This window comes from Cricetulus griseus, chromosome 6 (assembly GCF_003668045.3).
Source record: "Cricetulus griseus strain 17A/GY chromosome 6, alternate assembly CriGri-PICRH-1.0, whole genome shotgun sequence".
NCBI classification, from domain to species: Eukaryota; Metazoa; Chordata; class Mammalia; order Rodentia; family Cricetidae; genus Cricetulus; species Cricetulus griseus.
In genome coordinates, this window is record NC_048599.1 from 89,554,884 (window position 1) to 89,626,972 (window position 72,089).

The 72,089-nt window shown below is 35.4% G+C and overlaps 5 protein-coding genes across 5 annotated transcripts; 4 read left to right on the forward strand and 1 right to left on the reverse strand.

The window, feature by feature from the left end:
• Nucleotides 1-6,998: 6,998 nt before the first annotated feature.
• On the forward strand, nt 6,999-7,943 carry LOC100751946 (olfactory receptor 1044). Its single transcript, XM_027421203.1, has one exon. It carries the CDS (start codon nt 6,999-7,001, stop codon nt 7,941-7,943), a length of 945 nt encoding a protein of 314 aa, XP_027277004.1.
• Nucleotides 7,944-24,637: 16,694 nt separating this feature from the next.
• On the forward strand, nt 24,638-25,591 carry LOC100763411 (olfactory receptor 5AL1-like). The gene has a single exon (XM_027421204.1). It carries the CDS (start codon nt 24,647-24,649, stop codon nt 25,589-25,591), a length of 945 nt encoding a protein of 314 aa, XP_027277005.1. The 5' UTR covers nt 24,638-24,646.
• Nucleotides 25,592-33,399: 7,808 nt separating this feature from the next.
• LOC100763692 (olfactory receptor 5AL1) lies at nt 33,400-34,341 on the forward strand. The gene has a single exon (XM_027421205.2). It carries the CDS (start codon nt 33,400-33,402, stop codon nt 34,339-34,341), a length of 942 nt encoding a protein of 313 aa, XP_027277006.1.
• Nucleotides 34,342-46,347: 12,006 nt separating this feature from the next.
• On the forward strand, nt 46,348-47,289 carry LOC100763119 (olfactory receptor 5AL1). Its single transcript, XM_027421206.1, has one exon. The coding sequence runs from the start codon at nt 46,348-46,350 to the stop codon at nt 47,287-47,289; it is 942 nt and encodes a 313-aa protein (XP_027277007.1).
• Nucleotides 47,290-51,333: 4,044 nt separating this feature from the next.
• On the reverse strand, nt 51,334-52,293 carry LOC100762825 (olfactory receptor 1038). Its single transcript, XM_027421208.1, has one exon. The coding sequence runs from the start codon at nt 52,291-52,293 to the stop codon at nt 51,334-51,336; it is 960 nt and encodes a 319-aa protein (XP_027277009.1).
• Nucleotides 52,294-72,089: the final 19,796 nt, after the last annotated feature.

A 72,089-nucleotide genomic window follows, 5' to 3' on the forward strand; every position in this document is an offset into this window, starting at 1 on the left:
AGTAAGGAGAGAAAAGTAGAGAGACTGATTGAAAATACATGTTCTGGTCTGTCTTTTTTGAAGGACACTAATCTCATCACAAAGCCACCACCTCTATGATTTCTTCTAACTTGTAATTGTATACTATTTTATTAGGGGTGGAAGTTTCAACACCTGATCTTCTGGGGAAAAAATCAGTCTATTGGGGAACTATTGTCTCTAAAATATAAAAATAATGTTCTTTCCATGGTGTTTCCATGAGTTAGCCAATAAAACAATCTAAAAGATTATGCTTTAGATCACATAGTTAAGGAAACAAATCAATATCACAAACCAAGAGTCTAGAATAAGAAAAACATACTTATTGAGCATTTTAAAACAGCAAATAAACAGAGAGCATTATGTTTTATAATTCTCTGAAATAGATTCTTGGAACTTAGTTCTTCCAAATCATATACAAATGTTAAAATTATCACAAGATAATTTTTGCTCAACATAACTATATATTTTTTACTTTATTTATAATATTTTTCTTTTTTCTTTTTTACTTTTATTGAATCTTTGTGGATTTCACATAATGCATTCAAACTGACTTATCTGCCAATCTCCTTGCATCTGTCCTCTCCCCTTGCAACTTCACCCCAAATCTTAACCAATTTTTTTCTCAAGATTTTTTAATTAAATTAGAAAAAAATCTTATTTTACATATCAATCCCAGTTCCCTCTCCCTGCTATCTTCCCATGACTCCCACCAATCCCCCATCCCATTCTGCTTATGCTCCACAGGGATGGTAAGGCCTTGCATGGGGGATCATAAAAGTCTATCACATCATTTGGGGCAGGGCCTATGCCCTCCCCCATGTATCTAGACTGAGAGAGTATCCCTTTTGGGGGAATGGGTTTCCAAAGTCCATTCATACACTAAGGATAAATATTGTTCTACTACCAAAGGCCCCACAGACTGCCCAGGCCTCCTAACTGGCCCCCACGATAAGAGGGCCTGGTTCAGTCCTATGCTGGTTTCCCAGCTGATAGTATGGGGACCATGAACTCCCCCTTGCTCAGGTCAGCTATTTCTGTGCTTTTCTTCAGCCTGGTCTTGACCCTTTTGCTCATCGCTTGTCACTCTCTACACCTGGATTCTAGGAGTTTGGCTCAGTGCTTATATCTGGGTTTCTTCTTCCTCATTCATTAGCTACTGGATGAAGGCTCTTGGATGACATATAAGGTAGTCATTAATCTCAATGTAGGGGAAAGGAATTTGAGGTAGTCTCTCCACTATTGCTTAGATTCATAGTTGGGTTCATCCTTGTAGTTCTCTGGACCAGCAATGGAGGAGTGTTATCCTTTCTACACATCTTCTCCAGCATAGACTATCCTTGTTTTTGATTTTAGCCATTCTGACAGGTGTAAGATGGTATCTCAGAGTTGTTTTGATTTGCATTTCCCTAATGGCTAAGGATGTTGAGTACTTTCTTAAGTGTCTTTTAGCTATTTTAGATTCCTTTATTGAGAATTCTCTATTTAGTTCTGTACCCTACTTTTAAATTTTGTTATTTGGTGTTTTGGTGACTAGCTTCTTTATTTCTTTGTATATTTTGGAAATCAGCCCTAAAGATCTGATAAAAGAGTTTAAGATCTGTGGTTTCTACAAATGAAGAATAATATTAATTATTTCTCACCTTATTTGGTGTGTCTATGGGGAACAGACTATAATTTTTCTTTATAATCTTTCTTACCTCATTCTTCTAAGTAGATCCTTTGGGATAGTAACACTGATAAAAGCCCATAGTTTGTAGCTGCCCAAACATTACAAGCAGAAGACATAGAAACTTGTGCTTTTCAGGTAAGTTCAACATACAGGTTTTCACATTAGCAACAAAATAAATATTTTACAATCAAATACCATAATGGTATTTAGACAAATATTTTAGATGACATATTCTGAAATAAAGCTAAAATTTCTTATTGTTTAATTATATATATAATATATATAATATACATATATATATTTAATAGTACATAAAAATGTAAGATTAGATTGGACTGGGAAAAGATTGGAAAATTCTAAAATCTATTAAGTTATTTTGAGATGGTGAGACAGTCAAAGGAAAGATTATGATGTATGTCACAACCTCACTTCTTAAAATTCTGCCTTTCTGTAGTAAATTTTCATTAGAAAAGAAGTTGCAATTAGGGAACCACTATATATACCTAGACTTAATCTCCACTATTTTTTTCCTTTCTTTCTTTCTTTCTTTCTTTCTTTCTTTCTTTCTTTCTTTCTTTCTTTCTTTCTATTTTATCATGTATATTCAACCCAGGAGAAAATTCCACATCTATGCTTTAAGGAGTAGTTTATCTCTATTTTGTATTTCAGTACTTTAGCCAAGCAATTTGAAATAAGAGACAAAATCACCATTGCATGGCATTTCCCTAATTTAAACACTAGCTGCTTTAATGCTGTGTATCATTATGGTAAAAATACAGCAGACATGGCAATTCAGACAAAGGGAAGCCACCAACGCCTCAACTGTATAAAAAGAAATACAGCTACCTAAATAATGCTGAGAGTGGGAGACATAGTGCCCCCAGGAAACATTATACAATTTGGTTGTCTAATACCAAATGCTCAGTCATGAAAACATGCACAATTGTACAGATTTAAAAGGTTGTATTTGTGTATTTAGGAATATAAATGTATAATTATATGTGTATAACAAAAATCAATGCAAAGAGAAGCCATGAATTGAAAAAAAAACAAGGAAGTTTATATAGAACTAATTGGAAGGAGGAAAAAAAAGAAATGATATCATAATGTTATAATGCTTATATATATATATATATATATATATATATATATATATATATATTCAAAATAAATATATAACATTCAAAAATAAATGAACTTTCATGTAGCAGAATTAGAGTGTGAAGAAAGTTCACTAGTGTAGAAAGGATCAGTGATTTGTCAAACTTATGTGTGTTTTGTGAGGAACTATTGGGCCTCTGTGTTGTAGAAACACTAGGAAAAGACAGTACATTTGTAAGACTTTCTCTAAAGATGATAGAGTTTTTATGGATTTATTCAGTATTCAAAGATACATGATATTCATGCAAATACACGCACAATTATATAAATATATGCCCAAACACATCTCTTTTGCAAAGGAATATAAGTTCAAAGTATTTGATGGAATTTCTGGGTATCAGGAAATGTGATAAGGTATTTCAGAAAAGCAATAAAATAATTACCCCAAGAAAATAGAAAATGGTTAAAGGGAAGCCAAGTATGCTCATGTTCCTAGATTTGGTGGCAAGACTGACAGGCCTTGGGTGGAGAACAGAAAAGAGGTAAGCATACATACATAATGAAATCCTATGAGATGGTGAATATGCTGCACTCTTTTGGCAAAGAAAAAAGTGAGTTCATTAATTTTTTGATATTTGGACAGCCACATCTCTATATATGAGGTATAATTTTTGATATTTTTATTTGTTTTGTGGTAGTTTTTCCTCAGATTCTCAGTAGCCCTGTCTAACCTGGAACTCAGATTGTAGACCAGCTGGCCTCAGATTCACAGAGATCTGCCTACCCCTGTCTCCTGAGGGCTGGGATTAAAAGAGTGTGCCACTACTGCTCTGCCTGTGGCAGCTCTTAATACATTGGCAACACTTGATCATGGCTAAAAATATCCTCATGCTACCAACAGTAAGATTTATAAACTAAAGCATAATTTTCTTTTTCTTATTTGAAAATGTTTCCTTAAATTGAAGACTAATCATCATTTATTCATATCAAAGCAAAAACATATGAATCTAAAAATTTCCTTCCTTTGTATTTTCTCCATGTGTTTATTAAAAATTTATATGCCCATGCTTAAAGATTGTATAGAATGAAGTGTGTGTGTGTGTGTGTGTGTGTGTGTGTGTGTGTGTGTACGTGTGAGTGAGAGAGAGAGAGAGAGAGAGAGAGAGAGAGAGAGAGAGAGAGAGAGAGGTGTGTGTGTGTGTGTGTGTGTGTGTGTGTGTGTGTGTGTGTGTGTGTGTGTGCAAATGCTGGTGAGTACAAGTGAGCACAATTGTGAAGGTAAGAGATCACAACTTTAGCATCCTTTCACTTTGAGACAGATTTCTCAAAGGATATAGAGCTCTGTTTGAGCTACACTGACTGGCCAATTAGCATCCTTCTGTGTCTGTTCACCCAGTTCCTGGATTACAGATGAATGCTGTCATTGTTCCTGATTCTACTGTGGGTGTTTGAGATTTGAACTCAAGCCTGTCTACTTGCTTGGCTGGCAAGTACTTTAAGCATCAAGCCATCTCAAAAAACCCTATAATGTAATTCTTTTGTGTAAAATAAATTGAAATTGAATATAATTACCCAAAATGTAGTACTTGCCCTATAAACATCTCAAATTAAAACAAAAAAATGATTTCATCATCTGAGACACCTTAAATGTGTTACTTACAAGAAAATTGTTGCAGACTATTAGTTGAAGATGTACTATGTTTGTTTATGCTGTGGAAATTTTGTTTAATGATGAAAGATGTGTTCCATTCTTTAATGTTGCATTTTTTAAACTCTGTGACAATGTAATACTTTGCCTGTCTAAAATACCTGATTGGTCCAATGAGGAGCTGAATGGTCAATAGCAAGGCAGGAGAAAAGATAGGAAGTATTGGGAGGCAAAGAGAATACATAGGAGGAGAAGTTTGGGGAATGAGGGGAGAAATGAGAAGGAAAAAAAGGGGACTCTAGGGGCCAGCCACCCAGTTACATAGCAATCCACAGAGTAAGAAGTAAAGAAAGATATACAAAAATAGAGGAAGGTAAAAGCCAGAGGCAAAAGGTAGATGGGATATGTAAGTTATGAATAGTTGTCTAGAAACAAGAAAATCTACCATCACTCATTCATAAATAAAAATATGCCTCCATGTATTTATTTGGGAACTGGGTGGTAGGCCACCAAAGACCAAAGAGTAAAAGAGTATATATAAAAAAAAACCAACAACAGAAACCAGGAACTACAAGTAGTTTTTTATATGCTTTATGAAATACAATGTCTATAAAGTCATTAATGTTTTTCTGAAATTTGATTTAATTTTTCATAGGGGGAGAAATATATTAAACTATGAGATCTAGTAGCAAGAAAAATTCCATATATTACCTTGTACATAGGAAATAGTCTAAAAGGACAAGCAAATCTATGAAGATACTGTACTTAAAGTACAATACTGATGAAATAACATTGATATGGTTTGTGTGTGTGTGTGTGTGTGTGTGTGTGTGTGTGTGTGTGTGTGTGTGTGTGTGTATTTGTGTGTTTGTGTACAACAGTCACAAAGAAAGTGACGTGATCTAAGTAAATTGGGAAGCAATAGTCCTTTTTAATTAAACTTATTTTTAAATGTATAAATACAATGAGTGTGGGCATCTAATTTGTCTAACATATCAAGATACTGTATCTCACACAAAATTCAATAGAAACATCTTAGCCATACATTGGTAGGAGTTACTGGCACAGACACCCTAAACATATTTGGACCATTGCCTAAGTTCTTATCATATTTTCCCTCCCTTCTGGGTATCTTTCTTAATTGTCAATTGTTTTTTCCTTATGTTGCTTATTGTTTTGTTTTTTGAGACTAAGTGTAAGGTATCCCAGGTTGGCCTTTCTATATATAAACCAGGGTGACTTTCAATTCCTGATTCTAGCTGCCTTTACTTCTCAAATTCGGGGATTACAGGCATGCATCACCACTCTTGGATCCTTCCTTCTGACTATACTTATCTCCCATTTGTACATCATCTGTACTCTCCTTAGGATGTGCTGTGCTGAGTGGAGATAAACAGTCATAATGAGTATATATTCATGAGACGATCTTGACCTTGTTAGAAAGCCTGTTTTTAATTCCAGCTGTCTAATCTCACTTCAGATACTGAGCCTTTTCATGAATCTTCTCTTTCATTTGTAAAATGGATATTTCACAAGAGGTTAGGGCTTAAAAATAGACAGAAATAAATATGCTATAAAGCCCATTGTGGTGTCTGACATCATGCTATCCAGATGCATTTATAAGACTATTACAAATATTTGTAGGTGACTGGAACCTGTAGGATGAGGGTCCTAAACAGTGAGGTGTCAAGTGGGATTATGTAGGATTGAGCGATAAAGAAGACAAAACAGTAGCTGGGACCAGAGGCTCTTGCAAAACCTGACGACTTATTCCAAGTAAGTTTATTAGAACATACAGCATCCTGTGTACTATTTGTAGTAGAACGAATGAGCCAAGGTCACCAGAAAACTAAATTAGACAAGTTACCAAAGAAAACCCTGTATGCTTCAGACACAATCACCTTAGAACTGATAATAACAACCCCAGAGAAAGAGTCAGTTTCCAGAAAGTGCAGCATTTAGTCCTTCCAAGCAGTGATTTCTGGCCTATGCTGGGCTTGCTGAGTCTGCTTCTGGATAAGGACAAAGAATTAAAGTTCCCTTTGTCCTTTTATTAGGGCCTTTGACAAAGCATAGGATCCATCTGACTTCCAACATGTAATTAGCTGTCATAATTTCTTCAGGGTATATATAGTAGATATAGAAACGAAGAAGAGAATTCTGTATATTTTCTACAGAAACAAAATGTAGCTTATGTCATATAGGTATGGTAATGCAATTGGAATAGATTCATATTCAAATTTTCTGATGAATATCTGTTTTAAATATTCAAAAGATTAATGTTGAGTTTTAAATAATAAGTAGCAACTTCAGGGAAAGATTGAATCAGTGAAGTGGATCTTATCCTGCTATCAGTTTAGAGTGAGAGAAATGTCTTCAAGAAAATGCCTTCTCATGGTATCTCTTGCTCTTATTCCAAAATGGTTAATCAGTTTGCAATTCAATTATAATTTTATGTTAAAAATTCTATTGTGTTTCACTACATTAAGATAAAATATTCTTGTCAAATATTGGTTACATTCTTTTCTGTTGATTTGCACATAGATTTTGTGAAGATTCATGGCTCATATAAACTGCACCGAGGTGACAGAGTTCATTCTTGTGGGCCTCACAAACCGCCAGGAGTTGAAGATGCCCCTCTTTGTGGTATTTTTAGCTATCTATCTGTTCACAACAGTTGGCAACCTGGGTTTGATTCTGGTCATTAGAACAGATGCAAGACTCAACACACCCATGTACTTCTTCCTCAGCAACTTAGCTTTTGTTGATTTCTGCTACTCTTCTGTCATTACACCCAAAATGCTTGGGAATTTCTTATACCAAAAAAACGTGATATCCTTCAATTCATGTGCTGCTCAATTAGGATGTTTCCTAGCCTTCATGACAGCTGAGTGTTTGTTACTAGCTTCCATGGCCTATGATAGGTATGTGGCCATTTGTAACCCTCTACTCTATATGGTCCTAATGTCCCCAGGAATTTGCCTTCAGCTTGTAGCTGCCCCCTATTGCTACAGCTTCCTTGTAGCACTTTTTCATGCCATCCTCACCTTCCGCCTCTGCTATTGTCACTCTAATATCATCAATCACTACTATTGTGATGACATGCCCCTCCTCAGGCTAACTTGCTCAGACACTCACTCCAAACAGCTATGGATCTTTGTGTGTGCTGGGATCATGTTCATATCCTCTCTTCTCATTGTTTTTATTTCCTATACATTCATTATTTCTGCCATCCTGAGGATGCGCTCAGCTGAGGGAAGGCGCAAAGCTTTCTCTACATGTGGCTCACACATGCTGGCAGTGACCATTTTCTATGGAACCCTCATTTTTATGTACTTGCAACCTAGTTCTAATCACTCTCTAGACACAGACAAAATGGCTTCTGTCTTCTATACAGTGATCATCCCCATGTTGAACCCCTTGATCTACAGCCTAAGGAACAAGGAAGTGAAGGATGCTCTGAAGAAATTAATTATCAGCAGAAATCAAACATTTATTTCATGAAATTAAGAAAATGATTTGAATAAAAAATAATGGACTCTGTGTGTCTCATATTTTACTAATAAAATACTATTGACATGTCTATTTATTAACACATTATATGTGTAGAAAAATGTCTTTCCTATATAGAAGCATTTTAAATATAGAATGTAATTTCATATATAAAACCTGATCCAATAATTTGAAACCCATTCTTTCATTTCTGTAATGGTAAATATACAACTCTGAGGCGTCTGAGCAAATCAAAGAATTCATCATATAAGATAAAGATAGAGACCCACTGCATCCCTAGGACCAGGTGGCAGTAGCTGTTCTGCCAACCATCTGGGCACTAATTCACCCACCACTACACTTGCTCACCAGCAACCACCAGACCTTCACATGCACCCAAAGTGAAAGCAACCACCAGAGCTACAGGTCCAAACTGTACTGATTGGAGTAATAGATGGGTAGATGTCAGTTTAAGAATACATTCTACAACACAAAGAAGAATATGACACCACCAGGAACCAGTGGTCCTATATCAGCAAGACCTGAACAGCCCAACACAGATGAAGGAGAAGAAAAGTATCTTAAAAATAATTTTTGGAAGATAATAGAAGTCCTTAAAGAAAAAAATAAAAATTTTCTTAAAAAAAAGGAAGAAAAGACAAAATAAATTTGGAAGAAATCAATAAATCCCATAAAGAAAGCCAAGATAAAAGCAAACAAACAAATCCAAGACTTGAAAATTGAAATAGAGATAATGAAAAAAAGAAACCACAAACCAAGGGAATTCTGGAAATGGAAAATCTGGGTAAATAAGCAGTAACACAAGTAAGCATAAAAATGAGAATGCAAGAGATGGAAGAAAGAATCTCAGGCATTGAAGATACAATAGAGAAAATACTTTCATCAGTCAAATAAAACGTTAAATTTAACAAATTCTTAACATAAAATATCCAGGATATCTGGGAGACCATGAAAAGATCAAATGAGGAAGAAGTCCAACTCAAAGACACAGAAAATATATTCAACAAAATCATAAAAGAGAACTTTCTCAACCTAAAGAACAATATGCCTATGAATGTACAGGAAGCTTGCAGAACACCAAATAGACTGGACCAAAAAAATTTCCCCTCGCCACATAATAATCAAAACAGTAATCATACATAATAAAAAAATACTAATATCTGCAAAGGAAAAAGTCCAAGGAACATATAAAGGCAGACCTATCAGAATTATACCCAATTTCTCAATGGAAACAGTGAAAGCTAGAAGGTCCTGGACAGACAATATACAGACACTCTAAGACCATCATGGTTATTAGCCCAGGCTATTATACCCAGTGAAGCTTTCCCTCATAGAAGATGAAGAAAACAAGATATTCCCTGGCACAACCAGATTTAAACAATACCTCCACACAAATCCATCCCTACAGAAATCACTAGAAGGAAACCCCTAACCCAAGGATATTAGCTGCACCAACAAAGGCATAACAAACAGATAACCTTACACCAGTAAATTCAAAAGAAGGCAAACACAAACACTACCACCAAGAACGACAAACCCAAATATAACAGGAATTAATAATCACTGGTCATTAGTATTTCTTAATATCAACAGTCTCAATTTCCTGATAAAAAGACTCAGGCTAACAGAATGTATGAGAAAACAAGATCTATCCTTCTGCTGCATACAACAAACACACCGCAACCTCAAAGACAGATATTATGTCAGAGTAAAGTGTTGAGAAAAGATTTTCTAATTGAATGGGTCTAAGAAATAAGCAGGTATAGCTATCCTAATATCTAACAAAATAGACTTCAAACTGAAATTAATCAAAAGAGCTAGAGAAGGTCATTTCATATTTATCACAGGTAAAATCCATCAAGATGAAGTTTCAGTTCTAAACAACTATGCCTCAAATACAAGGGCATCCACATTTCTAAAAGAAACTTTACTAAAGCTTAAATCACACATCAAACCCCACACACCAATACGGGATACTTCAACACCTCACTCTCACCACTGAACAGGTCTTCCAGACAGAAACTTACCAGAGAAATAAAGGAACTGACAGACATTATGACTCAAATAGACTTAACAGACATCTATAGAACATTGCACCCAAACACAGAAGAATATTCCTTCTTTCAGCACCTCGTGGAACCATCTTTAAAACTGACTCAGTAACCAAGCAAACCTCAACAGATACAAAAAATTGGAATCACCCCTGTATCTTATCAGATCACCATAGTTAGAAGTCAACAACAACATTAATTGCAGAAAGCTCACAACTCATGGAAATTAAACAAAGCTCAACTGTATCACTCATGGGTCAAGAAAGAAATAAAAGACTTCCTAGAATTCAATGAAAATGAAAGCACAACATACCTAAACTTCTGGGACACTATGAAAGCAGTGCTAAGAGGAAAGTTCATAACACTACATACCTACATAAAGAACATGGAGAAATCTCACATTAGTGACTTAACAGCACTCTTGAGGGCTGAAATCAATAAAACAAAAACAAAGAGAACAATACAAACAATAAATTAAACAAAGATTTGTTTCTTTGAGAAATTCAACAAGATAGACAAACCCTTAGCCAAACTAACCAAAAGGCAGAGAGAGAATATCCAAATGAAAACAATCATAAATGGAAAGAGACATAACAACAGACATTGAGGAAATCCAGAGGATCATTAGGTCATATTTCTAAAACCTGTACTCCAAAAAAAGTGGAAAATTTGAAAGAAATGGACAATTTTCTGAATAGGTACCACATATAAAAATTAAATCAGAACCAGATAAACAATTTAAATAGACTTATAAACCCAAACCCGGAGGAAATAGAAGCAGTCTTCAAAAGTCTCCCACTCCTCCCCGCAAAAAGCCTAGGGCAGATGGTTTCACTATAAAATTATAAAAGGAGTTCTTCATTGCTCTAAATAGTAATAGAAATGCAGTGTCACATAGAGAGAAAATGCTGAGAATAGCCAATGATGTGGGATAAAACTCTTGAGCACTGTAAAGATTTGTCTCTCATATTGTTTAATTAAACACTGATTAGTCAGCAGCCAGGAGAGAAGTAAAGGTGAGGCTACAAGAATAAGGGAGTTCTGGGGAGAGGAATGCAAAGAGAGAGTCACTAGCCGGACACAAAGGAAGCAAGATGAGATTGCCATACTGAGAAAAGGTGTGAAGCCAAGTGGTTAACATAGATAAGAAATATAGGTTAATTTAAGTTGTAGGAGTTTGCTAGTAATAAACCTGAACAATAGGCCAAACAGTTTATAATTAAAAGAAAAAATAAGAATACAGATATGATAGGATGTTGAATCTACTCTTAAAAGAGAAAAGGCAGGATAAAGATATCATAAGATCTAAGCAATACTACTTTAAATTTAAAGGCTACTTTAAATGCCCTTCCCCTATAATGAGATTAATGACTACCTTAAATGCTATCCTAGAGCCTACATCCAGTATCTGATGGAAGCAGAATCAGAGCCCACAGCTAAGCACTGAGCAGAACTCCTGAAATCCAGTTGGAGAGGGGGAGGAGTGATGAGCAAAAGGATCAAGACCATGCTTGGGAAACCCACAGAAACAGCTGACCTGAGCAAGTGGGAGCTCATGGACCCCAGTCTGATAGATGGGGAACCAGCATAGGATTGAACTAGGCCCTTTGAACATGTGTGTTAGTTAGAAGGCCTGGACAGTTTATGGGGCCTCTGAAAATGGAACCAGTATTTATCCCTAGTGCACAAATGGACTTTGGTAGCCCATTCCCCATGGAGGGATACTCTCTCAGCCCAGATACATGGGGGAGGGCCTAGGCACTGCCCCATATGATGTGACAGACATTGATGATCCCCCATGGGAGGCCTCACACTCCCTGGTGAATGGATGGGTTTAGGATGGGTGTGGGGTTGGTGGGGAACATGGTAGGATGGGAGGGAAGGGGAACTGGGATTGGTATGTAGAATAAGATTGTTTCTAATTTAAATAAAAATTTATGTTGAAAAGATTAAAAGGTAGATTATTTAATACACTTTCAAAAGCAACTACTAAATTTAAATTTTTTTTAGTTCAAATTAGGGACAAGCTTGCTTCATGTGCCAATCCCTTCTACCTCTCCTTCTCCCTCTTCCTCTCCCTCCCTTTCTCCCACCCCCAACCAGTCTCCCACCCTATCCCCCCTATGCTCCCCAGGGTGTGTAGGGCCATTTATTGGGCTCCTCAAAGTCCATCACATCATCCTGGGCCGGTCCTAGGCCCTCCCTCATGTGTCCTGGCCAAGATAGAATCCCTTCACATGGGATGGGCTCTTAAAGTCCCTTATTATACAACAGCGACAAATACTGATCCACTACCAGGGACCTCATAGAGTGCCGAGGCCTCCTGATTGACATCCAAATTCAGGGGTCTGATTCAGTCCCATGCTGGCCTCCCAGACAGCAGGCTGGGGTCCATGTGATCCCCCTTGCTCAGGCCAGATGTTTCTGTGGGTTTCACCAGCCTGGACCCGACCCCTTAGATCTTCCTTCCTCCCTCTCTGCAACTGAATTCCAGAGTTCAGTTCAGTGTTTATCTGTGGGTGTCTGCCTCTGCTTCCATCAGCCACTGGATGAGGGCTCTAGGATGGAGTATAAAGTAGTCATAGTCATCAGTGTTATAATAGGGGAAGGGCATTTAGGGTAGCCTTTCCATCATTGCCTAGATTGTCAGTTGTTGTCATCCTTGTAGATCTCTGAAGATCTCCCTAGTGCTAGATCTCTCCTCTCCTCGGACCTATAATGGCTCCCTCTGTTATGGTATATCTCATCCTGCCCTCCTCTATTCTTTTCCCAACTCAACCATTCTGCTCTTTCATTTATTTCTCTCCCCTCCTCTTCTCATCCTATCATTCTGCCAGCTCCCTCTCCCCTACTATCATGGCCCCATGTAACTCAGGATATCCTGATTCTCCCGGGTCCATGCGTTTTTCTCTTAGAGTCCTTCTTATTTCCTAGTTCTGTTGGTGATGAGGATTGTAGGCTGGTAATCCTTTGCTCTACGTCTAAAATTCATATGTTAGTGTGTACATACCATGCTTGTCTTTTTGTGACTGGGTTACCTCACTCAGGATGGTTTCTTCTAGTTCCATCCATTTACCTGAGAATTTCAAGATTCCATTGCTTTTTTTCCACTGAATAGTACTCCATTGTGTAAATGTACCACATTTTCTCTATCCATTCTTCAGTTGAGGGGCATCTAGATTGCTTCTAGGTTCTGGCTATTACAAACAATAGTTGAACAGATGTTCTTGTTGTATGAATGTGCATTATTTTGGTATATGACCAAGAACTGAATTGCTGGATCTTGAGGTAGACTGATTCCCATTTTGCTGAGCAACCACCATACTGATTTCCAGAGTGGTCTTAGAATTTTACACTCCCACCAGCAATGGGGGAGTGTTCCTTTTTCTCCACATCCTCTTCAGCATATATTGTCATTGGTGTTTTTGTTTTGTTTTGTTTTTTTTTTCCTAAGATGGTATCTCAGAGTTGTTTTGAGTTTCGTTTATTTGATGGCTAAGGATTTTGGGCACTTTCTTTTTTTTCCAACTTTTTAAATTTGAATTAGAAACAGGATTGTTTTAATATGACGATCCAGTTCCCTTCTCCCACCCATCCTCCCCTACCCCCCACAACTAAAATCTTATCTGTCACATATCTTTTCTGCTCCCCCTTGATGCTGAGGTCATCCATAGGGTGTCATCAGAGTCTTTCGTATCCTTTGGGATAGGGCCTATGGCCACCCCCATGTCTCTTGGCTCAAGGAGTATTCCTCTATATGGAATGGGCTTTCAAAGTCCACACCTATGCTAGGGATAAATAATGGGCTTCTACAGGAAGTCCCATAGATTTCTGAGGTTTCCTCACAGAAACCCATGTTCCTGGGGTCTGGATGAGTCCCATGCTGGTATTCCACCTATCAGACTGGGGAGCAAGAGTTCCCCGATGTTCAGGTCAGCTGTTTCTGTGGGTTTCACCAGCCTGGTCTGGCCCCCTGTGCTCTTCACTGGTCTTCTCTGCATCTGGGTTCCAGTTCAGTTCTGTGATTAGTTATGGGTGTTTGCTTCTACTTCCATCAGCTGCTGGATAAAGGCTATAGGATGGTGTATAAGTCAGTCATCAATCTCATAATCAGGAGAGGGTATTTAAGGTAGCCTCTCCTCCGTTGCTGAGATAGCTGGTGTTATCTTTGTAGATCTCCAGACATTTCCCTAGTGCCTGATTTCTCTGTAAACCAAAAATGTCTCCCTCTAATATGATATCTCTATTCTTGTTATCATGTATTCTTCCCCTGACTCATACTTTCTGCTCCCTCATGTCCTCTGCATCCCTCTTCTTCTCCCCTTCTTATTCTACTAGCTCCCTCCCCTTTCTTCCCATGTTCCCAATTAGCTCAGCAGTTCTTGAACCTCTCCCCTTCTCCAGGAACCATGTATGTCTCTCTTAGGGACCTCCTTGTTTATTAGCTTCTTTGGCAGTGTGGATTGTAGGCTGGTAATCCTTTGCACTAAGTCTAAAATCCACATATGAGTGAGTACATACCATGTTTGTCTTTTTGCAATTGGGTTGCCTCACTCAGAATGGTTTCTTCTATATCCATCCATTTTCCTGCAAATTTCAAGATTCCATTGTTTTTCTCCTCTGAGTAGTACTCCATTGTGTAAATGCACGACATTTTCTCTATCCATTCTTCGGTTGAGGGGCATCTAGGCTGCTTCTAGTTTCTGGCTATTACAAATAGTGCTGTATGAACATCGTTGAAGATATGTCCTTGTATGAATGTGCTTCTTTTGGGTATATGCTTAAGAGTGGAATTGCTGGATCTTGTGGTAGACTGATTCCCATTTTTTTTGAGGAGTCTTTATACTGATTTCCAAATTGGCTGTACAAGTTGGCACTCCCACCAGCAGTGCAGAAGTGTTCCCCTTTCTCCACATCCTCTCCAACATGAACTGCCATTGGTGTTTTTGAATTTGCCCATTCTGACAGTAGTAAGAGGGTATCTCAGAGTTGTTTTGATTTGCATTTCCCTGATGGCTAAGGATGTTGAACACTTTCTTATGTGTCTTTTAGCCGTTTGAGATTCCTCTATTGAGAATTGTCTATTTAGTTCTATATGCCAATTTTAATTGGATTGTTTGGTGTTTTGGGGACTAGCTTCTCAAGTTCTTTGTATATTTTGGAGATCAGCCCTCTCCTCTCTGAGGGGAAAGATCCTCTCCTCTCAGATGTGGGGTTGGTGAATATCTTTTCCCAGTCTGTCGGCTGCCGTTTTGTCTTGCTGACTGCCTCCTTTGCCTTACAGAAGCTTCTCAGTTTCAGGAGGTCCCATTTATCAATTGTTGACTTCAGCATCTGTACTACTGGTGTAATGTTCATGAAGTGGTCTCCTGTACCAATTAATTCAAGGGTATTTCCCACTTTGTCCTCTAATAGTTTCAGTGTAGCTGGATTTAGAATAGCCACACCAGAGATTTGACATCACAACTAAAAGCTCTAGAAAAAATGAAAGCAAATTCACCACGGAGGAGCAGATGCCAGGAAATAATCAAACTGAATGCAGAAATCAATAAAGTCGAAACAAAGGAAATAATTCAAAGACTCAATATAACAAAGAGTTGGTTCCTTGAGAAAATCAACAAGATAGACAAACCTTTATCCAAACTAACTAAAAGGCAGAGAGAGATCATGCAAATTAACAAAATCAGAAATGAAAAGGGGGACATAACAACGGACATGGAGGACATGGAGGAAATCCAGAGAATCTTCAGGTCATACTTTGAAAACCTGTACTGTACAAAATTTGAAAATTTAAAGGAAATGGACAATTTTCTGGACAGTTATCACTTACCAACATTGAATCAAGAACAGATAAACAACTTAAACAGACCTAAAACCTCTAAGGAAATAGAAGCAGTCATCAAAATTTTCCCAACCAAAAAAAGCCCAGGGTCAGATGGATTCACTGCAGAATTCTACCAGAAATTCAAAGAAGTGCTAATACCAATACTCCTCAAATTGTTCCACAAAATAGAAGCAGAAGGGACATTGCCAAACTTGTTTAAGAGGCAGCAATAACCTTGATACCCAAGCCACACAAAGACACAACTAAGAAAGAGAACTACAGACCGATATCCCTTATGAACATTGATGGAAAAATTCTCAATAAAATCCTGGCAAATTGAATACAAGATCATATCAGAGAAATCATCCACCATGATCAAGTAGGCTTCATCCCAGGGATGGAAGAATGGTTCAACATACAAAAATCCATCAATGTAATCCACCATATAAACAGACTGAGGGAAAAAAAAAACATATGATCATCTCACTAGATGCCAAAAAAGCCTTTGACAAAATCCAAAACCGCTTCATGATAAGGTTCTTGGAGAAATCAGCGATAACAGGAACATACCTCAACATAATAAAAGCAATATACAGCAAGCCAACAGCCAATATCAAATTAAATGGAGAGAAACTCAATCTAATTCCTCTAAAATCGGGAACAAGACCCAGCTGTCTACTCTCTCCATAACTATTCAATATTGTCCTTGAAGTCCTAGCTAGAGCAATAATACAACAAAAGGAGATCAAGGGAATACAAATCTGAAAGGAAGAATTCAAATGCTCACTATTTGCAGCTGATATGATAGACTACATTAGTGACCTGAAAAACTCTACCTGGGAACTCATTCAGCTGATAAACACCTTCAGCAAAGTGGCAGGATACAAGATTAACTCAAAAAATCCATTGCTCTACTATATACAGATGACACTTTGGTGGAGAAAGAAATCAGAGAAACATCACCCTTTACAATTGCCACAAACAACATAAAATACCTTGGCATAACACTAACCAAAAATGTGAAAGACCTGTACCATAAGAATTTTGAGTCTCTAAAGAAAGAAATTAAAGAAGATACCAGAAAATGGAAAGATCTTCCATGCTCTTGGATAGGTAGGATCAACATAGTAAAAATGGCAATCTTGCCTAAAGCAATCTACAGATTCAATGCAATCCTCATCAAAATCCCAAAACAATTCTTCACAGAACTTGAAAGAACAATTCTCAACTTTATATGGGGAAACAAAAGACCCAGGATAGCCAAAACATCCCTGTATAATAAAGGAACTTCTGGAGGCATCACCATGCCTGACTTCAAGCTCTATTACTGAGCTATATTCCTGAAAACAGCTAGTTATTGGCACAAAAATAGACAGGTAGACCAATGGAATAGAATTGAAAACCCTGATTATTACCCCACACATCTATGAACAACTGATTTTTGACAAACAATCCAAATTTATACGATGGAACAAAGAGAACATCTTCAACAAATGGTGCTGGCACAACTGGTTGCAGACATGTAGAAGACTGCAGTTAGACCCAAGCCTATCGCCTTGCATAAGATTTCTTAAGTGTCTTTCAACCATGTTAGATTCCTCTGTTGAGAATTCTCTATTTAGTTCTGCACCCCACTTTTTAATTGCATTGATTGGTGTTTTGGTGGCTAGCTTCTTGAGTTCATGCAAATCAGCCCTCTGTCAAATGTAGGGTTGGTGAAGATCTTTTCCCATTCAGTGGGCTGTTGTTTTCTCTTTTACATATTGTATACAAATGTATATTGATATAAATTTGATATTAATTTTGCTAAAACATATTGTACATACATTTGTAATATTGTTCAATGTATTGTACCTTTACAGCTCATTTATCAAAGCAATATAAATTTCTAATCCTTGAAAATTATTATTATCAAGTATATATGTTAAGAAGAAATGTAATTTAGTAATTAGTCAAATACTACAATTGAACTTGTAGTCACATTAGCTATGTTTACAAGGTCAAACAGAATTTTCAGTAAGAGAAGTTGTCTTTAAATGCTTCAGAGATCTACAGAATATGGCATTTAACATGTTTTAGTAACATGATTACTTTTTATCACAATGATGTATGTCTGTTCCTAGAAGTACCAATCTACTTCAGAGAAGACGATGGGCATGGAAGAAACTCCACATGGAGTTTACTTTCTTTGTGGCAAAAGTAAGCCACTGGGCAAGAAAAGTGCCCTTGTCTCAAATGCTTACAGTATGCTGTCTAAATTGGAAAAATAGGACACCAAAAAGAGTGACTACTAAACCTACTAAGACAAGGTGATCCAGTCATTCAGAATATCCTGCTTCACAGAAATGTCTGTCAGATATGCTAGGACTGTAGGACATGGATGGATGCCCCAATGTGTCAGAGCAACTGTTACAGTCATTTCTCACGTTTTTTGGAAGTTACTTGCACTTCATGCTTACTCAGGTAACACAATTTTCTTTTTAGGTCTCTGAGGGAGTTGAAGACTAGATAGTGTAGTTATAATTTTCCTTGTTTACCAGACTCAAAAAAACTCACTAAATAAATTTAAGGTATATAATATTGTGATAAATAAAAAAATAATTTGATAGTACAAAATAGAATAGAAAATAAGCTAGGTACAAGAATTTGGGCTCACCAAGATAGAATAGAAAGTGGAATATTTTTTCTGAATTTTTCAAATGTAAATGAGCTAGACATTGTTGATGCAATTATTGCCTATACATTGTACATATTTATTGTACTTATCGCATATAGCTTTTCCTATGTTTGTTGTAGTTTTACTTTTTGTATTGGACAAAAGGGGGAGTAGTAGTATTTATGATTTATTAAAGCCACAGGAGATCAAAATAGCAAAGCAGCCATACTAGTTAGCTATAGAAGCAAGGCAGTGGTAGTACACACATTTAATTCCAGGACTCACGATTAAGAGGTAGAAGGATCTTTATTAGTTCAAGATCACACTGACTACACAAAATTGATCCAGTCCTAAAAGAAACAGCTCACAACAAAGGTGATCTCAGCACCTGGGATCGCATGTCTTTAATCCCAGCACCAGAAAGGTATAAAATATAGGAGTAGGGTCTTCAGTAGTCAGTATCTGACATTGAATCTCTAGCCACAATGAGGAATGCTTAGCACTCTGAGTGAATGTGAGAAGCAGTGAAGCTGGCAACAGTCTGAGGATCTTCCTTTCAGCCTGAGGTTGAGGTAAGATCGATTGCCTGGGCTGCTTGGCTTCTCTGATCTTCAACTTGAAATTTGAACTCCAATATCTGTCTCTGGGTCTTTTATTTTTCTTGCAACACTGCATCCAGCTCCTTTCCTGTTTTTAAAGAGCCAGTTCTTCTCCCATTTCCCTGATCAGATCACTTGTGCTGTGCTATTCTCTCCATGATTATTAATGTTTATATGGTCAGAGCTAGAACTAAGAGAAATGCTCAACTACCATTCCCACTTTGGTGCTCTTATTCTATACTAGTAAGATTCCACATGAAAACCAACACCCAGAGTTTTTCCTCTTTTTCTAATTTATTGAATAAAATACATAAAATTTTAAAACTGTCTTGTCCTTATGAATTTAGAAAACTCTGCTTCTTGAAGGTAGTACTACTTCCATTCATGTCAAGGATTGTACAGGACTCTATATTGTCATAGATGTCTTGATTGGTTGTTACAAAGTAACTCTTTATGTAAACTATTTTAATATGACTCAGCATATGCTATACAATTCCCATTCCACCTTTCAAAATATTATTCAAAGATAGAATCCCTAGGGAAGAACATCATATCTTAATCAAATGTACTCATAATAGTTGAAACAATAAAGACCAGGGTCTTTATTCACCCCGGTGAATCAGCCATTACTTACTGAGGTATGTTATAGATAGCATAAAAAAATGTAATGTGGCTTTGAGAAAGAACAACATGTTTCTGTTAGTAGTCTTTTATAATCAAAAGGATAAAATAATTTTTAAAACTATGAAATTATACCTTGCATTTAATATTTTAAAGAATTAGTTTAGTACAGTTTCATGAATAGTGACAAGAGACAGCAGTCCAGCTGACAATAAATTGGTTACTAGCATTTGTGAGTATGAGCTCTGAACTCACCCTGTTCCAGGAACATGCAAATGAACTTGGTTGCCACACAAACAGTGAAGTCATAAAGACTCTGGGCTGATGCAACATGTGTCTTTTACAATGAGCTACAAGCAAACCTATTCACCATTTGCCTAGAGATACAGACACAGAGAAGGCTCTGACTCTTACAATACTGAATAGTAAACTTCCTCGTTCTAAAATTAATACTACCACCCTCATTTGGCAGTACATACATGATGTGTGAAAATATCTTCCTTTTAGGCTAAAGTATTTTTTCTTTTGTCTCCATATGAAGAAAACTTATACAATAGAAACTAAAAATTTGAGTCATATCATCATGCTTTCAAGCTAAACCCAAGCCCAGTATCACTGAGTAGTAGTGTACTTCATTTTGTTCAGAGCTTAACATCTATGAATCAAAAAAAAAAAACAAAAAACAAAAGAAACCCAAAAAACCTACTTTGTAATGGACAACTGAAGTATCGTGAAGAACATAGTATCATGCACCTAAGTTCTCAGCCTCTCCAAGGGCCTAATACCTAGTCAGAACCTATACTCTCAGAAGACAAATAATTGTCTATGAAAAAAATTAGCTCTTTCCTCCCAAATCATAATTACTTCAGCTGAAATTCCCTTCAGGGTTGTAATGAACCTTCATATGAACTTGCATCTTCTACATCTCAAGCTTTACACACATGCTTTGAAATGCAAGCTCTGTCTGTCAAACCAATGGGAAAAACTAGATTTGGAGCCTTTTCTAATTTATTTGTTTGATCATTATTCTGGATCACTACTGAATCAGGTATTCTTTTGAATTACTCAACAGGTGATGAGAACTGCATAGAACAATAAGATGTGAGTCATCACCAAAATCAAATGTCGTAATTTTTAAAAATTAATCAACATGTTCCATATCCCTAGATCAGGAGATATCTCAAAGGCTGATATATATGCATATGCTTAGATTATTAAACTACACTTAGCATTCATAGATTTTTACTTTCTATTTAACAGTAGAATTTATTTCTCCCTTGGTCCAATTATTACTTAATCTGTGATATGTTAATATTTAAAGCTTTGTGATAAGAATTGATTCACAAGAATTTAGCGTGTTTAAAATCAAGAGAGTGGCAGGGCTGAGAGATTAATGAACTTTCATGTTTCTAAAATAAGATGTGAATTTTCTGTGACTGTTCTACTTTAAAGGGATTATATAAGGTTTTAAGACTATGAGAGAATTGCATTTTGCAATGAACATTCTTACATTTATTTGAATGCCAAACATTTACAATGAGTGTGTGGTAGTACTGAATTGACAGCAAAAACAAATGTTCTAATTTATGATTTCATTTGTTATCAGAGCTTCTAACAGAATTAAGGAATGGTGATTTTTCAAATCTCTTTCTGTCAAAGTTCTAACTCAAGTTTATGTATGGGGAATGTGTTAAATCTGAAAGACTCAACTAAATCAGAAGCTATTTTCACAGCATAGAGGAGACAGACATTAAGATAGATGACATTCATAGTCCATAGATTCTGAAGATATCTCTGAAACCTAACACTCTGTAGACATTGTCAACTCCTTTATTTCTCCATATTCAAATAATTAATCTCCACACTTTTTCTTCATGTTGGTGTTACATTATCTCATGGGCCAGCTTCAAACTTGTTGCTTTACTTTTCTGTTTCTTATAAAATATTATCAGCCTTACTATTCATTTATATTCCTTAATTCAGTATTTAAGTGGTCTGGTTTTCTTTACTGAAGTAATATGAGACAATAATAATTATTGTTATATCTGTTAAAGGATTCTTAATGTTCCTAAAGATGAATCTGTCATCTACCTATTTACCTATCTACCTATTATCTATCATTTCTCATCATTTCACAATCTATTCACTCATCTCTAATCTATATATAAGGTGATAGTCAACTGATCATCTTTACATATATAGTTATATGGATAATATATGACCATTTCTGCTAAGGGCATTGAAAATTACTTATAATAGATAACCATAGACTAACACAGTGTAAAGAAAGATTATCTATTGATTTCCATTAATCATATAGTCTCATATTGAATAGTTAAACACTAGCAAAAATGTTGGAGATACGACAGTATTTAATGTTTTATATAGCTGTGAAGAAATTGTACAACACATTAATGACCTGCCTAGAAACAGGCCCAGAAGAAGGAAGAAACTTTCTGTGAGGCATCTCAAGATGTCAAAAACAGTAATTTAACTACATTTACTGAAAAATAGCAATAGAGCTTATCAATTATGTCTAGGTTTACATGACAAAAATAACATTAAGAATATTAATGATTGCTTATTGAGCACTTAAGTAACATTTACATCTTTTTTCAAAAGACAAAAATGATTTCATTTTTATAAATCTATGACTACATACCAAAAAACTAATCTATATAATGACCAATTGACATTATATAGAACATATACAAAATCAAGATCATAGTTGTCTCTCACTAGCATGGTGAGTGTTGCAACTAAGACAGTACTTAGAAAATACAAAGAATGTTATACAGAAAGAGCAGCTTATATATAGGAATATATATGACTTTACATGTGATAAAAATTAATAAAAATGATGTGAACTTGAGAAAGAGTAAGAAGGGGTATATATAAAGGTTTGGAGAAAGCAAAGGAAGTGAGAAATCTAATTATATTATAATTTCAAAATAGTAAAGTAAAAATTAAAATCTTAAGAAATTGTGAAAAAAGAGGCTTCTAAACTAGTGTCTTTATAACTTTTTGTTCAGTTTTTAGACTACAGGACGATACATGGTTAGCTGTCATATGTATGCTTTAAACCTGCAGAGAATGGCTGTGTGTGTGTGTGAGGGGTGTCTGTATGTCTCTGTGTGTGTGTGTGTGCCTCTCTCTCTCTCTCTCTCTCTCTCTCTCTCTCTCTCTCTCTGTATGTCTCTCTCTGTGTGTGTGTTGGCCTAAAATCTGCTAGGGCATGAGACAACCAAATGTTCTTCACTTGGTTATTATGGAGGCTACCCTACCGCTTGGATCATATGCAGCAACAAGAGCTCTTTAACTTTCCCCAAAACAGCTACTAGCCTTTAGCAAGTCATAATAAAATAAAATGTCTCTGGGTTTTGGAAATGCTTCTGAACCTTTCAGACATTTTTCAGGTATTGTTTCAGTTAATCTTTTCTTTGTAATCCAAAATTTCAAAGCAAGCAAACCTTCCGGCCTTTCAAAAAATCAGTGTTTTTGTTTTTGTTTGTTTGTTTTTTCTCTTGGTTATACACAAGGATATGGCACAGTATTGGTTATGACTTCTGCTATAAGTGTCTTCGTGGTCACATATTCTCTCTTCCTAAGCATTGAAAATTCTGTATCACTAAATACATGTAGTATATGCATTGTCAATCTAGAAGGATGGTGGGAAGACTGAGATTATGTGAGTGTAGGATAAATGGAAACAGTACCACCTCTACTGTGCTTAACAGAAGAACTTTTATTATTTTTTATTTTTATAATTGTAATTAGACCAACTTTAAATTAGAATCAAGCTTCTTTTACATGTCGGTCCCAGTTCCCTCACCCTCCCCTGCTCTTCCATCCCCTATCTCAACCCCTTTCTGCTCCCCAGGGAGGGTGAGGCCTTCCATGGGGGATCTTAAAAGTCTGTCATATCATCTGGAGCAGGGCCTAGACCCTCCCCTGTGTGTCTAGGCTGAGAGAGTATCCCTCTATGTGGAGTGGGCTCTCAAAGTCCATTCATGTACTAGGGATAAATACTGATCCACTTCCAGAGGCCATATAGATTGCCCAGACCTCCAAACTGACATCCTCATTCAGGGGGTCTGGATCAGTCCTATGCTGGTTTCCCAGCTATCAGTCTGGGGCCCATGAGGAAAGGAAGAATTTTAATCCTCCATCTTTCCACTAACCATAGAGCAATCTAGAAGAACAAAACTCTAAAATATTGATTTTATTTTGTTTCTTCTGATACTGAATGCTTGAAGGTATAGTGTAACCTAATTTTACTGAGTTAACTAAAGCTTTTATTTATCTATAATAGGAAAACTATTCATACATATTCATTTGTGTGTACATTTATGAATACTTGGTATATGGTTTTCATATTATATATATGGTTTTCAAATAATTATTGGTATTTTCTTATTTTTGAAACTCATAAATAACACATAGGAGAAGGAAACTCAGAGTTCCTAGATATAAAAAAGAAGATGTTCTATAAATGTTCTTAACTATGTGCCCTTTGTCTCAAGTTCTATACTATACTATTCCTTAATGGTAGGTATTTATATGCACAGAAATATTTAATGTATTTTTAAGGTTATTACCTAGAAGCTCTATAGAACAATATTTTCTTTATAGATTTGCTTTTTCCAGTTTAAAGTGTACTCGTTACTGCAAGATTATTATTTCCAGTAATGAAGAAATTGAATGTAGTTTGTACTTATGCTTTACTACCTGAAGAATTTCTAATCTTTGAGTTCTTATTGAGACCATGTCAAAATTACCATGCAAGTAAAACCCCACAGAGTACAAACAAGAGTTCTCTTTTGAGTGAAGGTAGTATTTCATTCTCCTCTTTAATATAAACTTGGATTGCTTCTTACAGAATCAAGATCACTCAGAAGGTACCATCTGGAGTTTGTTTTCATAAAACATTCTACATGTACTGAATGGCCAAAGGCAACCATTCAACAGTGACAGAGTTCATCCTCTTGGGGCTTACAGAAGATCCTGAACTTCAGGTCATTCTCTTCATGATCCTTCTAATCATTTACTTATTTAGTGTCATGAGTAATCTAGGATTGGTTTTCTTAATCCAAATCAGCCCTCAGCTTCAGTCTCCCATGTATTTTTTCCTCAGCCACCTAGCTTTTGTTGATTTTTGTTATACCTCTTGTGTCACTCCAAATGCTCTGGTGAATTTTTTGCGTGAGATTAAAAGCATATCATTTTATGGATGTGCAGCTCAAGTGTGTTTCTTCACCACATTTTCTGTGTGTGAAGTTTTCCTGCTGTCTGTCATGGCCTATGATAGGTATGTGGCCATCTGCAACCCTTTGCTCTATGTAATTATCATGCCAAGGAGACTCTGCTTCCAAATAGCCACTACCACATACTTTTATGCATTTGTCACAGCACTAATTCAGACGGTGACAACGTTCCTTTTGTCTTTCTGTGACTCTAACCTAGTGAACCAGTTCTTCTGTGAGGACATTCCTCTCATGGCTCTAGCTTGCTCCAGCACTCAAGTCAAAGAACTGATGTTGCTGAGCATGGCTGGGTTCAATATATGCTGCTCTCTCCTCATCGTCCTCATATCCTACCTATTCATCGTGTCTGCAATCCTAAAGAAGCACTCTGGGGAAGGGAGACAGAAAGTCTTCTCCACTTGTGCTTCTCACTTGTCTTCTATTGCCATATACTATGGGACAATAATTTTTATGTACTTACAACCTGAATCTAGCCACTCCCTAAATACAGACAAATTTGCTGCTGTTTTTTATGTAGTGGTAATACCCATGCTAAACCCACTAATTTATAGCTTAAGGAATAAGGAGGTGAAAAATGCTTTAAAGAGAAGTATAGATAAGATTCCTCTGAGTATTAGTAAATGATCCACGTTGCCAGGAAATAACTGAAGTAATAAAAAATAAAGGCAGCATGTCTAAATTTGCCAGGGATCACAGTGATGATATTCACTAGGAGAAGATAAACAATTTTCCCTTGGGCTTAATATCACAGATACACACACATACACATACGTATACATAAGTATGTGTGTATGTATAATGATCTCACACTTACTTTTAAATACTATAACTGAAGGAGATGAAGTCCTTAAGTAGGCTTAATTGCAATCTGTTGAGCACTCCCTACATGTGTACCCTGACACTGCATTCCTATCATTTCTAGCACTCAGTCTCCATGTTTCAATTCTTCCCATCGTGTAGCACACTGTCTATATGTTTGTTTAAGGATTTTTTTCAAAAAATGATAGTCAATATCATGATAGCAATTTGAGCTAATGGTGTTTTCAAAATGATTTGATATTTAGTGTAAATTGAAAGAAATGATCTATGAAATAAATAACTCTGGCAATAGTTGGGGAGACAGGGGTAGACCATTCATTCTTATCTCTCTGTCATTAAATTCTGCCAACCATTCACTGTCTGAATCAGTAGAAATATGGTGTTTAAAAAAAATGAAAAAAGAAAAAAGTGTTGTATTTTATTTTTCTCCCTTGACTTTTGTAGGACATGATAACTAGACAAGCAGTCAACTTACAACACAGCTGTCTTGTGATATATTTTGTTTCATGAAGCCTGTAAGAGTAACGTAACACATTGTTTCTAATTCTACTTATTTATATGACAGTGGGTAAAGCATTTGTTTCTTACTAAAGTGATATCAAAATGCATTTGCATCTATGCTCTCACTGAGTGTCAAAATATTTACTTTAAATAATGTAAAACTATCAGTAGAAAATCAAATAATTTATTTTATAGCCACTATTTAAAATGGAATAAGCTTCAAAACACTAAACTATTCAATGAGGAAGTGTGGTTATAATTAAATTTGATTGTCTCCATATTTCATAACACTTAAAATGAAGAAGAACCAATATATTTTATGAAGTAAAATTTAAAAATCCTGCAACTTTCAAGGTTGTATTATCAAACATTTTTCACTTTTTATAATTTAAATTAGAAACAATCTCATTTTAATATCATTCCCAGTTCCTTTTCCCTCCCATCCTCCCATGCTCCCCCATGCCATCCCACTTCTGCTCCCCAGAGAGGATGAGGCCTTCCAAGGGGGAATCAACAATGTCTGTCACATCATTTAGGGCAGAACCTAGGCCCTTCCCAGTGTGTCTAAGCTTTTGCAAATAGTGAAAACTGAACTCCACTGAATGCTTAACAGGTATCTGGTTTTGTAGTAATAGTTTTAGTACTATTTATTCCAATTAATTTTAGAAGAATAATGTGATAGATATGAACAGTTTCATAATAAAAATAAAAATTAGGCAGATACAGTTGATAATTGGTACTATGCATATATATATATGTACTTAATAGTACTTAATCAGTCATTTTATCATATAACACATAACATATCACAATGAATTTATAAATTTCTATATAGTAAATTAACACTTAAAGTATAGACTGAAATGTAAGTTTATTATTGCCCTCCAAAGAGTCAATAAAGTTTCTAAAAATGTTCACAGTGTCATAAATATCCATAAGGCACTGAGTGGCATAACTCAATTTGTAGCAGAGACTTGCATTTAATAATACTGTTGATCATGAAGTTCACATGCACACAGACACAAACAATAAAATGTTGCAAGGAAATATTTCCTAAGGTGAGCTCTGATGTCCTTCCCATTGTATTGATGATTTCAAATATCCCAAAGACTCTCACAGTTTTCCAGGGATACCTAGCCCATCAGTTCAATCAAGTATAGCCACATTCCAAAGAAACAATGCAATCTTGAGAACTATATCATACACACACACACACACACACACACACACACACACACACACACACACACACACACCCTACAATTTCTTCAAGGCACTTAATGACTCTGACACACATTTTTAATCGCAAAATAAGGCATTTATGTATTTTATAATCTGTAAGAATGCTCTGTTTTTTTAAAATCATAAATAGTTCAAATTTTGCCTAGAAACCTGGAAACCAAAAATAGCAAGCTAAGTTATCTTTTTCCATAGCAATTTTTTCTACTCTCAGAAGTTTTCTATACTTACTATTTTTAAGACAATAATTTTTATGTTTATGGAGGTGTTTTAACTGCCTATATGATTATGCACTCAACACATGTGTGTTTGGTGCCTCCAGAAGCCTGAAGAAGGTTTTTGATCCCTGAGACTGGAATTAAAAGTTTTTGTGGCCAACCTGTGGCTGCTGGGAATCTATCAAGGATCCACTGGAAGAACAGCCAGTGCTTTTGGCCCTGAGTCATCTCTACTGGTCTATCTCCCAGTTTTTCTTAATACATTTTTTTCCTTTTCTGCTTAACAGCAACAAAAATAGAGACAGGTAAAATTTAAGTAGCTAAGAGTTTGAGGGATGTAAAATAGTAGAAATAGGATATATTGAAAATAATATTTTAATAGCACAGTGCAGAGGAAACTTAGATAAGGTACCAGACTACAGGATCAAAATCTAGAGTTGTTCCTTACAGAAATGCCTCTAATCAATTTGAACAAAAACATAAACCTTGAGAGCATGGCTAACCTATTGACATAGTTTCCTTTATATGTAGATTGCTATTATTTATCCATCTATTCAACCACTCCAAACTAACTTGCCTCATCCTTAGCCCACCCTTCAGTGAATCTGTTAGACTCGATTTTCCTGGTGGAACACACTAAACCTACACCATATCATCTGACACTTTTCTTGCCTTTACAGTCTTATCATTGCTTTAAATGACAATTAATGGATATCTGTGAGTTTGCAAATAATGAGACATGCTGTAGTGTATCCTCTCACATATAGTTGGGAAATCCCTATCCACATTATATAGTAAAGAAATCAGTTCATCATGTGGCTAGCTCATTATCCTACCAACAAATATTTTTCTCTGACATGTGAAGGTATATTCTTTTGTGTTGGAGTGGAATGTTCCATAGATGTCTGTTAAACCAAATTAGGTCATAACTTCTGTTAGATCCTTTGTTTCTTTGTTAAGTTTCTGTCTGGTGGTCCTGTCTAGTGGTGAGAGTGAGTTGTTGAATTCTCCTACAATAAGTGTGTGAGGCTAAGGATTGTGAGCACTTTCTTAAGTGTCTTTCACCATTTTAGATTCCTCTGTTGAGAATACACTATTTAGTTCTGTACCCCACTTTTTATTGAGTATTTTGCATCAATGTTCATGAGGGATATTTGTCTGTATTTCTCTTACTTAGTTGTATCTTTGTGGGGCTTGGTACCAAGGTAATTGTAGTCTCATAAAAAGAGTTTGGTAATGAACCTTGTGCTTCTATTGTGTGGAACAATTTGAGGAGTGCCACTGGTGCCAGCGCTAGCACGAGTGCCAGCGACCAAAGAACCAGACCATTTGAGAGTCTGCAGATTAAGAAGGACACAACTCAGGTCATTGGATAGAAGTGAATGCCATCAGTTTATTGCAGCCTGAAGTTTATATACAAGTGAAGATGAAAAACACCACCTGCTAACAGAATGCATTCCCATGCCCTATCATAAACAAAGAAACCACAAATCCCCTCCACTTCCAACAAGGCAAGAAGGGGATAGGGGCAATGCATAATGTTTCAAAACAAGAAAGGTTCATAACAGGATGTTGATACTAGTAGGCAAGACAAGTAAAAAACAGGAGGTACCTGTGGTTATGCTGGAAAATAACTCAGAGAGACCCCTTGGGGCTGGGTCCCAACATAGGAGTATTGGTATTAGCTCTTCTTTGAATTTCTGGTAAAATTCTGCAATGAAAGACACATAAGAAAGTGCTCAACATCCTTAGCCATCAGGGAAATAAATGCAAATCAAAACAACTCTGAGGTTTCATCTTACTCCTGTCAGAATGACTAACATCAAACCCACCAATGATAGCTCATGCTGGAGAAGATTCGGAGAAAGGGGACACTCCTCCACTGCTGGTGGGAGTGCCAACTCATATAGCCAGTATAATCAGTATGGTGATTCCTCAGGAAAATGGGAATCAAGTCTACCACAGATCCAACAATTACAAGCTTAGGCATATACCCAAAAGAAGCATATTCATAAACAAGGACATCTGTTCAACTATGTTCATAGCAGCATTATTTGTTATAGCCAGAACCTGGAAGCAACCCAGATGCCCCTCAACTGAAGAATGGATAGAGAAAATGTGGTACATTTACACAGTGGAGTACTACTCAGTGGAAACAAACAATGGAATCTTGAAATTCACAGGCAAATGGATGAAACTAGAAGAAATCATTCTGAGCGAGGTAACCCGGTCACAAAAAGACAATCATTATATGCACTTACTCATATATGGATTTTAGACACAGAACAAAGGATTGCCTGACTACACTCCACACTGCCAGAGAAGCTAGGAAACAAGGAGGACTCTAAGAGAGACACATAAGTCCCCCCCCAAGAAGGGGAAAGGGAGCATGGGAGGAGAGAAGAGGGAGCTAGGAGAATGAGAAGGTCAGAAGAGGAGGGGTGAATTGGACATGAGGGAGCAGGAGGTTGAGTTGGGGGAAGAATAGAGAGAGCAAGATAAAAGATACCACAATAGAGGGAGACATTATATATTTAAAGAGAAATCAGGCACTAGGGAAATGTCTGGAGATCTGCAAGGATGACACCAACTAACAATCTAAGCAACAGAGGAGTGGCTACCTTAAATGCCCTCCCCTGGTAATGAGATAGATTAACTTATAGGCCATCTTAGAGCCTTCATCCAGCAGCTGATGGAAATAGAAGCAGATATCCACAGCTAAACACTGAACTGAACTGGAATCCAGTTTCAGAGAAGGAGTAGTGATGAGCAAAGGAATCAAGACCAGGCTGGTGAAACCCACAGAAACGGGTGACATGAACAAGCTGGAGCTCTTGGTCCCCAGAGTTATAGCTGGGAAATGAGCATGAAACTGATCCAGACCCCATAAATGTGGGTGTCAGTGAGGAGGCCTCGGAATTATATGGGGCCTCTTGTAGTAAATCAGTACTTATTTCTAGCAAAGGAATGGACTTTGGGAGCCCATTCCACATATAGGAATACTCCCTGAGCCTAGACACATAGGGGAGGGTCTAGGCCCTACCCCAAATGATATGACAGACTCTGAAGACTCCCATGGAAGGCTTCACCCTCCCTGGGGAGCAGAAATGGTAAGGGATAGGTAGGGTGTTAGTGGGGGACAGGTGAGGCAGCGAGGGAGAGGGAACTGGGATTGACATGTAAAACAATCTTGTTTCTAATTTAAATTAAAAATGGAAAAAAAAGAATTGTTATATGCAAAGGTAGCACTCAAATTTCTCAACTGTAATAAAACATATTCAAAGTCTTTAAAAGTATATAACAACTAGATAAACATTGGTTTAGTTTTTGCTTGTTTGTTTTACTTATTCCCCAAATACTTGAATGGTATGTATTATTCTTTCTCTCTACAGTAGTTGTCATTCAAGTACTTATTGTTGCTTATTAAGTAAATTGCATCCCAAAAGATCAACCATACCATAATTGCTTTGGTTGCAAACTGTCATTGTATTTCTAATTTAGAAATTATTTAAATGATGCAATCAGGAAAAATATTCTAAAGGGAGCAAGAGGTCATACAAGATATAGTCAAATATAAAAGCAATGCTAAATGCTGCTGGTTTCTACACTGTTGCTTCAAGGTCCACCAGACTTCCTTGGGTTTGCTGTGGATTATGCAATAGCAATAAGTGGTGGGGATGAAAAACAAATAATTGAAGTAGTAACGGGATTATTCAATAAAGTCAAGACTATAACTCATAGCACAAACTTTTGGAGGTTGATAGGTATGTATTGAATGAAGCATATTGTAATTACTGTAATTAAATACATAAGGCAAGGGTTTTCAATAGAAGCTTTTAATATTGATAGTCAATTTTAGCTAATCCAATCTAAGAATCTCATATTAGAAACTGCACTCAAAGTAGCATACTTACAGAGAGAGGCAAACTGGAAGCCAATGTAACAGTGATTTTCCTAAACTTTTCTTTGTACCCTAAATAAATAAGATGTTAGATGTTAGAAAGAGGTGTGTTTCTTGGTGAAATTTAGGCGATTATGTAAAATGCTCCAGTCACTTTGCCATAAAGAAGATTGTATGGATGGTGGCATCATTCACTGAGTCAGAATAGAAATACTCCAGTGTGAATGACTGAAGAGAAGGGTAGTTATACTCAATGAACCCTCTTTTACTATTTTATATTTAATTGCTTATAAAATGTCTGGTTGAAGTGGTGTGAGAGACCGTTAGATCGAGTGTCTAGAATTCATAGAAGAAATTTGGCTTAGCTTGATTGAAAACAACCAATAATATCCTTGAGTAATATAAGTTCCTTGTATTACTCAGGGCAGTGATTAAATATAGGTGAAGGAAGGAGAGCTACCAGAGAAAGTAAAAGTAAGAAGAAACATCGAAAGTCCATAGATTCTTGGGAAATTCAAGACAAAATAAGATGGCTTCACTCAAGAAAGGTGATGGCAATAATTTTATGCTTCATTGGAGTCAAATAAGAAAATTCCATCAGATCTAAGGGGAGGGAGAATGATTGTGAACATAGAATAAATATATTGCAAGAGAAATAAAGATGGTCTCTTAATAGGATGGCAAATGGGGATGAAAGAACTGAGCTCCAGGAAATTTTCTCGAATGTCTGTTTCTCAAGACACACAGAGAAAAGCAGATGCAATAGGTAAAGACAGTAACAGAAACCAGAGGTCATTCAAGGCCCTTTTAAATATCTTGTTCTAGGTTGATGAGGATTTAATAATTCTGGAAAGAGGAAAATCTAAGACATAAAAAGGAATACAGAATTAAAATATAACTAAGTATTAAAAGTAAAATACTACTCAGGTCCCCAACTTGTCTGTGGGGAATTAAAGTAAAAAGAAATTACTGATGTGAGTGTAGATGTTTTCTTGTAACCCATGACTATGAGTAAAATCTGTACTAGGAATAAAATACACGAGTATCCAAAAAATCTGTCTCACTCTAATGTCAAAAACATTAACTTCTAACATGATTTAACCTTAACCTAATTATTTTTAAAGCAAAACAATATGTTTTATAATTTACCTTTTATAGTTAATTTAAACATATTGTACCTGAACTGAAAGTAGAGAGTGGTCATGGGTTTATAAAAGACCAAGCTGAAAACAAAACTCTCTGACTTTGATGTGTAGAGATGATGTGTATGCAAAATTTTGCTAATAGTCTTGCATGCGTTATCCTCCTGAAATCAACTTTAAAATTCATTAGGTCAGATTATTAAAATTTTATAATTTTACAATGTTTTTCTACAAATCTTTCTAGTAATTACAAAATCAGTTTGTTATTGTTTCAAAAAGCTCAGCATTTATTCTCTCTCTTTTGCTCCATTCCCCACCGCCTCCTTCCCTCCCTTCCCCCTCTATCTTCATTAGAATATGCATGTGTTTTGATAGTTAAATTGGGCAAACTTCTGAAAAAAAACTCTCCTTTTGTAAATCACCACAGAGTCCCATAGTTTGATAAATTTGCCTGTGACATGTGCCATTCTGAAAGCTGAAGCCATGTGAAGGTCTTTTTATGACTGTCCAAAACAAAAACGAAGAAGAGCAGTCATTGAGAATCTGCTTCTCTCCGCATATTGTGGACTCTGAGGACTTTTAGTCTTTTGGTACAGGTAACACCTGTCTGCAATGATTAAGAGCAATCACTCAAAAGTGTCTGATTTCATTCTTGTGGGACTGACAGATGACCCAGAGCTTCGGGTGAGCCTTTTTGCTGTGTTTCTAGTGATCTACTTAACTAGTGTTTTTGGTAATATTGGATTGATTGTGTTAATTCAAGTGAGTCCTCAGCTTCACACTCCAATGTATTTTTTTCTTACCCATCTGGCTTTTATTGACTTCTGTTTTACCTCCTCTGTCACCCCAAATACTCTGCTTAATTTTCTACGTGAAGTTAAAAGCATTACCTTCTATGCATGTGCTACTCAATTGTGCTGTTTTGTCACATTTGTAGTTTGTGAACTGTATTTGCTGTCAATAATGGCTTATGATCGGTATATGGCAATCTGGAACCCTCTCCTCTATGCAGTCCTCATGCCTAGGAAGCTCTGTCTTCAGATGATTGCCAGCACATACATTTATGGATTCACTGTGGGGATTGCACAGGCAGTGGCAACTTTCTGCTTGTCTTTCTGTGGCTCCAATGTGGTCAACCACTTCTACTGTGATGATGTTCCCTTAGTTGCTCTGGCCTGTTCTGACACTCATATCAAAGAACTGATGTTGCTAATCATTGCTGGCTTCAACACTCTTTGCTCTCTGGTGATTGTGGTCATTTCTTATGTCTTCATTGTCTTTGCCATCCTGAGGATTCATTCTGCTGATGGAAGAAGGAAAGCCTTTTCTACCTGTGCATCTCACCTGACCTCAATCACCATATTTTATGGCACAGTTAGCTTTATGTACCTGCAGCCCAAGTCAAGCCATTCTCTGAACACAGATAAATTTGCTTCTGTGTTTTATGTGGTAGTGATTCCCATGTTAAACCCACTGATCTACAGCTTGAGAAATCAGGAGGTAAAAAGTGCCCTGAAGAGAATAATAGAAAAGTTATCTTTAGCTATCAGATAATGTAAGAAATACTGGATAGGTCAGGTGTGTTTCAACTGTATGTCACATGAAGTCACAGTGCTGGATAAAGACAGAGGCCCCTCCAGTATGATAAGTCCTCTGATGCACTTATCACATGTATCATGTATCCTCTTTACTCTGTCATTCTCAGTATGTGACATATGAAAGGTATTTTGTGAATTTTGTAGCATTCAATTTTATTTCTTAAAAGAAGTATATATAGAGAAAATTTAGGATAAAGTCTTCAACATTATCAAAAACTGTTGGAAAGTTGAAGTTGTATTGAGACTCTGTGATACTGAATAATTTCAGTTTTTGTATAAAATAAATATTTGTTCTCTTGTATTTCAAATTTCTTACATAACAATATAGAAATAATTTTATAATTTAATTATGATAATTATATTTATTTGTTTTAATGTAAGATTCCACAACCTTTCCATTTTATCCTTACTATTCTGAGAAAAGCTGAATTACCAGAGTTCTCTTAACTTCAAATATTTGATGGCTAGCACTATACCAGATTGGACCATGGGAATGCCTCATCCCTTTGGAATTCACTGCCTGATTATATCTGCATACTGTTGTGAGCTAGACTCTGAACAATTTACGTAGCAATTTTGACATAAATAGCAATTGTTATAGTGTATACATTATTTCACATTTGTATACCCTGTTTTCTCATCTTAAAAAGCAGTAATATCTCTTGACCTGACTCAGTGATTATGAATGGTAAAAATTTTCTTTTTGTGGTACTGGTATTCCAACCTGGAAACCCATGAAACCATTCCAGCAATGAGAGCTGTACTTCCAGTCAGTGAATATTAAGAAAGACGATAAACATAAAAAATTGACTGTCACCAGCACATACTAGGCCTATTATACATAATATTTAGTTTCTTTACTTAGCATATAGTTAAAGCAGTGAGTGATTCTTTTACTTTAGGTCATTGTGCTTGAACAGCTTAAGGAAGGTCAGATTATCCTAATCTTTCAACTCCTCCCTGGGGAAGCCTCATTGGAGAATAAACAAATGGCTTCTCCTCTTGAAAAAGTCTTTTACACCAAGGAGACATCCTTTCCTACTGAGAAAGGATCCTGATTTGTAAAAACAGCTAGGTTCCTCTAGAGGAATTAGCTTATATGAATTTTTACAAGATCAAAGGTTACGTTATAAAACCCCCTTGGCTATCATCAAGTATGATGTGAGGTCATCCTTCTTGACTTTAAAAATCCAACCCTCCTTTTTTTGCCAGGCAAAATCTTCCCCAGGCAGGAACTCTTGGTCAGCAGGCAAGAGTACTCAATATAATCTTAATTGCCTTAACAAAATGTGGTGATCTCTAACTTTCTCCTATGAATTATTTCAGTTTAAGATTAGCCTTTTATGAAATCCTTGGTAGTATGATGTTCTTAATGTTAAAGTGAAAGTACACAGGCCCATGAATTATTTCATTTTTATCTTATAAGCAATTTAATCATTTGTGAGTGTTTTTAGGTCCCACCATCACAACCACTTAAAAAGTACATAGATTTTTTTTGAAGGACAATCAGGAGGAGGAAGAGGAAGAGGAGGAGGAGGAGGAGGAGGAGGAGGAGGAGGAGGAGGAGGAGGAAGAAGAAGAAGAAGAAGAAGAAGAAGAAGAAGAAGAAGAAGAAGAAGAAGAAGAAATGATGATGATGATGATGATGATGATGATTAGGAGGAACAAAACTTGAAGTTGGGATGGTAGGGAGATGACAATGATTCTAGACAGAGTTGGTAAAGGATGGTTAATATGATCACAAGACATGAACTTGTCAAAGTATTACTTTTTAAAAAATCAGAAGGCCAAGTAAACCTCATTCTGACACAAATAATTTACCTCCTAATGTTGCAAACCTTTGCTTTATAGAAAATATGCAAAATAACAACACATAAAAGGCAAATTATTTTTTCTCTTTGTTATCAATTATAGTTTTTGATTTTTTTTATTTCAAAACATTCTTATTTTACATATAAATTCCCCATTCCCTTGCCATCCCATGCTTCTATGCCCCACACCGACCCCCCAACCCACCCCTGACCCACTCCCCAAGGACAGTGGGTCCTTCCATGGGAGATCATCAAAGTCTGTCATATCATTTGGGGGAGGACCTAGGCCCTCTTTCATGTATCTGGTCTGCAATAGTATCCCTCCATAGGGAATGGCTCCCAAAGTCCATTTGTGCACTAGGGATAAATGTTGGGCCCTTCCACCATAGGGATCTGCTGACCAGCTTGTGACAAGGAGCTTACCTAGCAAGTACATCCTGTTTTCTCCCTTCCTTAAAGACCTGAGTGCAAGTTCCTGCTATCCTGCTATTTGCCCATCCAGGATTGCCTGATGGGCCTGGGAACCTGAACTTGTGACCTGGGTAGTTTTCCACCATGCCTGCTGACTAGTATATAAGCCCCCACCTCTTGTAATAAATGGCATTCTCCCTGCATGAAAGACCTGCTGTCTTGTCTTTATTTAAATCCTCCACTCCCTCACCAGAATCTATGGAAGTGTTTTAGTGCAGGTGCTACAGATAAACACTGGCTCCACTGTTAGAGGTCCTATAGACTGTCCAGGCCTCCTAGATGGCACTTACATTCAGAAGGTTTGGTTCAGTCCAATGCTGGTTCCCCAGATTTACTAGTGGGTTCCCTGTGCTCTCATTAGGTCAGGTCAACATTTTCTGTAGGTTTCTCCAACATGGTCTTGGCTCCCTTGTGTAGGAGAAGCTATAACTACACCTACTTAGTGGCTGGCTACAGATGTGCCTGACCATGCTCGAGAGGGCGTGGTCAGGGTGATGTAGAGTGAGACTTTCAGGGGACTGTGTTTCTCTTTCTGTTTCACTTTTGTACTTGCTGGACTGACTGCTGCCATGACAGCTGGCTAGGTTGCTCTGTAAGTATGGCTTTTCCCTATTAAATACCCTTGTATTTCTACCTGACTCCATATTGGTAATTTCCCACTTTACCCTTGTTCATCCCTTCTCCCTCTCTACAACTGCATTATGGGAGTATGGCTCAGTGCTTAGTTGTGGGTGCCTGCTTCTGCTTCGATTAGCTACTGGATAAAGACTCTAGGATGGCAATTAAGGTAGTCATCAATCTCATAATAGAGGAAGGGCATAAAAGGCAGCTTCTCCACTATTGCCTAGATTCTTAGTTGGCGTCATCATTATGGATCCCTGGGCATTTCCCTAGTGCCAGATTTCTCTTTAAACCTATACTGGCTCCCTTTATTAAGGTATCTCTTTTGTTGCTCTCTTCTATTCCTCCCCTGTCTCAGTCTTCCTGATCCCCTTTGTTCTCTTCCCCCTTCCTCCTCTCCCCTTTTCCTTTTCCTACCTCCCTCCCCTCTATTAACTTCATGTGTTTATGAGACTTGTTCATATGTTCAAAAATCAGAAACATATCTGATCCTACATATGAACAAGTCTCATAAATACATGAAGTTAACTGACTGACTATTTTATGTAATTATTTATATCATAAAATACTAACTTTCTGTCCTTATATAACACATTTTCAAATCAAAGTAATTTCCAAAAATAAGGATTGGGGAAAACCTATGTAAGCTATAATTATATAAATATATAATTCTACAAATTTTATATGTAAATTCTTTTTTCATACAATATATCCTGATTATAGTTTCCCCTCCCTCTATTCCTCCCAACTTGTTCCCACCTACCCTCCCTCTGGATCCACGCCTTTTCAGTCTCTTCTTAGAAAAGAGCAGCCTTTTTAGGCTATGAATGCAGTGTGACATATAGGCACATACGGGCATGTAGAGGCATGTATACCTCCACTTGGCTCCATGTGCTTCTAGATGTTACATCCGTTTATTTTATTTATTATTATTTCTTTGATTTTGTGAGACAGGATTTTTTTCTTTTTTAAGTAAAACTATTTTATTTTTTTTATATTTGAATTACAAACAATATTGAATTACATGATGACCCCAGTTCCCTTCTCCCTCCCTTCCTCCTCTACCACTCCCCAACTAAAATCCTACCTGTCATATGTCCTTTCTTCTAATCTACACCTGACTCAAAATTTCTGCTTCCTCATGACCTCTGCATCCTTCTTTTTCTTCCCTTCTCACTCTCGTAGCTTCCTCCCCCCTCTTCCCATGTTCTCAATTTTTTCAGGGGATGGTGACCCTTTCCCCCCTCCAGGGGACAAAGTTTGTCTCTATTAGGGTCTTCCTTGTTTACTAGTATCTCTGGCAGTGTGGATTGTAGGATGGTAATCCCTTACTCTATGTCTAAATCCACAAATGAGTGAGTACATATCATGTTTGGAAGACTTTTTAATATTTCTAAAATATATGCTTAATAGTTGTCAGAATCCCACAATTACCCTGTTTGTACAGGTACTTTTCCAACTGGACTGAATTTATTTCAGTTATCCTGGAAAATGTATTATTATGGAGGGTACAAATAAATTAGAAATAAAAGTGAAAGTATACAGAGTTGTAGACACATTTTTCTTTGGGGTGCCAGCTCACAAAACAAAACAAAACAAACAAACAAACAAAAATACAGAGACATATAAATTATGAAAGCTAGCCTTATGTTAGGCTTGTTTCTATTAACTCATAACTTAAATTAATTCAATTCATATTAATTTACCTTTTGCCTTGTGGCTTTACTACCTCATCTCAGTACTTGCCATCCTGTTTGCTCTCTATACACTGTCATCTCCCCTTCTTCTTCCTAGTGTCTTCTCTGCCCAGAAATCCTGCGTAGTCATTGTTTATTCATCTTGTTATTAAACCAATCAGAGTGACACACCTTCACAATGTACAAAAATGTTATTCAATTTCAATGTACAAAAATGATATTCAATTTCAAGGAGTATTCATAATAAATAATTAAGGGAATTTTAAGCTTATTTTCTGCTCTGATAAGCACAATGATGTGCTGAAGAATTAGAATTGAAATATTCACATTCAATCACATTAAATTTGATGCCTTTTATTTAAAATTAGTAATTTTCCAGTTGCTTTTTCACTTGTATATATTTTTATGTATCATTAATTCTATACCTAGTTAGAAGGTATGAAGACACAGATTGTCAAGTTTACCCAATTTTCATATATTTAATTTCCACTATACTGAAAAGTAGAAAACTGTCCATTTAAAATGATTTTTCTCTTAGAACAAAACTTTAAGGAAACTGTTTTCTGATAATGAATTACATGGGCCTCCAGGGAAATGAAGAACTTATGGCTTAATGGTAAATTGCTTCCTTGTCAGCCAATTATTGACTTACAAATACAGAGTTTTGTCATTAATAAAATGGGAATCCATTTTTGATAACCTTGGAAAATATATAGGGCTAAGTTTATGTAACTTTACTGAATAACAAGACATATTATTAAAATCGCAACTTCTTAAATTTACTTTTGGAAGATTTCACACACAAGTACTGTATTTTCATCATCTCCTCCCTTTCACTCTCTGTTTTTCAGCTACTCCCATCCCCTTTAAAACCATGGCCTTTTATTTCACTATTATTGTTAATACATTATGGATTCCATGTGGTATTGTAAAAGTGTTGAGGACTTATTAGTTGGGACTGTATAAAATTTAATAATATCTGTAAAAACTAAAATGTACAAAAATTAATCAAAACACATGTTTTTGTGTGTTATTTTTTATATGATAAACAATGTTATTGTTTTCTAATATATTATTACACCTGGGATCAGTATACTGATCTATCAATTAATACGTTATTTTGCCTATTTTAAAAATTAGGTCCCAAAAGATCAACCATAGCATAATTACTGTCTGTGGAACAGCATTATATTTCTAGCTCAATTTATATAGAATTATGTCATTAATGGAAAATGTTGAATAGTGCCAATATATTCATGAAATGCATTTAAATAGCCAGTAAAATGAAGAACTGGTGGCACACACACAACTTGCCTTAAGGTACATTGGACTTACTTATTGGGAATTTTTTAATGTATTATTTAGAAAGTAAAACATTCAAAGATATCTAGATAGACAAAGGGAATTTAAAGGAAGAAACGTTTTCTCATTGGTTTAAGAGGTCCAAGAATTTCCTTAATATTTCTATTCATTGCTTGTTACATGTTAAGTAATGGGTCACAATGAACTATTAATGTATGTATTCCAGTGTATACTATTGGGGTAGGTCTATTTTCAATGAAATGCTTCTCTTTGAATTGATATATGTTAAATTGAGGTACCTGTGGAATATGAAATTTGAAAAGTATATGTATTCAATTAGGTATGTATGCCTGGAGTTGGAGCAGGCATTTAATATAGAAATCTATACTTTTGCTTCATCAAGAAAAACATTGTCTCCTACTGGTACATGACAATCTCTAAAAAGAATGCACTGTGTAATGTGAATGATGAAAATAAAGGTCTTAAAACACAAATAAAATAATCTGAGCCACTAAACAGAGATGAAGAGAAAAAGTGAAAATGCAGGGATTTAGGTGAAGAATAACCAACATAGTCATTGTTTCAGTGTGAAAGGTGATGCCAATGGCCTAATACCTCTGATAAACTTCTAATATGAAACCACATGTCAGTTGGGAAAAAGGAAGGTGTTGGTGAACTTGGGGAGGACAATTACTTGAACTGCTGCAAGCAAATCCTGGACTATAATAAACAGAGATATGTGGTGAATTATTTCTGTTGTTGACTTGATTATACTTGGGGCTGGTTATTAGAGTGTTTTCAAAGCGGGGAATCTAAAGAAGGAGGATCCATCCCTAATGTAGTGCTACCACTCCATAAACTGGTATGCCAGACTGGATAAAATGGGGAAACTGTGACAGAGACTTGCCTTTTTATGTGCTGCACAAGAAAAAATAATGGCAACAACGCACAAATGCATGAGGAATATAGATTTGACATATATTGGCTTTCACTGGAAGACTAGGACTAGAAGAGTAAAAAGAAGAACATAGCTGATAAGTGTAAAAGTAAAACGATGCATGGTAGGGAACACTGGGAAGATTTTGCATACAGTTTAAGCTAATGTAAAAAAAATGGAAAAATTATGGTAGAAGGAAGTATTTATAGGAGCAAGTATAGGAAAAAATATAGGTGCACAAATAAATTTTGTTTAAGTACATTCATCTTTCTCCCACATGAAACTGGAAAGAAATCAGGGGAAGTGGATAGTTTATGGGATGTCTGACAGTAAGATGCAAAGACTGAAGTGTTTCTTCCTGTGTGAAATGATCCCATCTACTGAGAAACCAGAAAATGACAATGACTAATTCTGAAGGTAAGAAGGTTAGAACATTTTTTGGGAAAATGTTAATCAACATTCTTGCTAACTCAAATAAAATGTCAAAGCCATTAACAGTTACACTGAAGTCCGGATTTAGTAGAGTTCAGGTCCCAAAGAGGATGTATGGAGTTGATGGGGTAAGAAAGGAACAAATGAACATCCAAGGATTCAGAAGCTCTCTCAATCATAGAGATTCTTTATTTATATTACAGATCAACTACATAAGTAGTTTGGCAAGCATCAGAACCCAGGATCTCTTTATCACTACTTCATTAAACATCTAGTGTGTAAAGCAAAGTACAAAAAGGACAGTCTTATCTGAAACAACATCTTTGGACAGAGTCTGTCAAATCATGAAGTAACAAGCTTTTCAGGGTCTGCAAAGCATAGAACCTTATATTTTTACAGTCCATGTCAATGTTGGCTATCCATAGGGTTACAATATGTTAGACAATCTGAAATTATTTTTAAATTAAATAAGTTACATGTGAAATCATTTGATATTTTCTAAAATGCAAACTTTACAAAATGTCTTATAATAAGTATTTACCTGTTTAAGAATTTTCTGTTTCTCATTTTATAATAGGGGCCTGTTCTTTTTATACATTTCTAGAAAGAAAGATTCTGGTATCTCCTTCATTTTTCCATCATTATTCCTATTCCCTCTATATTGGCTCCAGTACAGGATAGTGGATATACTTGTGACAGCTTTTATCCAGAGCTGAGCAAGAAACTTCTCAGAATCTACCCTGATGGTACCACAATCCTTGGGGCACAAAGAAGCCTATTTCATTTTTTTACACCTTTTTTACATTTTTTATTTGAATTAGAAACAAAATTGTTTTACCTATCAATACCAGTTCTCTATTTCTACTGTGACTTTCCTTTTAGGCTATGACCCCATTTCTTCAAAGTTTTCTCTTGGGAATATGAATATATTTCCCCAGAGGCTACATAAGCAGCAAACTCCCCATTATACAGACAACTGATCCTAAAAGTGAAAGCAAAAAACAGCATGCCTGTGACTGAATGACTTGGTGAAGTTTCTCTGGAACTCAAGGAGTTGAGGACTCAACCCATCGCTGTGCCATGGCCAGAACCACAGTTCAAATATCTGACAAACATCTGAATTTAAGAATCTGAGAGACAGGAAGACAAGACAGGTTTATATATTGGAAAGAATACTTGAAGTAATTAGTCATGTACTTAAGATGTGTAGGGTAAACACTAAGAAAAGGAAGCAACTAAGTAAATAAAAATTAATTAGTGGAGTTCCAAGTATGAATATGAGCAAATGAACAAAAACACACTATCATAACTAAAGTAAAAAGAAGTCAAGTGTTGTGAACATAAATTAATATTTTAATTTCGAACACTTATCATTTGATTATTTTTCAGACAACACATTTCAAGATGGAGCTCTGGAGATGGGGAGGTCAGACAGAATTGTGATGAGATTGCACAAATGAAGGTATCAAAAGCCTTGTTTAAGAAAAAAAGAGCTGTGTGGTACAGATTACAGACTTGTGAAAGAATAATCCACATAGAAAGAGGTAAGTGAAAAAGCAAATAAGAGTTAGGTATAAACCATCTATACACTATAAAATAATAGGTGTGAAATAATGCTTCAGGTCACAGGAACATATTAGTTTACTCTGCTGCAAAACCTGATATATACAGAGAGTTTGAATTATAGCATCTGTGAAAAGGAATCTTTATCATCAACTTTAAGTACACAATCCAGGTACGATGGTTCTTTTTTAAATGCTTTGGAAAGGCAATCTATAAGTTTGTCCTTCTGTACACTGTGTGAATATATGTTGCTATGATTGGTATAATAAACAAGCTGACTGGCCAATAGCAAGGCAGGACAAAGTTAGGCGGGGCAATCAAACTGGGATAAAGAAGATACTGGGATAAAGAAGGGCAGAGTCAGAGAGATGCCAGCCAGCCAATGAGGAAGCAGGACATTTAGAAAATGAGGTAACAAGCCATAAGCAATCTGGCAAAGGTTATATAAGATATATGGGTTAATTTCAATGTAAGGACCAGTTAGTAACAAGCCAAGCTATTCTTGGCTGAGAATTTATAATTAATGCAAGCCTCTGTGCGTTTATTTGAGAGCAAGTAAGCTACAAGAAGACTCTACCTATATTGGGGTGAGAGTGCACTTATAGCCTCTGTGAAACAGAATCTTTCTCATCAACTCTAAGAGGATTACAGAATCCCCATGTGATGATTCTTTTTTACAGTGATCTAGTCAAGAACCTTGAAAACTATTAGCTTTGTATGTTTTGCATGCTGTGCTGTGTGTGTTGCATTCATATGAGGGTGATTGTACAGTCTTTCAGTGAACATGCAGTCAGAAAGCAACCAGGATATCAGATGCCTTTGTCAATATCTCTCCTCCTATTACCTTGGGGCAGGGCCTCTCATGAAACCACATGATCACCATTTTTTGCATTTTTTTGTTTGTTTTCTTGTTTAGTTGTTTGTTTGTTTGTTTTCTTGTTTGTTTGTTTCTTCCAGCTTGGCTAGGCAAAACCTCCATGGATATTACTGCTTCTGCTTCCCAGTTCTGGTGTTAGAGACATGCACCACTATATCTACTATATCTGTTTTTGTTTTTTTGTTTTGTTTTGTTTTACATAGGTTCTGTGATTTGAATTCACTGAGTAATTTACTTAGTCATGCTTCATTTTAAAGAGTTGGGAATCTGCTTCTACATTTCAAAGCTCATTAAAGCTGTCCAAATTGCTGCTTCGTATTCAATCATATGAAGCACCTGATATGATTTTTTCTTTTTCTGTCTTTCTAATAATCTTAAAAATATTTTATGATAGCAATGACACATACACACAATATAAATATATCTGAATGCATGCACACATATATGTAGAATATACATGCTCACATAAATTTATGATACATATTCATATTATCCATTTAATTTGAAAATTCTGCATAATCCCTAAAGGACATTTGAGAATAGTAGATACAAAAATAACTTTAAAATTAATTTAGTTGGACAGTGGTGATGCATGCCTGTAATCCTACACTCAGGATGTAGATGCAGATGGATCTCTGTGATTTCGAGACAAGCCTGGTCCACAAGAGCTAATTCCAGGACAGCCTCCAAAGCCACAGAGAAACCCTGTCTCAGAAAACAAACAAACAAACAAAAACAACAAAAAATTAAAAAATTAGCCAGGGCATATGGTACTGATATAATTATTGACTCAAAATCTGTTGAGAGTATTTCATATAAAGCATTTCTAAAGTCAATATTTTAATTGACTGCTAAAAATGTCGTATCTAAAGGCAAAAGATTAATACGATCTGAAGAGAAACCAGAGTATAACGCGGGGCTTTTTTTGTTTTTTGTTTGTTTGTTTGGTTTTTGTTTTTTGTTTTTTTTTTGTTGTTGTTTTTTGGTTTTTCGAGACAGGGTTTCTCTGTGTAGCTTTGGAGCCTATCCTGGCACTCGCTCTGAAGACCAGGATGGTCTCGAACTCACAGAGAACCCCCTGCCTCTGCCTCCCGAGTGTTGGGATTAAAGGCGTGCGCCTAGATTCCTGTATTCAATATTGTGTTCACCAGGCACTGTGAGGTGCCAAGCACAGAGAAGTGCAGAGGGCTGACAGGATCCCTGTCAACTTGATGCTACCCTAGAGCAGAGAAGTAACAGTAATTTTGGGTCCTCATTCATCTGAGTAGGAACTAAACCGGTAGACAGTAGATTCACAGGGGAAACAAATTAAGTGGGTAGTCTCTTAAAGAAGACCTCTTTTAAAAGTAATTAGGTCTCTCTTCTCTTCAAGAGAAAGCTGTTTTATCCGTTAGGAGTGTCTGTAAATATGCTCTTTTACTTTGAACCCTAAAGGTCTTGTGGGGAACATTAAATATTTGAAGGGAATGAGAATCTCTGACTTCATGATTGTATTTGTAGCTGTCTGCACCCAGCAGCAGGACATGTCACTATGATGCAGCCCTCTCTACAATGACTGGTGGCAAATGCATTGTTCTTCGATTTTATTTGTTCTTCCTACCAAAGGCAACACTTTGACATTTGTTGTGTCCCTCCCTGCTTTTTTCTTTTTTTTGTTAAATACTTGATAAATTTGAGAAGCACATTGTCAGGAAATGCTATACTGTTAACCTACCTCTGTACATCCTGCTAATCTTCTGCTCAACCTGGATGAGAGCATCCTGAAGGCCACCAGAGTAACTGGGTTGGGGTTTATGAATAAATGTCACCGTGAAGGAATAAAATGTATCTACAATTAAAATATTCCAGAGGAAGGGATGGAAATTTCCAAAAAGTATTCAAGTTACAGCAATGTCATATATTCAAATAATTTTCAGTTTTCACTATGAGGCTATAGATATACAATAGATATATGATTGCTAGATAGATAGATGATAACTAGATAGATAGATAGCATATCTATACAAAACTTTAAAAGACCATCTCTCTACCTATAAAAAATTCCTTGTAGATTCCTACTTGGAATTTCTAAACTGGAAAAATAATTGTCTGTAAAAGATGAATCAATGTGAAGATAGTCCTTAGAATATCTTCAACATAAGATTAGTGAATCAGAATTAACTCCTGGCTTCTACATGATTATAGTCAAAGGAAGACAGTCTGTCTAGAAGGTGTGTGAGAGTGCTCTTTATCAGGAACATTTGTACAGTCTATGGCTGAAGGCAACAGCTCGGCAGTGTCTACATTTATCCTTGTGGGGTTAACAGATGATCCAGACCTTCAGGTCATCCTCTTTGCTGTGTTTCTAGTCATCTACTTAACTACTGTCATTGGAAATCTAGGATTGATTGTGTTAATACAAATCAGTCCTCAGCTGCACACACCCATGTATTTTTTCCTCAGCCACTTGGCATTTGTTGATTTCTGTTATACATCCGCAGTTACCCCAAACACAGCTATAAATTTTCTTCGAGAAGTCAGAAGCATAACCTTTTATGCATGTGCCACTCAGGTGTGCTGTTTCATCACATTTGTTGTTTGTGAAATGTTCTTGTTGTCAATCATGGCCTATGATCGGTATATGGCAATCTGGAACCCTCTTCTCTATGCAGTCCTCATGCCAAGGAAGCTCTGTCTTCAGATGATTGCCAGCACATACATTTATGGATTCACTGTAGGGATTGCACAGGCAGTGGCAACTTTCCGCTTGTCTTTCTGTGGCTCCAATGTGGTCAACCACTTCTATTGTGATGATGTTCCCTTAGTTGCTCTGGCCTGTTCTGACACCCATGTCAAAGAGCTGATGTTGCTAATCATTGCTGGCTTCAACACTCTTTGCTCTCTGGTGATTGTAGTCATTTCTTATGTCTTCATTGTGTTTGCCATCCTGAGGATTCATTCTGCTGATGGAAGAAGGAAAGCCTTTTCTACCTGTGCATCTCACTTGACCTCAATCACCATATTTTATGGGACAATCATTTTTATGTACCTGCAGCCCAAGTCAAGCCATTCTCTGAACACAGATAAATTTGCTTCTGTGTTTTATGTGGTAGTGATTCCCATGTTAAACCCACTGATCTACAGCTTGAGAAATCAGGAGGTAAAAAGTGCCCTGAAAAGAATTACTGATAAATTATCTTTGTCCATCCATTAATCCAAGAAACACTGGGGAATAGTCAGAAGACAAATTTAATTTTGTCTTAGTTGAAGTGATAATGCTCAATGACAGAGCTCCACCATTCTTACTGAGCTCTGACAAATATTGGAATGGCACAGATATATGTATATATGTATGTATGCAAAAATGTATGTGGGTATGTATGTGTGTATGTGTTTTTATGTTTGTGTGTGTGTGTGGATTTTGTAGTGTACACGTGTATATGAGTGCATCTGTGTATTATACATATGTGTGTATATCTGTAGCCCATGGCAAAACTCAGAACCTTGCACATGATGTAGTAGAACTTTATTAGTGATCCACACACATGTCTGTTAAAATTGATATTAATCTTCATTAACTACATCTTCATCATTAATTGCAAATATACATTAAATATATACATTTACACACACACACACACACATCAATTATACTATACAAAACTGGAGTCTTTTTTGAAGTATGTATAATTCTGAACACCTTAGCTTGCATTGTAACAGATCTATGTATCTTTCATCTTGCATTTCAAGTTTATATGTAGATAATCTGGAAGTAGTATGAGTTTTAAAAAATATTTCCGGCTCTTTTGTTTAATTGCTATGTAATTATATCAAAGATGTATTTTGCCTGGCTTTAGCTAGCTATGTAATAACTAGTTGTGAAGTAGTTGGAAATCTTATTTTTCCATTTAAAATAAACAAAATGAAAATATTAAAGCATAGGCCAAGTTTTAAATGCTAAGTGAATGGAGAAATGGATACAAATGAGAGGGCAATACCTGGGGGGGAATGGGGAGGGCTCATTTTACTCATCACACACACATACTTGAAAATAATCATTGTTCAGCTATAGAAATGGCTCGTTCATTAAGAACACTTGTTACTCTTTCAGAGGATCTGTGTTTGGTCCTTTGCACCCACATGGCAGTTCACAACCATCAGTTCCAGGGAATCTGATGTCCTTTTTTGGTCTCTGCAGACAACAGGCACATACATGCTATACAGATTGTCATGCAGGTAGAAAGCTCTCACATGTAAAATAAAAATAAGCCAGTATTTTTAAATCAATATACTTATTATGCAATGTAAAATACACTAATGTGTGTATTGATAAATGTTCAATAAGGGTAGTAAGACCAATTAATACAGTAATGAGTCAATAAATATCAAATATTGTATTATGGAAATTATTATAGGGAATTTCAATGTTTTTTAACTCAAATTTGATATTTAAATATGTATCATACAGGAAGGGCTCTGTTCTTTTCAGGTCACTACAATCCACCCAATAAATTGAAAATAAACATTATTTATACATGGAAAATCTAGCATAAAGTACATCACTTTAACATAAATATGCACAAACATCTGCTCTGGATTTTGTTCATATTAGACTACATTTCACTTGTAGACACAGCAAAACAAAACAAAATTAAATAAAGTTTGTTACATGAAAATGGACTAGGGTTTCTTTGTATCACTGACAACTGCAATTCAATGTTGAGAGACTCATTAAGATGGTTCATTCATCAGCATATTTTTCATTATTTAAATCTTCATATTGTTGATGATAAAATGATTATCTTTGATTATTTTGTATATAACTATACTTTTTAAAAACATAAACCAAATCTTTCTACAAGGAGGTATATTGTACACAAAATTGGTTCTTCCTAAAACTTCATAATTTTTGTATTTAAATCAGGCTGAGTATTTAAATCAGGCAGTGTAATTTTTCTTCATGAGAGCTGATTTTCAAAACTTATCATCAAACCTCCACTTTTGCTATTTTTCACATGTGCACTTACATATGCACATGTGCACATAAACATGCAAATAATAATAATAAATATTGTTTTATATCCATATAAGAACCTTACAAGTGCCATAGGCAGGCGTATAAAATATTAACTATTTATTTAAATATACATTTAGACAAAAAATGATAGTACTAATTTTGACAGTTTGAGTAAGGGGTCACTTATAAAGTTAAGCTTATTCTCTTAAGAAAAATTCTAGAGACAATTTAGGGATGTGTCACCTGCTCTGGAACAAGCTTAGAAATATGGCTATTAAGTAGCCAAAGACTTTTGGAACATTTCCAAAGAAATCTATTGCTAACAAATGAGACCAAAATTAGGAATAAATATCAAAACTCCAGCCCAATGTTTATGGATCACTGAGGAAAGCAATTCTATGAAGTTGACTGATCTAAGAAAACCAAAGAATTTCAATTAGTAATAAACACTGAAAAGGCTTGTATCTATTATAGAAACCATGTGAATTATTTAGTTCTGTTCATATTTGTGACAGGTAAGTGTATTGTGTTCATCTGTCCATATAAATATGTGAAATATCAAGCAAAGGAATAAAGGTAACCAGCTCCTCTGTTGTGAATACTTGAAAATCAAGTTAGCCATGTTGGTTTGGCCTGAATTCAAGGGCTCAGAGGCTAAGGCAAAAAGATCACAAGTTTAAAGCCAGTTAGTTCATTTGAAACCTCTCTGGAATGCGTGGATATATACCATGTCTCAATAAATCATGCAAACAAAAACAGAAGCACTCAGAGAATTTGTTTAGTTTACACTGATGACAGCATGTTGTAGAAGCATATCTGACTCACCTACAAAGTAAGTACAGAAGTTTCTACCAAAGGATAATATCTTTAAGACTACCTTATGACATGGTTTTCAGTATGATAATCTTATAAAATGGAAAATAATAGGAAGTGGCTGATTTAATTACTTCTGAAATAGGCAAACATTATATATATATATATATGTACATCTATTGAAGCACTGGTTTTCATTTCATGTCATGATCTACAAATGTATTTAGAAAAATACAAGAAAATTTTTGATGAAAATATAAAGTACTTCCTAATTAAATAAATGCACAAATGAATTTGCAAGTCTAGGTTTTTTTTATAAATCATGTTGTTCCAGTTACATGTATAAATTATGTGGGAGGTGTATTCTCCTTGACAGAGTGCTTTCATAGGAGGCATAAAATTTTGGGTTCAGTTGCTAGCAGGCCTATAATCCCAGAATTCAAGAGGTGGTCCAAGGAGGATCAGAAGCTCAATGCCATCCTCAGTTACATAATGAGCACATAAGCAGCATGGGCTACATGTGAAACTGTCTCATAAAAGGAATGTTCCTTGTATTTCAAAAACTAGCGTCAGTGTAATCTAAGTAATCTAATACCTTTCTTTTTTACAATTTTTACCAAAATCATAACTCATATGAACTTGAACTTGTCAGAATAATGTTCATAAGGCTTCTTTATATAGTTAAAGATATTGTAAATAAACACCACACACCTCATAGCTTTATTCAATGGTAAAAAGTAGCATTATTTGATTGATAGATAGGTACCAGAAAACTCAAAAGGGTTTTGTTCTTCTTAAGGAATGGAAACTCGCCAAATCCCTATGAATTATATCTTTAGATTTATGTGACAGCATCCATACAACTGACACTTAACAACACATTTGCTTCCACTGGACCAGGTTCACAAATTTTCTACTGATTAACCTGTGTACTATTTTGGGAAATCATAAGCACCTTTTTGTTTTTGCAATATTAGGAATGATTTATAGTCTTGTCTAGAATCTCTGCCTTAAACTAAAACACCCCTCTTCTTTGCTTGTAACATACATCTGTGATCACTCTGTGGAGTGTAATTTCAACATGTGCATGTGACTTGGCTTGTCTGTCGAGACTTTTAGCACTTGAGTAGTGTCATTTTTTGTTGGTGGTGGTAAGTTGGATTGATTCAGTCTCACTATGCTACCCAAGCTGGCTTCAAAAATACAATCTTCTGGCATTGTATCCTAAGTGTTAGGATATACTTATGCATCACCCCATCTATCAAAGAAATGGATTTATAACATTAATTTCCCATGATCAACTTGGATCCTCACAGAAAATGTCTAAGTCTGTTCAAATAACAAAGGCATTTTCAACTGCATGGGAAATAATTACAACTGAAAGTTGGACATATTTTCCTGCTCATACATAATAAAACATGATTATAATTATTTTCTTAACTTTAATATTTTTAGGGTTTCATATCCTTTATCTAAAGCTTTCTTAGAGGCTTCTTTCACCTCTTTGTTTCTTAGACTGTAGATGAGGGGGTTCAACATGGGGATCACCACTGTGTAAAACACTGAAGCCATTTTGTCTGTGTCCAGGGAGTGGTTTGATTTGGGCTGCAGATACATGAAGATGAGAGTGCCATAGAAAATAGTAACAGCCACCATGTGGGAGCCACAGGTGGAGATGGCCTTGCGTCGCCCCTGGGTAGAGCGGATTCTCAGTATGGCAGCAATGATAAAGAGGTAGGAGGTGAGGACTATGGAAGAAGAGCAGATCATATCAAATCCAGCAAAAGCAAAGATGAGAATTTCCTTCATGTGTGTGTCTGAGCAGGACAGAGCTAAGAGGGGAAGGTCATCACAGTAAAAGTGGTTGATTACATTAGGCCCACAGTATGTCAAGCGAAAGGTGATAATTGTATGGAAAAGGGCAACTAGAAAGCTGTACACGTAAGGAACTGCCACGAGTTGAATGCACACTCTCTTTGACATCAGTGTTGAATAATGCAGGGGGCTACAGATGGCCACATAGCGATCATAAGCCATAGAAGCTAGGAGAAAACACTCTGTGATCATGAAGGTAAGAAAACAGCCCAGCTGTGTAGCACAAGCATGGAAAGGGATGGTGTTGTACTCCACCACAAAGTTCACCATCATCTTTGGTGTGATGGCAGATGAATAACAGAGGTCCACAAAGGCCAGGTGACTGAGGAAGAAGTACATAGGTGTGTGGAGTCGAGAATCAACCCTGATTATAACAATTAAGCCCAGGTTGCCTAGGACTGTGACCAGATAGATTGTCAGAAACATGACAAAACACGGGGCTTGGAGTTCTGGGCGGTCAGTAATCCCCTTGAGGATGAACTCAGTGACATAGGAGACATTAACTTCAGCCATTGATTCTGGAGGGTGGTGTGGATTTTACTGCAGGTGAAGAATAAAAACGACATTTCTCAGTGACCCAGTCAGTCTTAGGGGGTAAAGGTCGCCAGTGTGTTCTTGCTTTGTAAAATGTCACCCAGACAGCAAACACATACTTCAATGATAGTTCTCCATTCTTGCTTCAGAGATAGAGTCATTTTGTACATAAGAACCTTCTAAAGAGTTATTTTGATTTTTATCTTTAAAAATTGTGGAAATTATTATTAAAATAAACATAATATGTTATAAAATATGTGGGGAAACTGAATAAAAGTTCATATATTTACTGTCAATTTGGTTTTGAAAATGTAAAAGGAAGGCATTAAGAATACATAACTTGAAAGTAGAATTATATTTATAGTATCTAATTGTAATTCTGTATTTTAATCATAAGACATATAGAAGATATATCAATAATTTTGTATATTAATAAATAAATATAATTTTAATATATTGTATAGGTATTCATTTTTCAATATCCATTTCCATTTACTGATTAAATATATTATCCTGTAGAAACTGAAAGAAATTTCATCAGAAATTTGCAAACACTGGACATTTTATAAATGTAGTCTTCAAAAATTTCATACATTTATAGAGTATATCTTAATCATATATGTACCACCTACACTTTCCCTTGAAATTTTCCATGTCCTCTCAACACAACTCTCTCCTAATTTCATATCTTCTTTTTTTCCTCATTTGCTGACACAAATTAGTGATGCATATGTGTGCATAACTATGGGTAAATTTCTGCTGCTTGGATAAACTGCCAGAAGCTTGTTATTATAGTAGCTAGTACTTTGCAGGGAGTCATAACTGATCAACCTATTGAAAAGAATTATGATGACATTTTAACATATAAATGTAAAATGTCCAATTTCATTCAAATTTAAAATTCACCATATTCGTAAGCAATCACCCAAAAAGTAAATATATTTCATATAGTTCATGAAATAAGCTATTCTAAATTAGATATGAATATGTGCATATATCTTTCTACATAAATGTGTGTCAATGTATTTAAATAATTAAAAATACCCATAACACTTGAATTGGTTGAACATATAACACATGTCAAGTAAATAGTCCACAGTAGATTTTCCTTGGCAATATGTGCAGTTAAGGGAGCACTTTTGATATAATTTGAGAATAATAACAAGAAAGAAACCCTGAGCAGTAACTCCAACTCCTATATGTCATCTTAGTTTCTGTTCTATGCTGTAATAAAACACCATGGCCAAGGTAACATAAGATCAAGCATTTAATTTGGGGCTTATATTCCAAAGGCTTAGAGTCTAAGACCATCATGGCAGGAAGTATGGTAGCAGTCAGACAGGCATAGAGCGGGAGGGGTAGCTCAGAGTTTATGTCTCATCCATAGCATGAAGCAGAAAGAGTTAAGTGGAATAGCTTGAGCTATTGAAAACTAAAATCCCACCTCCAGTAACATATTTCCTCCATGAAGGCTACATTTCCTAAACCTTTTAAACAATTACACCAACTGCCAACTCCAGACCAAGCATTCAAATATATGAGCCAACAAGGGCTGTTCTCATTCAAAAACCACAATGTGTCAATGTTAATTGATTACAGCTGTTTCTATTGTACTAAGTACTATTTCTATCTTATATTCTACTTAACACCCTACATGAATTTATTTAAGTAGGTAAATTCATCTGAGTGTCTTGCTTTTTCTGGACTGAAGATTTTCCATTGGCCTTGATTCACAATTGAAAAAGAAAAGAAAAAGAAAGCAAGTAATATTAGTGGTTACATAGAGGGGATAGTCATGTACTGGTATGGCTGTAGTCATTGGTTCTAGTCACCATTGTGCTTCACAGAGTATAGTAGCTTGCTCTTTCAGCTTTAATTTTGAGAAATTAGAACAAAACTAATATACAATTTGTGTTTCCACATAGTGTCTATTTTATAACTCTAGATCATCTAAATCAATTCTTTGTAAAAAATTTCTCGTTTTTTTTTCAATTCATTTCTTGGTTTGTTCTGAAGCAAATTGCCACTTTATTACTGTTCCTCCCAGCATTTCCACATCTCTGTCTGTTTTTGAGGCCATTGACCTATTTACTATGAATTTTATGCAAAAATGACTCATGTTTCATGCTTCATTTCTAACTCTGTTGCAGCAAGTTTTTCTTGGAGACATTCCTGTACAATAGAGTTGCCTATTTTCTTTTTAACATCCCAGTGCAATCCAACAGGAACTCTGGTAGTGAGGGTGGCATCCAGAGGTCATCATCTTTAAAATCTCCAGAATGTTTTATAAATTACAGTAAGTCATGTTTGTGAACTACAGCCTGTAAAAAACTTTGACTAGCTGTATTGGAAAGCAGGACTAAGCCATATTTTCAATTGCATTACTTCTAAGTTTTTGTTGTTTTCTATGGTATATTGGGATTATTTATGTCTCTACCAGACTAGTGTCATTCAAGGCAAATATATGATAAATGTTATGAGTATACAAAGAGTTTTGAGAGAAAAATTTACTTCTATTCCCTCATTTTCTTTATGAAAATGATTAAACAAAGAATGTGTCAATATCTGTAGTTCCCATCTTTCTTCTGTTTGTACAATCACCTTCCTCTGTTTTCACACATAAAATTCAGATTTCTCATTCACCCCTAATTTATCTACAATCTATTTTTTTATTATTTGGCCTCATACTTGCTTTGCCACTCAAGTTAGCACAACAAATGTATGATTTAAATGCTTCAGCCTTCGTTGGGTTGAGGATGCATGTATGTGCCACCATGCCCATTTCAAACTTATTCTTTGCTCCAAAGTAAATAAACAATTTTATACATTACCTATCATCCACCTTTCTGTCTGTCTACTTGTGTTTATGTGTATGTATGTGTGTTTAGGTGCATGTCTCATGAAACACAATGTCTTAGAGATAACAGAACAAATGGTAAGAATCTGCTCTTCTTCTACCTTGTGGGTCCTAGGAATTGAACTCAGACTATCAAACTGGATGACAAGCACTTTTGGCTGCTGAGCCATCTGCCAGCCTCAAGTTCTATAAATATTTTGTTTTCTAAAATCTAAACATTTGGTTAACTATGAAATATAATATATTTCATTAATAAGACAAATTTCAAACACAAGTTAATTTTGATTTAATCATTCATAAAATTGAAAAGTTAGATTATTTTAATCAAATTATAGTAAGACAATTTTAACTCTAGGAATTGTTTTCTCTGCCACTTTTCCTCTCATATGCATGTATATATGTATATGTAGATATGCATAACACATAAAAATTACCTATTTGGCAGAAAACATGTTTTTACTAAATTGTATTAGTTGAGAAAAAAATACTTGTTTTCTTATAACTAGTTCACCATGTACAACAAATACATTAAAAACTCTAACTTATTTTGCAATATTGATTAGTTTCCTTTACCTTGTCATTTTTTGGTCTCTGCAGATCCTATTTTCCCCATTTATTTTCTGAAATATATGTGTTGGGGAAACTAAATTTCACTTTAAACTGATTGCTAAATGATGTCAATTCTTTTGGACTTTTGCAAAATTTGAAATCTGACATAGCAGTAATGTTTTGCACAGAAAAGTTATTTACTAATTTAAAAAAGAGGACATAATGACTCAGGCAAACACTTCTTGTTTTATTAGCTGCTTAGTCTTAGAGGTCCTCCTGGGGTTCTGTTAGCATTTTCCAGGTCACTCTACACTAACATCTTTCAGTGCTCTTTCAGCCTTTCTTCCTCAGAGATTAGCAACTGAGCTACAAATTATGTGGACAGTGTAGCACAGGTGTTCAGCCTCAGTCCCTACTTCAACTATAACCAGCTCTACATATAAGCCAAACATATATGTATCCTGCAGACTGTCATAAAAAAGAAAAACATGCTGGAAAGCCCCAAATTGAGATTTAGTTTCCTGTAGCATTCATTAGAACCAAAAACATCTGACAGGCACTGTGGGGGTAAATAATGTTCCAATTGAGTATTTCACTTCGGATTTACAAGCTTCATAATTTGAATTAATCTTCGTTTGAGAACTAAAAAGAAAATCCTGATATAATGATGTATGCCTTTAATTGCAGCACTCAGAGACCAAGGCAGGTAGATTGCAGACTAAGTGATTTCTTTCTTTAAAAAGAAAGAAAACAAAGAGATAAAATATTTTCTATTCCAATTGCTATAAGAATGAATAAGAAATATGAAAGTATTTGCTTTGTAAATATCTTTACCATCATTTAAATGGAAAGCCATGTTTATAGAATGATTTCAGATATCCTGCCTGATCACAAATCTCTCCCCCAATCATCACAGAATCCTAATTCTCTTTTCTGAACATTATAGTAAAGAAACTATAAATTTTAAGAGATCATCTAGTTAAGTTGAGGTCATTCAAGGAGTGTGTGTGGTTCAGAGGTAGCACCAAGGGAGTGAGTGAAGGAGACAGAGACAGAATCCCCTGTTCTGCAGGGGATAAAACTAGTAATTTAAAAGTAGTAAAATGTACCATCTTAGGAAAGATTCAAAGACATGAAACACAGAACACAATCTGACTTCATTTAATACCACATCTCACCAGAGAGGAAGCTTTCTAATGGGAAACTGGTATGTAATGTTGGACTGGTTGTCACATTGGTACCCAGACTCCATCTGACTTACCTTCTTAGCAGTAAGCTTGGCTTCAAGTGAGCTCATTCTGAAGTTGTCTTGGTGATTTATTATTTCCTAGATCCCTTTAGATCTCCTGAGGTACACTGAAGTTATTAAATGTCCTTCTATGTTTTCCTTAGTGGAAGACAAGCTGTACAAATTACACTGTGGATTTTCAAGAAATCCCTTAACTGGAATCCTGAAGGGGTACTCTTGCAATGTACCAATTAAATATTTCCTTTAAAGCAAGTGTGAATTCTAGTACCAAAGAAAGTATAAGAAAATGATGTTTTGCTCATTATTATTATGAAATATGGCTCTATAAAATGAAAATCAGTGATTAGATTTTATATAAAATACATTTTTCCACAATTTTAAAAGTAAGGAAAAGCATTACTTTTCCTATAACAGTTTTTGAGAAGAGCAAAGGAGTCAGCATATGTAAAGGGTTTAGTAAAGTATATTTAGTGGGATTTGAAAGATATTCATACAAAACTAAGACAATAATAGTGCTATAAATAATAATATAAGTCTAGTAACAAATCAAAAAGGAAAATTTCTACCACATTCAACCTCTACCATGATAAATAGAAAAAATGTTAAATATTTCTCATAAATATTATATTATATTTAACAAAAATAATTGATGATTGTCTTTGAATGTTCCTCAGAATTAATTTATATGGCTGTCTTTCTTCCTCGTGTGTGTGTGTGTGTGTGTGTGTGTGTGTGTGTGTGTGTGTGTGTGTGTGTGTCTATATTTGTGCCTGTGTGACTTACCTTTCCATGATGCTTATATTTTGTGAGCATATATGTTAAACGTTCAGTTCATTTTTGAGACTGGATTAATTTGTATCTCTACACCTTCTATATGCAAATTTATTATAAAAAGTGCAACTTTCTTTACATATACTCATTTTGTAGGATATTAGAGAATGCTATTTATCCTATAGTGTTTGCTTTTATAAATCCAAATTTAAAAGCAGAATTTCTGACTCATGGTAAACTTCAATTTCAATCTCAAATTAAATATATTTCAAAATATATACTAAGTATATATGTATAAGTTTGCAAAATACAACTCAAACTACACATATATATGTATATACATATATATGTATAGATATAGATATAGATTGATAGTCTTATTTGCTGACATCTCTTTCTCACAATCTCTTGCTCTTTTCAACTCAGTTGCCTACCTATAATCAAAGCCAACCTTGTCTACATTGTCACAATGTACTGAAAACCAAAATACTCTGCATTCTTAACTGAATCCCACCTGAAATATAAAAATGTTATGGCTGTGTGTAGAAAATGCAATTATATGCATACAGTTTACCATTCAAAAAACTCAACTATAAATGAATCAAAGACTTCAGTTATAGTCATTCACACTGACTCTGATAGAGGAGAGAGTGGGGAATAGTCTTAAATGTATTGGTACAGGAACAGACTTTCTGAATAGAACAGCCATAGCAAGGCACTAAGAAAAACAGATAATAAATGGGACATGAAGCAGAAAAGCTCATGAATGATAAAGGACACTGCCATTTGGACAAAGTGGCCACCTACAGAATGGAAACAGATTTTGCCACCTAAACATCAAATATAGGAGTAATATATAAAATAAATAGAGAACAATCATAACAAACCTGGGCATCAAGAGAACAAAACTCAATGCAAAATGTGGAATAGACCTAAATAAAGGGAGGGTTCTCAAAAGAGGAAACACCAATGGCAAATAATCACTAAAGAAATGTTCAACATCCTTAATTAAATGCAAATCAAATGTAAATCAAATGATTTGAAGGGAAATGCAAATCAAACCTACTTTGGATTTCATCTTAAATCAGTCTGAATGGAAAATTAATAAGTAAATAAATAAATAAAAATAAAACAAACAACAGTCTATTCTGGTGAGTATGTAAAGTAAAGGGAATACTCCATTCTTTGTGGGACTACAAACCTGCACAGCCTCTACAGAAATCAGTGTGGTAATTCCTCAAGAATCAGAAAATAGATCTACATCAAGATCCAGCTATATTATACTTAGTACTATACCCAAACACTTCATCATACTGCAAAGATACTTTCTCAGACATATTCTTTGCTGCTCTACTTATAATAACCAGAAATCAGAAATAGCCCAAATATCCATCAATGGATAATTCAATAATGAAAATCTGGCATGTTCCTACAACTGACTATTTCTCAGCCATTAGAAAAGAAAATTATGAAATTTTCTGGTAAATAAATGGAAGTATATAAAAAATCAACCTAGGCCAGGTGGTGGCGGCTCATGCCTTTAATCCCAGCACTTGGGAGGCAGAGGCAGCCAGATCTCTGGTCTTTATGACCTAGTTCCAGGATAGCCTTCAAAGCCAAAGAGAAATCCTGTCTTGAAAAACCAAAAAACCAAAAATTAAATAAATAAATAAATAAATAAATAAATAAATAAATAACCTGAGTAATGTATCCCAGACTCAAAAAGAAAAAAAAATATGTTTTGCATTCACTTGTTGTGGACATTAGCTGTTAAGTATTTGAAAGGCAATTACAATGTATAGAACCACAGACATCAGGTATAGAATAAAGGGCTAGATTGGAAGAATCTCCTTAGGAAAGTAAATTAGAATAAATAGTTATAGGTGGACAAGATAGGGTAGGATGGGGGTCTTGAAAGAAGAGGGGAGCAAGGGAGTCAATACTGGAAGGGAGAGCTAAAACCAAAGGCTATTTTAAGGACTGAATGGGAAACAAATGCATTAGAAGCCTTTTAAAATACAAACATGTATTAAGGTAATCTAAATGAAATCATCAAATAATGGGGAGGATGGTGCCCCAACTTCATGTCTCTCTTCACTAAATAAAGCTTCCAAGAATGGCTTATAGCTGAGCTACATTGGGAATCTCTTGCACTGTTAGGAAGTCACATACTTGTACTTCCTACTTACCCTAATAAAATTATTTTCTTTCTCAGGTCTTTGATGAGTTTGAAGACTAGATAGTCACAGCTAATATCCCCTCTTACCTTAGGTAGAACATATTAGGTACAAGACTTAAACATTCTAGAATAGGACAGCTATTAGAGTAATACCTGTTTTAGGCTATTACCCTTGGACTGTTCATTTAGTATGTGTTTCTTGTTTAATGTTGATCCTGCCGGTTGTAGGCCTAAATTTGTGTATGTTTTTACATTTCTTTCTCCTGGACTATAATTGATATTTGTTATTATTGCATATAGTTTTTGTATCCAGCTTAAAACCCTCTAATTTGACAAAAAGGGGAAATATAATGGCATCTAGTTACACCAGTGGACTTGGGTGGTGGCCACACCTTGGGGTGTGATTTCAGGTGTGCAGATATGAACCCTTATACAGAAGAGGAGAACTGGCTTGAGCTTTTGGGTTGTCGTCAGAGCGTCCTGAAGTGCAGAGGTTGTATCTTCATGGTGGTTATTTCCCATCATTGTGTGAGTGCTCCCCAAATAAATACCTGTTAATTCTTTATCTGGGTAATTATGGACTCCTTTATATCCACCTTCAATAACCCCTGGCTTACAATGGGTGTATAGACAGTTGAGGAAGCATTGACCCTTCTAATTGACTCAGTTATCTTAGCTATCTATCAACATCAATTATTGGGGAATAAAAAAAAAGAAAGCACACCATTAATAGTAACAATTTCCACAGATGGTTTACTTTACCACTCATATTATGCCAAGCAGTATTTCAAGAGATCTTGAGATTATATCCTTTAACTTTTATAATGGCTCTACAAATATTGTGTTTATCTCTATTTTCAAAAGTGAAAGCTGGAACCTTAAGGTCACATATTAACAAACTACTAAAACCTGAACTTTAACTCAAAAAATGTAATCACAACTTATTCTTCCTTCTTGACTTTTAATGTAGAACTCCTGATTCCATAGACTGCATCCACCAGGAATGGCTTATAGCTGAGCTACATTGGGTTTGATCAAGGGACATTGTATCAGATCATGTGACATCAGAAAAGGAAGTCGGGGTACTTTATCTATACTTCACCTTTCTTTGACAAATGTTTCTAGCAGGAATCTCCTTTCACAGAACTCCTTTAAACTATATTTTACCTATAACACATTATCATCATGTATCTACTCTCTGTATCCCCTGAGCCACTGAGCTGCTATAAGGATGTATTTAAGATTCACTTGATAGTTACTCTTTTTCTGAAGTACTATGCATTGATCCTTCTCAGAAATCTGACAAGTCTCCAGGTGTACTTAAAGTATTCTTGATTCTGCCTTGATGATCTCATACTCTCATAATTTAATAGAAAGGGGAAATTACTCTTTATACTTAGGTGAAATTCTAAAACCTTGGGGAAAGTGACACTTCAATCTTTTTAAAAATTGATACCACTAGGGGCTAGATAGTTGTCTTTGTGGTTAAGTTGTTCTTCTGGAGAAATGCAGGTTTGATTCCAAGCACCCACGTGTCACTACTAATACATCTGTATCTTCACTCCATAGGATCTGAAGCCCTCTTCTGACCCCAACAAGCAGCAGGCACATATGTGCTATATATAGTGTACATGCAGTCAAAACACCCAAACACATAAAATAATAAAATAAAAATGTTTTTAAAGTTTGTAAACATTGATATTTTGAACAGTGTTTTGATAATTAAAATTTAGGATTTTATTTTCTTCAGGATACTTGTGTTTATTTGAGGTTAGTTTTGTAATTTATTTGTTGGTTTGTTTCATAGTACCTAACATGAATTTGACATGAAACAGGTTTTGGTATGCAGAAATAAAAAGTACCCACTAACTAACGCTAGGTACGTAAGTAAATCATATTGATGTTATTAAAATGAAAAACCTGAAAAAATGAGTTTTTAAAGAGAAATGTTAATTTTAGTCCATGATTAGGTAGCTCCAGTGACCTGGCTGATTTGGTCCTCCTCTGATTGCAGGAGAACATGGTTGAAACAAACTGCTTACTTTATGACTCAGAAAAAAAGTGGTTCTGGGCCTCTACAACATTTTTAGGTGTCCCAGTGATTTATTGTTTTGAAATAAGACCCTACTTCCTAAATATCCATAAGTCCTACATGAAGACCCTATCACCAAGGGAGTTTTTAAGAGCCACCATATATGGTATTTTCTAAGTAATGACATTTTCTCCAAGATAAAACATTGATTGGATAGTGGACAGGGACTTGAGAATAAAACAATTCTTGTCACAGATTAAGAATGTGAAAGCAGGCAAATAAAAGAGAACATGTGACATTTGTCTTTTTGTGTCAAAGATACCCAATTCAATATAGTGTTTTCAATTTAAATAAATTTTATCTTCAATTTTTGTGACTTCATTTTTCTGTTACATTAAATAGAATCACACTGTGTATTTGTAGCACACTTTCGTTATCCATTTATCAGTTAAAGGACATATGTGTGTGTATGTATGTATATGTATGTATACATCTATGCATATGTGTGTATGTATATAAAAATAATAAAAAAAACAGGTCATGATACAGCAGAAGTAAGAATAGGAAATGGAGAGATGGAAATGATATAAATTCAACAGCATGTATGAAATTCTTAAAACCAAAAATTACTAAATATAATTTAACAAATAAAACAATATAATTATGTGACCCAAAGGAAAATAAAAAGAATTTCAGTGTCATAGTTGGGAAAAAACACAAAGTTCAGCTGCAACCAATGAATGATAAGGGAGGAAAAATAACAGAGATTAATAAAACCACAGATTCATAGAGCCTTATAAGTCATTCACCTTTTACCTAACTCCTGTAACTGAAAAAAATAGTAAGAATGACATTACTAGAAATTATTTTACAAAATATCCTTTAAAGTTATAACTTAGTGTAATGCTGTATAATAATTTGAAAAAAAAACTAAGGGGGGACAGTAACATAAAATTTCAAAATAAAGAAAGAAAAATGCAGTTGTGTATATATGAACCTATCCAAACAAGAAAAGGACATGGGCACATGTCTCGTGGTTAAAAGCATTCATTACTTTCACAGAGGACCCAAGTTTAATTCCTAACACCAACATAACAGCTCAAAACATCCTGTTCCAGGTATTCCAGTGCAATCTTCTGGCCTCCCATGAGCACTAGACACATGCATGTTACACATAAATACATTCAGACAAAACAATCATCCCGATAAAATACAATAAATCTACTTTAAAAAAACAAGAGAATGAGAAATTGGACTGTTTCATTATATTTGAGGGTAAGGTAATAGGAATCTTAGTTGAAAAATAAAAGTAGCTTTGGCTAAGATATTTAATCTTTTTTTAATTTATTTATTAGTTCTAGTTAGGGAACAAGCTTGTTTCACATGTAAGTCCCTTCTCCCTCCCCTCACCCCCATCCCTTCTCCCTCACCCCCACTCCATCCACCCACCACTCCCCAGGCAGGGTAGGGCCCTCAACGGGAGCTCTGCAAAGTCCACCAAATCTTCCTTTGCTGGTCCTGGGCCCTTCCCCATTTGTCCAGGGCCAGAGTGTAACCCTTCACTTGGGATGGGCTCCCAAAGTCTCTTCTTGCACCAGGGAAAAATACTAATCCACCACAGGAGTGCAGAGGCCTCCTTATTGACATCCATGTTCAGGGGTCTGGATCAGTCTTGTACTGGCCTCCCCGACAGTATCTGGGGTCAATGTGCTCTCCTTTGTTCAGGCCAACTGTTCCTGTGTGTTTCTCCAACCTGGTAAAGACCCCTTCGCTCTTCATTCCTCCTTCTCTTCAACTAAATTCCCAATTTCAGCTCAGTGTATATCTGTGGATGTCTGTCTCTGCTTCCATAAGTCACTGGATGAGGGCTCTAGGACGGCATAAAGAGAAGTCATCAATCTCATTTTAGGGGGAGGGCTTTGAGGTTATGCTCTCCATCATTACCTGGATCATCAGATCGTGTCATCCTTGTAGGTCTCTGGAGATCTCCCTGGTTCCAGGTCTCTTCTCGAACCTATAGTGGCTCCCTCTGATATGGTATCTCTCATCCTGCTCTCTTTCCTCTATTATTCCCCCAACTCAATATTTCTGCCCCTCCGTTTCCTCTCCTCTACTCCTCTTCTCTTGCTCTTATTGTAGCAGCTCCTTCCCCCCTACCCTCATGCTCCAAATTAGTTCAGGAGTTCATGCCACTTCCATTCCTGGGGACCATTTATCCCTTAGAGTCCTTCATGTTTCCTAGTTTCTTTGGTGAAGAGGATTATAGGCTGGTAATCCTTTGCTCTATGTCTAAAATTCATATATCAGTGAGTACATACCATGTTTGTCTTTTTGTGACTGGGTTGCCTCACTCAGGATGGTTTCTTCTAGTTCCATCCATTTGCCTGCGAACTTCAAGATTCCATTGCTTTTTTTCTGCTGAGTAGTACTCCATTGTATACATGTACCACATTTTCTCAATCCATTCTTCAGTTGAGGGGCATCCAGGTTGCTTCCAGGTTCTGGCTATTACAAACAAAGCTGCTATGAACATGGTTGAACATATGTCCTTGTTGTATGAACATGCACTATTTGAGTATATACCCAAGAGAGGAATGGCTGGATGTTGAGGTAGACTGATTGCCATTTTTCTGAGCAAATGACATACTGATTTCCAGAGTGGTCTTACAAGTTCACACTCCCAGCAGCAATGGAGGAGTGTTCCTTTTTCTCCACATCCTCTCCTGCATAGATTGTCATTGGTATTTTTGATTTTTGCCATTCTGACAGGTGTGAGGTGGTATCTCAAAGTTGTTTTGAGTTGCATTTCTCTGATGGCCAAAGATTTTGAGCACTTTCTTAAGTGTCTTTCAGCCATTTCAGATTCCTCTGTTGAAAATTCTCTATTTAGTTCTCCACCCCACTTTTAAAAATACAGATGGGTCTAGAAAGAAGTTTGATACCCCAAGTAAAATCGAGTCAAACAAATAACCTTAAACTATCTTTTATTTACCTTTCTATTCTTCCATCTCTGTATCATCTACTTAAGCAATACAATATTTATTTATTTTATTACTACAAATGACATGAGAATATATCAAGTTTGTTATAGTTTCCAAGGGGAAAATGCATATTGTGGGTGCTTAATTATTGTTGAATAAATTACAGACATATAATTTCATGTATATAAATATATATATGTATGTATGTATGATAGTGACTAAGAGCATCAATCCTGCATGTATACAAATTATATAAATGATTTTTTACTTATTTTTCTTATCTGATATATTAGAAAATTTAATCAAAATTATGTAGTTCATGTGAGGACCAATGGCACAATGTATAGACACATTTTAAGCAACTTGCTTAGTACATATCATAGGCACTCTTATTGTTGATATTGACATTAAATAAACCTGTGTTGTAATATTTTCATTTTGTAATTGAGGTTTGGACTTTATGATCTTCCCACGAGGACCCAGGTAAATTGTAGAAGACTCTGGGCACATACTGAGTGAAAGCTAGCTCAAAAATTTCCCACTAAACTGTTTCCTTTCCCAGAGGAAAGAGTTTCAATGTAGTATAAAGAACTGTCCCCTGGGAGTGACAATTATCTCAAAATATTCAAATTAAATTCATTAATCTTAATGAAAAGTTGAAACTTTGTTTTTACTGAAACTGTTTTCAGATAATATGTCCCCATGAAAAAGCTAAAGAACCCTTCAGTCTAATAAGGCCCCTGGAAACTGATTAGCAAGTAAACTGAAGCTGCAGTATAGGGAATTCTCTTTGCAATGAGGAGTTTTATAATAAGACCCAGAGAGACAGTTTCATCATCAACACTGAAACAAACTCTGGGTTCAGTTTCTTTTCCAAATGATAAGTAATTGTTTAATTAGAACCAAGAGATGAAAAACTCACTTAAAGAAAATTCCACTTTGCTTGCCATCTTAGGTCCTCTAAATTTTGAAGGTCTGGCTAGAATGTTTCTAATTTTATTAAGCTCTCTGTTTTCATGTTTTATAGTATGGACAACTGCAGGGACTTAGGAATTCCTAAACATTGTATTGAGATATTGCAGAGAACTACATAATTAGAGAACATAATCATTTATTAAAACATTTTATATTCACTGGGAAACTGCAACTACTAACCTATTAAAATGTTTGACATTCACTATGACGAGAAGTTACTGATAAACAGAATACATTAAAGGAAATTAAGAGAGGCACCCTCCTTCACTCAACAGAGAAATCAGGAGTCAATCATTGTAGGCCCAATACACCTAGAGATAGAAATAATACTCAAATACATTCATGAGCATCTTAACAATGTGAGATGGGATATTCTAACAGCTTAAATAAGTGTGATAATCTGCAAGCTGCAACAATTAAATTGATTATTAATTCCTGCTTAAGCATAATAGCATTATGAACTGAGCTTAAATAAGGTGCTTATGACTACTCCTTGATTATTTTCTAAAAACAAAACAGCATCAAACACATATGTGGTTTATCCATGTGTCATCCTGGATAAAAACTGCTAACATAAACTTGCTTAAGTGGGAAGTTTGAAAATTTTGGTATTTTATGATTAAAAAATAATTCCATGCATGTTTACTTACAAGTAAAAGCATCACAGAGGATCTACATATGGGTCCTCAGTCTCCCTGAATTTCACAAAATCACTGAAAGGAGTCATATTAAGAATTAAGTAAAGGAAACTGTGTTCACTGGAATTTGAATTAAAACAATAGGGAACGTGAATGAACAGAAGTCAGTACAGTCTACATTGATGCAAGTGATACTGTTGACCAATGTTTTGAAATTCCTCTATTACACAAATTTGCAAATGTAGAACTAAAACAGTTACATTTTGTCAATATTGAGACCTGAAGTCAGTAGCAGTTTTGTATCCATTGAATCAGTTCTTGAAAAGGCCTCAGAAAAGAGTACTATCGTGCTCTGTATAACATAAGAGATTCAAACTAGAAATTCTGATTCCATGTCCAACGATGTGTAGGGTTATCAACAGAAAAGATATGGAGACAGAGAAAATGGACATTAAGAATGTAAGCTGATAGAATTAGATAGTGAAAATTTTAAAGTTTTGTCAAGAAATTATGTCTATTTGTTTCATATTTATGTTATAAATATTATTCTAATAAATGTTTTACTGTTTGAGTTTATTGGTATGAGCCAATACATTAGGAGAAACAGAGAAAGAAAGGAAACCTAGAGAGATGGCTGAGCACTTGCTGCTCTTGCAGGCATGAGTTTGGTTTCCAACATCCACATAAGGTATCTCACAACTTCTGCACCAAGCTCCAGGAGATCTGACACTCACTTCTGGCCTCTGTAGATACATGCACACATGTATGTAAACATACACATAGACACAAGCACATACACATACATAAAAATTAAAAAAATAAATCAAAATGTAAAGAGGGAAGACATTATTTTGATGAAAAAAATTAATTTATTTGATTATTTATTTAAAATAAAAGTCAACATAGAATTAGGAAAGCTGCAACAAGAAAACACAACATAAAGCTTATGTTTTGTGAATCAATTTTGATTATCATGTAAGTAAATGAAATTGAAATGTAGATGTTCCTTTTATCATCACAATTTTTTCACTAATCTCTAGTGTAAGGGTCTATGGGAGAGTAGCATGCAACAGGAGAAATATTGAAGAGGCAGAAAGCTAGCAAAGAAATGACAGTGAAAAGACTATTAAAAGTATTAACCAAGAGAAAACAGTTTCCTACTATTTCTGAAGATTGCACAAGAAGGGCCAGTAAAAACTATTTAAATAATGACATGATATTATGAAGCCAATTACAAATATTTATTTATACAAACAAATGCACCAATTCTTAGCTGTTTAATCATGCACCACAGTCAGTCACAAAACCCTAATGACTATAACACAGGAAAGAAATAGTAGGTGCTGGGGAAATGGTTGAGGGGTTTTAATGATGGCTGCAATAGCTAAGGAGCTAGGCTCAAATCCCCAACCCTCATGTACATGTCCAGTGGACATGGTGGCCCAGTAATGTCAGAACTGAATAGGCAGGGACATCAGGTACCTGAACTATGCTGGAAAGACTAGCTGAATTTGTGAGTTTGGAGTTTAGAGAAAGACTCCACGTTAATAAATAAAATAGAAAATGAACAAGGAAGACATTGGATATCAACATCTGGCCTCTATACACAAGTATGTATACATGCTTATGCACTCAGATAATACCCATACATGGAAAATGTACATGCCCTCATACACACCATATACACATATAAATTTATAAAAGGAAAAGGATCACAGAATTGCTATAAAATTAAATAATTGAGAAAATTCAGTATAAGACAATTGAATACTCATAATTAATTAACATAGCATATTTCATAAAAGAGATTTCTAATATTTCAAAAGAGGCAATTCTACCTTCAGAGTAAATTAAAAATATGAAATTAAAATCAAATGAACAATGGCTTTTCTTTTTAAACTTATGTTCTAAACTTATGTGTACACATATAAATTTATACAGATATGTAATGTATATAATTTATAAAATAGATGCATCATAAACCATGAATGATTTACTCCATTTTTCAAGAATACATAATATAAGAAAATAGTTTCAGCCATGGCAAGAGATGTTAATTCTATAACAATATTAAAAATATGGCTCACAATAATGAATAAAAGCTCTATTAATGGAGCAATGAAGAAACTAGAGAAATTCACTAAACATATACTGGTAATCCACATTATTTCAACAGTATTCTTTTAATCCTTCCTCATATTTAATATCAATAAAATGACAATTTCTATTTCAGAGTAGGTTCCTATGCTATCACTTCTTCTATAGTCATAGATTTTTTCATAATTGAATATAGTGTTGGAAAATATATTTCACTGTGCATTTATATCACACTGCTCCACAAGCACATACTGTTTAAAAATGTTGATTTTATCTGTATTTGCTGACTACTGTGTCTCAAGGACAATGGATAGTATTTGGAACTTGTAGTTTATTGATATTCTAAATAAATGCCTTAAAGTAAGATAATTACTAAATGACGTCCCAGTAATAGCCAATTGTGTGAAGAAAATAGAAATAAAAATTGAATCACTAAGTAAGCCCCCATACTGATGTAAAATTAAGATTTCTTAAAGACTATACTGAGCATAAAAACATTTAGGAAATGTCAGTAGAAAAAAGATCAAAGTAAAGACTATTAGAGAAAATTCTTCCCCAGTTGGGAAAAACGTCCAAATGCACGAGGCTGAATGACCATGTTGAGTTTGAGGTTAGTGTAAGAGGATGGGAGTTTTAGAGAAGTCATCAAGAAATCTAGAAAATCAAGAGGGGACAGGCTAAGTTTTATATCATGGGCTGGTGTGAGAATTTTACTTTCTACTCTGGGTCAACAAAACAAACATCAGAAATATGCATTGAGGAAAGCAATCACTTAATTTTATACTTAAAAATTAAAATACAAATGATTATCAAGGATATTGTTCTTAAAATAAAAATCCCTGGAAACAGGTGTGGACATGAGCAGTGTAGCTGTTGACACACAGGTGGATGGAGGATATAATGAAATTATAATCATTCAGAAATCCAACAGAACAGATGTAAAGTATATGAGCTCAGAGAAAGGATTTTTGTTCAATAAGGCTTCCACGCACTATGCATCAAAAAGGAAACGGATTGAAGTAGAAACAGTAGGTAGAACATGATAGTCTAGATTCAGAGGAAGGCACTGTGTGGGCAGATGCTTCACAGTATATGTGTATTATACCTAACTGTGGAGTAAATAAAATTAAATAAATTTAACAAAAATTAATCTAATAAATGAAGCAAAATGTAACAAAGGAAATTATAAAAAAAATGAAATGAGACAAACCAACAGAAAGAAAAGAGACCAAGAGAAGAAACAAGAATCAGTGACCCACTCATTCACACACTCAGGAATCCCATAAGAGCACTAAACTATTTTTTCTTCCTTGCTTTATTAGACTGGATATTATCACTCATTTAAAGAGAAACACTTATATAAATAAATGTTACATTTACTACTATTTTATGACTCAAAATAAGTGGTATCAAAGGCCAAGTTACCCCTAATTAATGAGTATTTACAGTGAGTGGATGCTTAGCACATCTTTTACTCTGTCTTTTGAGTATAAACTTACATATACTTTATGTCATAAAAGATTTTTACTCTGACAAAATTTTACAAAATCAAATAGTAAAATATCTTATATCTGTTAGTGTTTTTAAAATTCCAAGATTTTTTAAAATTTATGGATTTAAGTAGTTGATTTTAATTGCTTTTGGAGTTTATAATAAACTCACATCATTTCTCACTTCCCTTTTCCCCCCACAGGCCCTCCCATATACCCTTACTTGCCTTTTTAAATTCAAGATTTCTCTTTTTATTAATCATTGTTATATGTGTACAACTACATAGTTGATTTTGTTAAACTATTTTAGTAAAAACAACATTGTCTAAATTCCTATTGTGAGTGAATATCACAGATAACATATAATTCCTTAAATAGTCAGTTATCTAGGCAATCACTTTAAGCTTGTACTGACAATACTGCAAGCATGAAGAATGAAAAAAAATGTTAAAGGTAAGTGCTTAAATATATTTATATTTGCATATATATGGATATAGGTATAATAAAATTTTAAATTATAGGTGACAGATTTAGGAGGTGAAGAACACATAAGAATTTGAAGTGGGTGAGATAGGTGGATGTGATGTCAATCCAGTGCTAATGTACAAGTTCTCAAGTCATATTTTTAAGATAAATAGTTAAAATAGTTAGCTATGCATACTTTAAATAAAGATACTTTTATCATTTTCACTTTTACACTTGAAAAAGAAAAAATGAGATAAATTGTCTATTTAAAAATCTCTTACTCACAGATATAAAACACAAAATTAGGAGCCCTTGAAACAAACTATTCAATTGAAATCCTCTAAGCTGGAAACAAAGCAAGAGATGAAGGTAAAAAATAAAATCTCTGCATTAGAAAGGAGTGTGTTGCTTGCATGGTTTACCATTCATTCAAACCTGGTCTTGTGCTTTTAGCACAAAATATAATTCATACATGTAAGCAAACCCTGCTACTCCTCGGTGGATGAGATCATTCTTATTCAAATATGACCTCATGATACCTTTGCCTTCAGTGGCCAGTCATCTTCTGAGAATTTCCAAATGCCAGTTAGACCCAGGAGAGCCAGGGACCTTGGAGACTACTGTTTAAAAATACTAGGAATTAACACTGAATAAGAAACATCACAGTGACAAATATAATACACTAGCATCACTTGTTAACTGAGAGAAGAGCCTTATAGAGAATGGCAACACACAGGACAAAATTTCTTCCATAGCCAGGTAAGAAGAGACATTCTGCTGATTGTTGCAGAATAACTCTCCCTCAAGTCTTCCATTATTTTTCTTACTCAGAATTCATCCAACTGTGCTGAAGCTACACAAAACTGATGTCCACACACAAATGACACTTCAACAATCCTATGTAAAAAGTACATATTCCCTCAACTGGTTCTTGGTTCTTAAAAATGCCAGAGGAAAAATTTGACTAATAAAAGCAAACAGTTTTTGTGCAAAAAGAACACTTGTTTGACTGAGAATTGTCTGTCTTATAAGAGAGAATATGAATGGTTTGAAAGAAAATATATGTCAAATAGAGATTTATGATTGAGGCATTACACAAAAATGAGGGCAATCTTTGCAAGATGTGAAATAAAAAAGGGGGTTTGATAGGACTTCATGTGTTCTGTAATTTTTCATTTTACTATAGATACCCAGCCCCCATTGTTTTCTTCAAAGCATCCAAAAAGAGTTTTGCTACAGAGGACTGGAAATTTAAGTGCAATCCTTGCATTCTCAGATCTGAAATTGTACCAACACTGACTAGTATTAATCTGTGTCTGATTTTCTATTCCATTTGTCTCCCAAAATGCTGATCTAAGTTACTAAAATTGTTTTAATATCCCAGGTGAGTTCATCAGCTTCATTCTAAACCCTTCTTTCAAACTGGGCTTTGACACTACCAATTAGAAATTATGTGATTGAGAGAGAAAATTTCTGGTGGCAGATAGATAGA

What these genes read in the sequence shown, in the direction of transcription:
- LOC100751946 (XM_027421203.1), top strand. Translation starts at nt 6,999, where the DNA reads ATGGCTCATATAAACTGCACCGAGGTGACAGAGTTCATTCTTGTGGGC.
- LOC100763119 (XM_027421206.1), top strand. Translation starts at nt 46,348, where the DNA reads ATGGCTGAAGGCAACAGCTCGGCAGTGTCTACATTTATCCTTGTGGGG.
- LOC100763411 (XM_027421204.1), top strand. Translation starts at nt 24,647, where the DNA reads ATGGCCAAAGGCAACCATTCAACAGTGACAGAGTTCATCCTCTTGGGG.
- LOC100762825 (XM_027421208.1), bottom strand. Translation starts at nt 52,293, where the DNA reads ATGGCTGAAGTTAATGTCTCCTATGTCACTGAGTTCATCCTCAAGGGG.
- LOC100763692 (XM_027421205.2), top strand. Translation starts at nt 33,400, where the DNA reads ATGATTAAGAGCAATCACTCAAAAGTGTCTGATTTCATTCTTGTGGGA.